General features: G+C 43.0%; 3 protein-coding genes across 8 annotated transcripts in view; 1 reads left to right on the top strand and 2 right to left on the bottom strand.

Moving 5' to 3' along the window:
- LOC130458151 (zinc finger protein 239-like) overlaps positions 1–12409 on the bottom strand; it is a 13652-nt gene extending 1243 nt beyond the window's left edge. Inside the window, exons 1-3 of the mRNA XM_056821234.1 lie at positions 11290–12409; positions 9769–9864; positions 1–2127 (exon numbers count right to left, since the gene is read on the bottom strand). The exon at positions 1–2127 is cut by the window's left edge and continues 1243 nt beyond it. Of these exons, the coding sequence (XP_056677212.1) occupies positions 1355–2127; positions 9769–9864; positions 11290–11407 (987 nt within the window). The 5' untranslated portion in view covers positions 11408–12409 and the 3' untranslated portion in view covers positions 1–1354. The remainder of the gene's footprint in view (positions 2128–9768; positions 9865–11289) is intronic.
- Positions 12410–19995: 7586 nt separating this feature from the next.
- Positions 19996–46983, bottom strand: LOC100616792 (zinc finger protein OZF-like). 5 transcript variants are annotated; one of them, XM_056821226.1, is made up of 7 exons: positions 45702–45839; positions 42749–43755; positions 41178–41297; positions 27584–27710; positions 26080–26175; positions 23128–23168; positions 19996–20206 (listed from the first exon to the last, which is right to left on the bottom strand). In XM_056821226.1, exons 2-7 carry the CDS (start codon positions 42926–42928, stop codon positions 20084–20086), a joined length of 687 nt encoding a protein of 228 aa, XP_056677204.1. In that variant the 5' UTR covers positions 42929–43755; positions 45702–45839; the 3' UTR covers positions 19996–20083. The 5 variants fall into 5 exon arrangements, with proteins under 5 accessions (XP_056677204.1, XP_056677200.1, XP_056677203.1 ...); XM_056821222.1 differs by lacking the exon at positions 19996–20206 and having other exon boundaries at positions 20894–23168; positions 45702–46983; XM_056821225.1 differs by lacking the exons at positions 19996–20206; positions 45702–45839 and having other exon boundaries at positions 20894–23168; positions 41178–41229; positions 42749–42798.
- Positions 46984–47123: 140 nt separating this feature from the next.
- Positions 47124–62157, top strand: LOC103094147 (zinc finger protein 345-like). 2 transcript variants are annotated; one of them, XM_007490114.3, is made up of 5 exons: positions 47124–47213; positions 49248–49355; positions 50087–50213; positions 50310–50396; positions 55583–62157. In XM_007490114.3, the coding sequence occupies exons 2-5, from the start codon at positions 49323–49325 to the stop codon at positions 57367–57369; spliced, it is 2034 nt and encodes a 677-aa protein (XP_007490176.1). In that variant the 5' UTR covers positions 47124–47213; positions 49248–49322; the 3' UTR covers positions 57370–62157. The 2 variants fall into 2 exon arrangements, with proteins under 2 accessions (XP_007490176.1, XP_007490177.1); XM_007490115.3 differs by lacking the exon at positions 50310–50396.
- Positions 62158–71082: the final 8925 nt, after the last annotated feature.

Here is a 71082-nt window from a genome sequence, read left to right as displayed (position 1 = left end):
AGTTCAGAATTCTTAATTCTGAGTAGATTAGTTTGAAAAGAAAGCATGTTTCTCCTATCATGGCCTTGTGCCAGTTTTCTGAGCTTTGCTGCTACTGCTGCCTGCTCCTACCTCCCTCCCTCACTGCTTGGGTGCTACTGCTGCTGCTTTTCTTACCGTTGCTGTTGCTGCAAGCTGGGAGTCCTTGGAGCTGGTCTCTTGAGGCTAGGAAAGTACAAATCCCTTTCACTTACATTGTCAGTAGCTGGATAGCGATTGTTCACTGTGACCCCTTAAGCCAGGTGTGTATGTGTCTTTTAGCAACAATTAGACTCTAATCCTCCTGGCTTATTTCACAGGGGGGGGGGGGGGGGGGAGAAACCCAGATACTGCAACAAGATTCTATCTCCAGTTTAATATTCCAGAAAACTGGAGGAAGAGTTAATCTTATTAGAAGGTATTGATTACTGAGGTAAAATTAACAAATTTTAGCTGTATTTTGCTCTCTGTATTCTTCTCTTTCCTTTTTCCAATCCCCCATGTGGTTCTCAAGCATAGTAGCCACTTGAACCCTATTTTTGCCCCCAGCCACGTGGCCTGAAAGCAGCTCTGGAAAAACTTGGCCTCTGGCATTTTACCCCTAGAGGGGAGGGCAAGGAAGGTTATTCCTCCTAACTAGAGACAGGAAGTAGAATTGCAAGGAGGGCTCACTCTATGGAAGGACAGTGCATTACTTATCTTAAATACCTACTGTTCCTGAGTGCACTAGTCATTTCAATTAGCTAGAATATCCTGAAATTCAGGGCAGAAATTCATCTCCCTAGACCCCCTTGCCATTTTGGCCTGCCCAGTCTCTACAACATATCCAAAATGAGATTCCTCCACACTATACCCAGTGCAGGACTCTACCTCACTATGTGAGATCCCAGAGATGTGACCTATGGAATGTAGGTATATGATGACACTACAGAGGGGAAGGAAGCTAGAGTCTGAAGTTGAATTTGTAGTTTGTCAGACTTCATTGCTGTGTCAATCCATTCATTTCTGAATAGTAAATAAGGCTCTGTAACAACAAATATTGTAATTTGATGTTCTCAGCTACCCTCAGAGCTGCAACAAATTTACATTTTGTCTGTGCCAGCATGTAAGAACAGGATGAATGGGATGTTAAGAATCAGTTTTTAGGATAACAAATTTTCTAATTCCACAAAGCTGCCACAAAAAGGAGGTGGGAAAATTTCCATCACAACATAGTAAGACTGGAGATGAATATGAACACCTCTTGACATAGCTTTTATTTTTGATGTTTCTCCCTAGTGTAGCTTTCATATATGGTATGATGTAACAACTGAATATATTTACACATTACTTGCAGTCATAACGTTACTCCAGTGTGGGTTTTCTGATGTGTAGCAATATTGGATTTCTGATTGAAAGTCTTTCCATACTGCTTGCATTCATAAAGCTTTTCCCCAGTGTGGATTCTCTGCTGTACAAGAAGACTGGAGCTCCGACTGAATATCTTTCCACACTGCTTGTATTCAAAAGGTTTCTCCCCAGTGTGGATTCTCAGGTGTACACCAAGATTTGAGCTCTGACTAAATGCCTTTCCACATTGCTTGCATTCATAAGGTTTCTCCCCAGTGTGCATTTTCTGGTGTACAGCAAGACTGGAGATATGAACAAATGCCTTTCCACATTGCTTGCATTCAAAAGGTTTCTCCCCAGTGTGGATTCTCAGGTGTACAACAAGACTGGACCTCTGACTAAATGCCTTTCCACATTGCTTGCATTCATGAGGTTTCTCACCAGTTTGCATTCTCTGATGTACAGCAAGATGGGAGCTCGGATTAAATATCTTTCCATATTGTTTCAATTCATAACGTTCCTTGCTAGTATGGATTTTGTCATATCCAACAAGACTGGATCTGTGTATAAAAGTATTTCTACACTGATTATTTTCACTAGATTTTTCCTCAGGGTGTATTCTTTGATGTTCAATATGAGATGAATTTTGATGTGCAACACAGAATTCCCTAGAAGGAAAGTTATCAGGACTGCTACACATGAATCTTTTTAAGTCCATTTCTTCCACAGGATAGCTCACCTCTGTTGGATTTGACTTGATTTCAGGACTAATCTCTCCTTCTAAAAGAAATAATCAGTAAAACATACATGTAGACTGACATATACACATATATAACTATCTCCAATCCTCAACTCTCATAAAACAAACCACTTTCTATCCTATTACCTCAGGTAAGAAAGTCTTCCAACTTAAATAGGTACAATCTGTCCTTTGTGTGAACTTTAGATTACTGCACCCTACTTAGTCTAACAAAAACAGGAATGTCTACACCCATACTTAAGGATTAAGTATTTAGGAGGATGGCCTATGACAGAGATATGCTAACAAATAACAAATCAGAAACAACTGACAGACCCCTGGGCTGTCCTAAATCAACCTTAAGCTACCATTGGTACATGTGAGACTCAGGAAAGTGATATAAAAACCATCTATATTTCGTGGCACTTCCTCTCTCTGAGTCTTTCCTCAGAGAAGTGGCTCTGGCAGAAGCTTGCTGAGCATTTTGGCATCTTGGCATGGTGGCAGCTATTGTCCGGTTTGGCAATGAGTTTTCCCTTGATACTATACTGGGAGAAGCTGAGTAGCCTAGTTCAGGTGAGACATCTTCACTCCCTCATAGCTTAGGTGATTTTTTTCTCCTTTACCTTTCAAACAGTATTCTCTTAGTAAAAGCCTCTAATCTTTTTCAAAGACCTTGTGGCAGAGGTCCTTGAACTTCCCCTGGCACATAGGAGAAATCCTATAACCTCTTTTTCTCTCTTCTCCTTAATTCCTTCCCTCTATATTAATTAAAATCACCATAAATTTCCCAACTGACTTGGGTATTTTATTTGGGATTTTCTCTGGCGACTAAATTAATTTAGATTAGGTCACAACCCTAAAATTATCTTTACATTTGAAAATGCCATTGCCTTAATGCTAAAGAACAATTTAAATAACAAAGAGCCTCCCATATGATCTCATTGACTCTTCATAAGAAATTTGGGACAGGTGTAAAAATACACTCGAATCCAGGACTTCAATCCCCAGAAATCTTTGCTCCACTTCCCCAGAATGCCCTCTAATCTCACTGAATTCTCATCTGGCCGAGATCACAAAACTTTATTTAAAGGATTTCTCCTCCTACTGAGGGCTTTTCAACTTCCATTTCGGAGCAGACATGTCTCTTTCATGATATGAGGTTATCTTGTCTAGGCCTCTCTGGCCTAGACATGTAATTTCTTATTCTGTATTTTCTTTAATCCTTAACCTTTAATAAACCTCTAAAAATATAATACTCCTTGCAGAGAGAAATTTCTACTGCCTCAGTTTCCTTGAATTTTAATCTTTACAGTTTTGGCAACCACTTCGGAAAAGCGAAATATCTCAGTCTTCTGATTCTTTTCTCTACTTTAGTTCAGCCTTTCATAGCTACTGCCTAGAATTTTTTTTAAGCCACATTTCTCTGGTCAAGGTTTTTTTACCCTCACAAAGCTGCTGCTCATTCCAGCCATTAGATAGCTCACAGGCTCCCGGCTCCAGGCCCTGCCTGCCTGTGATCTCTGGCCTGCTAACATCTGCTCCTGTCTGCTAAGTTCTGCCTGCCTGTTTCTCTTGCTGCTGATCCTGACCTCTCTCCATCCTCACCTGGTGCTCTGGCTCCCAGTCCTGCATTCTTGCCCTGACCCACCCCAGTGGTCTCTCGCCCATCTGGCCCAGCGGATCCCAGTCCAGCAAAAACTGGCCTCCAACCCAGACAGCTCATTGCCCCAGCCCCAGCCCCAGAACGGAGGCTGCTGGTAGCAGATCCAGTTTCTTCAGTATAAAAAACCAGCTGGTAAAAAAACGGGGGTATTGGCCATGTGGGTGGAGGGGAGAGACAAGAGGGAAAGGAGAATGGGTAATTTTCCCTTAGGCTAAGGGGTATTGACCATGTGGGTGGATCATAGGAGAGAGAGAAAAGGGAGAGGAGAAGAAATAAACTTTTCCAAACAGGAACTTAAAAGCAATGGGCTATTTAAAAGGCTACCTTTTGACTGTTCTGGTATTTTTATCGATTTCACCTGCGTACAACCTTTTTAGCTAACTTTGGGGGAAAATCTCTGTCGCTCAGTGAACTGAGAGCCAGGCCTAGAGATGGGAGGTTCTCAGTTGAAATTTGGCCCAAGACACTTCATGGCCATGTGGCCCTAAGCAGATCGCTTAGACCTCATTGCTTACCCCTTATCAATTTGCCTTTGGACAACAGACATTTAAAATGGATAAAAAAAAACAAAACACCAAAGAACTTTAAAGACTAGAGGTTATAATTTTGAGGCGTTTCAGACTCCAATGGTTTATACAAATCTGCATTCTATTGCATTTTACTGTCTGCTTTGTTTAAGGTTTAACTTTGTGATTTTAAATTCATATATTACTGCATTAAATATTATTCTGTTACACTGAATCATTTTAATGTACTGAGTTTTGACTACTGTTAAATTCTGTCGCTTTTCCCCTATAACTATAAACAGCTGTTTTCTATTTTGAATTTGTAAATTATCACCTAAAGGATGGATAGACTTCATAAAAACTGGTTACAATTGTATAACAACCTTTGGAAAATTTAATGTGTTAAATATCTCAACTGATTTTAAGGGTTTTTAAACATAATTTTTGGAATTTTTTTAAACAATCTCTGGTTATTTTTGCCTGCCCCTAACACGAGGTGTAAGACCAATTCTAGCTGAAGTGAAATACATTTTATGACCCCCAACTTTCCCACATTTCTAAATATGTGAATAGAAGTTGGGGCAGTTAATCTCAGGACATTTGTATCCCTAAAAAGCCTCCAAAAATGAGCACCTCTCATTTGTAACTCTTCAGCTCACTACTTTACTTCCACCAGAATGATATATAGATTTCTTGATTATGTTCTTAACCCAAAATGAGTTTTACTTTGTTTAAAATATGGCTTATTACCAAGGTTGAAAGATTGTTTTGATTGTAAAAACTTGTGACAAATATCCATCAATTCATAGGTTTTTTAAAAATGCCATACAGAAACTTTTGTGAAATATGATAGTGTGTTTGTTTGCTATTGTAATTAATTGGGCTATTGAGAATTTTGGGGATATTGATATCTACATATTTATAATACTGTTCTTTAAAAATGAAAAATGTTACCTTGCTCAATTCATTTGTCATGCTCAATTCAGTAGATCATGGCCAGATATGAAGAGGAAATGGATCTCATTTTTGGTGAGAAAGCCTTGTATGCTATATTTTCTTAGCTGACACAGAATGTCAATGATTATAAGCTATATTTTTGAAATTTTTAAAGCTCTTTTATTATTATATTTTTCTTGCATGTGCAATATACTATTTCAGTTTTTTTTTATTTTTCTCTTTTATATTTCAAGCACATGTCACCAGCATTAAGATTTTCTTTAACCTTCTGATTTTGCAGTAATATAAGTTTAAGATACATTTGCTAATGCATGCCCAAAAGGCTAGAGACTATAAAAATGATGCCACTAATTATTTAAAATAAATTATGGGACTTTGCTTAATGATTCTGTCTGATTCCAGGACAAGATATACACAAAAAGAGCCATTGCACAGGGCCAAAGAAAACCCAATCCAGGATGGATTGATGCACTTCTAGGCCAATACAAAGGTTTTGAAGCTAGTGTGAAGACTCGAGGTTACTGTGTTTAACATGCTAGACATAGGCTTTCCTTGTGTCCACACTCACTCTGAAAATACTCATAGATGAGTATCCCCAAAAACCTTGGCTCCTATAATCTGGTCCCCTTTTCTGCCTTTCATAGTGTGGTACCTTTCTGTAGTCTTGGCTTCTGACTGGGTAAATGCATCATTGCTTAGATCATTTTAATTGGGCCCTGATTCAAGGACCTGTTATATATTTATTTTTCCTTTACATGGAATTTTTACACACATAAGACTTTGAAAGTCTATATTTTCATGCAGTATTTTCTTTTTTATTTGGATTTTTCTAATATCTTTTTAATTTCTCTTGCCAATTGATTCATATACCTCCTACCTCAGCCATGCATCCCTAAGCAATTTTTCAATCACCCTCTTAACAGGGGAATGTAAAATATTATTATTTAAATTGCATAGTTTAAATTCCTTTTGAGAAGAATTTTAGGTAAAGAAAGATGCTACTTGCCTGAATCCAAAAACTAAACTGTTGGAGAAGACACCATGAAGAAGCCTCCAGATCACAAGTTGCACAAAAATGAACTTTGGGTGTGGTTGATTGAACATTTATTTGTATGTATACTTTCATGCTAAAGGGGACTGCCCTCTAACTGGCTTTTTGTCAATGTGTCCAGCAATTATTGGTTTTGTTCTTTTTTTTTTCTCTTATCCTCAGATTATTGCAATCTTTAAACTGATTATGTTTTTATGATCCTTTGGGGAAGTCTTTCGTCCCAAGAGGATCAAATGGAGGAGATGTAAAAATAGACTTGAATCCAGGACTTCAATCCCCAGAAATCCTTGTTCCACTTCCCCAGAATGCCCTCTAATCTCACTGAATTCTCACCTGGCCAAGATCACAAAACTTTATTTAAAGGATTTCTCCTCCTATTGAGGGCTTTTCAACTTCCATTTCGGAGCAGACATGTCTCTTTCATGATGTGAGGTTATCTTGTCTAGGCCTCTCTGGCCTAGACATGTGATTTCTTATTCTGTATTTTCTTTAATCCTTAACCTTTAATAAACCTCTAAAAAATATAATACTCCTTGCAGAGAGAAACTAATTTCTACTGCCTCAGTCTCCCCTAAATTTTAACTGTTACACAGGCTAGCTTTATTACATTCCTAAGTGAGACCTGAGAAAGGCTGGATGACTGATTTAATCTGAAATACTGGAAGCTGAGACCAAATCTTGTGACTGGGTGTGCTCTGTCTAAAATACTAGACAATTCACTTTCAATCTTTTTGCTTTCATTTTCATTGTCTAGACATTCACTTTTCTCTTCATAGGTATGACACCACTGGGTGCATGTAGACTAAGTATTCCTATTATTTCATCATCTAGCTTCTCTGTAATCATTATGTAATTCCCTTCATGATTGCTTTCCACCTTATTTTTTGTTCTAGTAGCTGAGATCAGATAAAGAAATTCAGCACTCTTTTGGGGGGGCATTTATCCAAGGTATAAAAGATTTTGTTGAGTTTCCTACTCCTTGAGAGAAGCCATTACTTTTCTTTTAATGCCTCTTTTTAATAAAACTCTTCTACTGAATACAAATTAAATAAAAATATGGTATTGCCAATATTTACAAAGATGTCTCATATATTAAGTTGAGTCCTTGATCCTTTTGTAAGGAAATGGGCAAGAAAGCTCCTACAGGAGGCAGCTGGGTAGCTCAGTGGATTAAGAGTCAGGTTTAGAGACGGGAAGTCCTAGATTAAAATCCAGCCTCAGACACTTCCCAGCTGTGTGACCCTGGGCAAGTCACTTAACCCCCATTGCCTAGCCCTTACCACTTTTCTGCCTTGGAAGCAATACTCAGTGTTGATTCTAAGACAGAAGGTAAGGTTTAAAAAAAAAAGGTTCCTACAATTCTCTTCCTATTTCCACCTCATATAGGTACAGGCATTTTCATGATACTGTTTTTAAAAATTCCAGTATAGGTGGTGGTGCATTCTCATTGGACCGGAGAAACTGGCTAGGATTCTTAACCATGAGCAAGTCACTGTAATTCTGTTGGTCTCAGGATCTTCAACTATAAAAGTATCAAGTGACTGCCAGGGTTTGTGAATTTTAAAAACTACTCAGACTGCACTGTAGAAGATTTGATTTAGCTATTAACATTTCTAACCATGGAGATACTTGGTCTAACAGAATCAGGAATGGATTGTGAACAAGTTCACAATCTTGAGGAAGATAACGTTGTAAACTCCTGATTGAACAATGAAGGTACTTAACTCATACCTTATAGTGAAGCTAAAACTTAAGCTAAGTCTAATTTAAATCTATTACAAAAGGGTGTTAAGTACCCATAAAGGTCAAGTAACTCACAAAAGGCAAGCTTAACTACCTTCATGTCTATATTCTAGATTGTGAGCTCCAGGTCAGCCCAGATTGGTATTATCCTTCCTTTGTATCTGCAGAGCTTACCTTGGTTCCTAGAACATATTTCTTATTTAATACATGTTTACTGACTGGGTCCTGGAATTCTGTCAGGCCCAAACTCTACCAGAATCCTAGTCTGGAATCTCTCCTGGAAGGCAAATACATCCTCTGGCCTCAGTTGTGATTCTGCCCCTCTCTTCCCCATATTTCTCAGCAGTCAACAGTAACTCTGTTGGAATTAGAGTAGACCCAATGCTGGAGATCTCAGAGGCTTCTCTCAAGGCTCACATCTCCTGAAAGTGAGGTGCTGTAGTCACCTGATTGTCCAAGAGCAGCACAAAGACTGAACCCTGAGATCAGGAAAAGGCTTGGGCTGATGATTTAGGGAAAGCTTAGCCCTGGATTGCTTCCAAATAAGGCAGCAGTCTTCACTCCTGCTCATAGGCTGCAGGTCAATGGAGAGAAGGAAAATCAGGAAACCAGCTGCCTGGCTGCACTCGACATTGAGGTTCCCTGACGTCAGCTGGATCCTCAACTGGGCAAAGCAATGCTATGACTTCTCCTTCATGGATTTCATTTGCCACCCACCAAGGCAGCCTTCCAAATATATCCCTGGTGTCTAGCTCTCCTTCATGGCTTCCTAACAACTCCTACCTCACCTTCTGAGTTGAGAACTTGGCCTCATATTCCACTGAACAAAAGCTGGACCTCTCTGCAGAGCTCTCTCTTATCCTCCACCTTTCACCCAGCTCAGCTGCCTCCTTTTCCTCTCTGGCCTCAGGATCCCTCATCTAAGCCCATCTATTCTTCCTTCAGGACTCCCATTGTTCTTTCACCTTCAGCCTTTCACACACTAATGAGATAAGGACTCTCTTCCTCTGGGAAACAAACCATTTCTCCCCAATGCTCCAAACACTCTCACTTGGTGTCTTTCTCCTCAGGAGGTAGTCCAACATCTGTTCTCAGGTACATGGCTAAAATACTAGACATGGCCCTTTGCAGTGAGTTATCCTGGTGCTTCGCCCTTGTTTTCTATACTATATTTCCCCCCAGAATCCTCAGTCTGGCTCTCCTGAAGCCCTAGGCCACCTCCCCCTTAAGACCTCTCCACTGCTCCTTCCCTCTCATAATGAGCTTCCTTCGAACTGGGATCTAGAGGGATTTCATAGAATTGTTGGCATTGTGCTATCTGCCCTAACAGAGGGTGACTTCCTGGAGGGCACGGGATGTCAGCTGCAGCGCTTTATGTCCCCCATCACTTAATCCAGGACCCGGCACAGAGCAAGCCCTCATACATGTGTCTGGATACTAAACAGCTCAGAGGGGATGAGCTCAACCCTTCTGGCTCCTGGAGGAGACTTTCAAGTCTGAAATAATGACTTCTTAAGAGGATTATAGTCAGATCTCATGAAGGGAGCTGATAGGAAATGGAATCCAACAGCCTCATCATATAGATGGGGAAATTGAGGCTCAAGGGTTCAATGACTTGCTCAGGGAACCCGTGCTAAAACCTCTGAAAAAGAATTCCATGTAGCATCCTCCTGATCCCAAATCTAGCACTGCCTTCACCAGAGCACCCAGAAGCCTATGGTCACCCTCCCTTTCCCACGCCTCTTTTGTCCTCCTTCACCTGGGCAGCAGCTCTGTAGGCCTTCTGGCTTCAGCATGCACTGGACTTCCCTCTGCTCCAAATAAGAGATCACTTCTTGTGGGGGAGCTGGAAGCCCTAGGAATGGGGAACAGGCAGGGAGGAGAATTGAGAGAAGTCTGTCACTGAGTTCTCCTGAGGGAAAGTTGGGGGAGTCCAGTGACTTCACTCAAGACAATCTGTCCATGGGGTTCCTCCAGGAGTCTGCCTTTCCCCCCTCAGTGAATGTAATGCAATAGTCCAGGGTAGGATGGACCTATTAACCTCCTGGGAGACCGTAAAATGAGCAACAGCCCCTCCCCACCCCACATCCTGCTCTGGTCCATTCTGGAAGAAACTCTTAAACTTCCAAACTAGATGCAAGGGTCAGTGTTCTGGGTCAGTCTGATGCTCCAGATACAGGGACCTTGAGGAATCGGCTTCTGTCCCATCACCCTGCATTCTCCTTCCTCTCTGACACCTCTTTGAGCCTCCTGGACTCTTCTCCCCTGGAGCTCTGCCTCCTTTCCTGTGAAACCCAACAATCCTCCTTGGGTCCAATGCTATCTCCCAGCCAGTCCATTCATTCTGATAATCACAGAGGTGGGCAAGCAGGGACTGCAGGAGCCATAGAGGAGAGTTTCTAGAGCATTTAGAATGAGGAAAGGAGGGGGAAGAAGGTCAGGGAACCAATCTGGAACCGTAACGGTTGGTTCTGAGGCATTTTCTTTAGAGAAAGACAGGCTGAGTCCATAGTTTTCCATTATCTGGAAATGAGAAGCAGGTAGAAGGGGAAACCTAAGGGGCCTGGGATTAGAGGCAGGAAGGCCTCAGTTTACATTTTGCGACAAGCAGGTCCTATGTGAGTGCCTGAGAATAAGCCACTGAATCAAATTCATTTCCTCATCTGTAAAACAGGGATAATTTTGTCTCTGAATTAGGAAGATGAAAATGAGGAAGAAGTGCCAGAATATTACAGAGATAACCAGCAGAAGAGCCCCAGGCAAGAGCAGATCATTAGAAGCTGTTCATCCCTTCCCTCCATTCTTTACTGGCTCTGCTGGAGGTTTTGGGCAATAGGAAGGAAGACTAAAGACAAACCATCTCTCCTGGGGACACCACGGAGCTGTGAGTTTATGATGGTTAAAGAGAAAAAGATCCCCAATAGAGGGGAAGAGGGTGGGAGGAATAACCTCCTGAACAGTTTTCTCAGATGGCTTTGGGAGACCTAATTCTGGGTCGTGGAGACGAGACAGAAGCAGCTCTGAGATTACTTCCACGTCTGAGATTCTCCAACACGCATTTGATCTCAGACTTCAGGAGCACCAAAGGGAGCCCCCAAGGTCTTTAACAATGCAAAATCCTTTTACAGGAGAAGCAGGCAGCAGGAGGGCCCTGGCTGGGGACTCGCCTTACCAGCCCTCGTCCCTTCCTCATGACTGAAAACTGCTCCCAACCCTGCCTGCTGCTGAGGGCGATTTTCCTTGGATGGCAGACTTGGGCGGCAGAGAGAGGGCTTCTTACCCACAGAGAGCAGGTTCCGGGCATTCTCCAGCATCACCTCCTTGTACAGCTCCTTCTGGGGAGGGGACAGGAGGCGCCACTCCTCCCGTGTGAAGTCCACAGCCACATCCTGGAACATCACCACCTCCTAGAGCAGCCCAAGCAGGGCACAGAGGCTGAAAGTCACATCACAATAAAGAGCCCACCTCTGGTCAGTTACAGGAAGAAACTGACCTACAGAGAAAGGAGGGGCCCAAAGGTCCCGCCCTTTGTCAGTGTCAGAGCCAGCACTGTACTCCCTCAAACTTATCAATGAGATTTAACCTTCTGTTTAGGAATTGGCGCATTAAAGGCACATAAAGAGGCAAGTCCCTGGCCCCTTTCAGTGATAGGCAGTATTCCTCTGCTTGTCCTTGGAGAGCTGCCTCAGTTTGCCCTCTGGTTAAATTTCTCTCCCAACACCTGTAAATGTGAGCTTCACAATGCTGGACAGAACAGCAGATGTTCGCTAGTGAAGAGGAGTCTGCAGAGTTTTTAGGAAGAGACCCCAAAAGGAAGAGACCATTTGCTTCTTGAACACCCCAAGCAGCAGAAATGCAGGAGGAGTGAATAACTAAAGACAACAGTAAAGCCAGAACTAGAGACGGGAGGTCCTAGGTTCAAATCTGGCCTCAGACACTTCCCAGCTTTGTGACCCTGGGCAAGTCACTTAACTCCTATTGCCTTAAAAAAACAAACAAACAACAACAACAACAAAACCCATAGACAAGGACAAAGGAGGAAACCTGGGAAGAGCTAAAGGTAAAGCTGAAGACAAAGGGGATCACAGGAAGATTCCTGTGCTGTCCCATCTGTTCTACGGAGACAATAAACAGACACATGGACACAAATCAAGCTCTGTCTAGGAGAAATGGGGAAGAATGGAAAGGATGGAGGTACTCTGAGAGGGACGAGGGAAGGTTTCTTGTAGAAAGTTTTGAGTTTTGAGTTGGGACTTACAGGAAGTTTAAGTTGATCAGTGATCTGAAATGTGGAGGGAAAATATGCCAGACGTGAGGTAAAGTCACTGAACATGTCTGGAACGAGACACAGCCAGATCCCATGGTGGATAGAGTGCCAGATCTGGATCACAACTACCTGCAAGTTTCAGGCTCCTTCCCCCCGCAAATCCCCCCCCCCTGCCCCGCCTCACCTCCAGAGAGGGGTCTCTGGGTCTGGACTGCAGACTCTGGTGTGCCCGGGAGGTGCTTTTACTGCCCTGGAAGCTCCGGAGCAGACAGGAAGGAAGAAGCTCTTCCGGCCTGCGCTGCTGCTGTTTCTAACTAACCATCTATAAAATCGATTTCTTCTTTAGGCAGTAAGAAAGGTTTCCATCTCCGAAAATCATGCCAGATGGAGTCATATGCATGAAGGAGAAATGCCACAGGCAGGAACCACTGATTCGGGTGCACAAATGTGCAGATTGCTAGCATTTCTGTCATGTGTAATGCAAGCTTGCCATGTTGGTGCATAAGATGAATGTCTGTAATACTGGATATCAGAAAGAGAAATGTTGCCCTAAACCCATTAGACTAAATTTCTAAGGTCTCTTTTATCTCTGAGACTGATTCTGTCCTCCTGTCTATGAAGTGAGGGGAGAAGTAGAAGAAAGGATTTGTGAGCATCGTACATAGTCTAATATTTCCTTATAATAGATTCCACTGAGTCATGAGTTTGAGGTTTACATTGAACCTGATGCAGGGAATTTGGGAGACATCGAGACTAGCAGTATATAAGTTTATCACAGAAGGTCTCATTAAAAGTTGTTGTTTTTAAGAATCTCCATCACCCAAGAGAAAATGTTTATGAGATTGATTCATCTTTGTGTGGACAAAGAAATTGTGATGAATGATGGTTAACGGGAGGAGAAGGAGCCTCAGAGAGTTTGGAAGTGAATTTTAAGCCTTTCCAGACCTCAATGCCTTATTGGTGTTAACTGTTTCAGTTTGTTCCCCTCCCCAGAATGAAGAAGTCTCTATAACACTCTCTAAATATGCGATGTATGTAATTCACTGTTAACCACTTCATGAGTTATCAAAATTGACGTTTTTGGTTATATTGTCTTCATTTGTACCTTCCCTGTGACTATGATTGTACTCAAGAATATCATTGTAAAAGCCCATAAACAGCATTTTGCTCTTTTGTGCCATTGATTGTCACACAGACCTGATGGTGGACTTTATCAAATTGGTTTCAACCTGTACACAAGTTTTAAGAGAATTTAATTATTTAATAACTTACTTGATTGTAATGAGTCTTCAGAAGTGGTTTTCAGATATTTGGGAGCATCCCTACCTCTGACTGACCATTTGCCTGCCTCTGAGTTGTTTGTAACAAGAGGTGAGGGTCCATTTGTAGTGGAAGTTAAGTGCAATGACATTATTCTGTTTTCCCATCTCTGCATTTCTTGAACATGTAACGGATGAGACATCTGCAGTGATTTTCACTGTTTAGTCCTCGGCTCCACGTGAAAATGGATGGGACGTATTGGAGACAGTTCTGTTATACTGTTACCATCTCATACCAAGAGGGAGGGAGGTGCCCAAGTGGCTCAGTTATCCTGTGACGTGTTATAATCTCATCTGGGAGGTGGGAATGATTTTTCCCGTGAAGCCTAGTAGTTTTGAAATGGATCTCTTATATTTGTATCTTTTCATCAACTGTAAACAGGTTTGTTTTCTGAGTTTCTATCTCATCGAATTTTGGAATTATGGCAGTGATAGACTCTGTTAGGAATATCTCAGCTGAGGTTGAAAGATTGACTCGACACAGCTCAAGCCATCTCTTATCAACAGGAAGAGATTGACTTCTTGACAAAAACAAAATCTTACAAAATCGACTGGCCCTTTACATGCTGAGCATTTATTAACCAGTCTTGATGTTCTTATGTAAATAGGTATGGAGAACTTGTGACAAACATCCATGAGCTTCAGAAGTTTTCTAATGGCACAGCAAGTAGCTATAGAGATTCATGGGAATCCTAATGATAGCTGGTGGAAACTCTCATGGCTGCAAGGACTGGGTTTGTCAGCAGTTATCCTTAAATGGGCTCTTATAATCTGGGGGATGTTGGTATTTTTTAGAATCTGTATTAGTTGTACTACTGTTATGGCTATTAACCCAGCTCTACATATTCTATCTATATATTGAAATGGATATGCTTCCGGCATGCCTCTAAGCACTGGGGACTGCCCTGACTAGATGGGAGTCCTGTGCAACAAGGATCATCTTTTCCTTTTCAGAAGAATGCCAACATGACCACAAAACCGAGACAGAATGGACCTCTTCTCCGGTTTTTGAGCATTGTTAGAGAAGCCCTTGTTGGCAGAATGATTGTGTAGAATTAATCAGTCAACAAATATTTATGAAGTAATCACTAGGCACTGTACTGTGCATGGGGTATAGAGGCAAAGAGAGCTTTTCCCTCCAGGATCTAACCATCTAATGAGGAAGGCAGGAAGAAAACGCATATGAAAGAAATCAGTAGGATCGATAGGAAATAATAAACAGAAGACAGCCCTGCATTTAAGATCGTTTGAGGAGAGATTCTTTTAGAAGGGAGAGCTTCAGATGAGCCCAGAAATGGAGATGGGGGGAGGGGGGAGAAGAGAATTCCAAGGAGGTTGGACAGCAAGGGAAAATGTCTGCTGGGTCCAAGAGGAGTGTCTTGTTCATTCAGTAGCCAGAGGCCAGTGTACCGGGATGAAAGACATGATGACCAGAAGTGACATGCAGTCTAAGAACACTTAGAGGTGAGGAGGGCTACTACTTGTCTACAAGAGATTTTGTATTTCGTCTTGGAAGTGACAGGGAGGCACTAGAGTTTATCGAATATGGAAGGGACAAGTCAGACCCACACTTAAGAAAAAATTAGTTTGGTGGTTGAATGGAAGATGTCCTAGAATGATGCTGCAGACAAAAGAGTGGTTGCAATAAACTGTGACCGCGAAAATATGGTTTTCAAGACTGAATTGTCAAAACTGTAAAGATAATTTTAGTGTCTTGAATTAAATCAAAATTAAGGAGGCGGAGTCAAGATAGCAGCTTAGAAGCAGCAAAAGTTCAGACCTCTGAAAACCCTTCCTTGCAGATCACAAACTGAATGCTTCTAGGGGACTGAAATTCAAACTTAACAACAGGACAGAGGAGGGGAACCATCCTTCTGGACTCAAATCAAAAGGTACATCCCCCAAAAGCCTGAATCCGAGAATACTCGGGTCTAAGGGGAAGGCAGAAGGAAGGTCCCAGGACGTCTCCCCCCCACCCCAGAGTGCTGAACCCCCAGCAGCAGCATAACAAAGGTCATTTGGAAGAACAAAAGATCAAGGGTATCCAGGGAAATCATGAAAAAAAATGCAAAGAGAACTTGCGGTCCCAGATCTCAAACTATATTACAAAGCAGCGGTCATCAAAACAATTTGGTACTGGCTAAGAGACAGAAAGGAGGATCAGTGGAATAGACTTGGCATAAATGACCTCAGCAAGAAAGTCTATGACAAACCAACCGAAAGACCCCATATTTTGGGACAAAAATCCACTATTTGATAAAAAACTGCTGGGAAAATTGGAAGACAGTGAGGGAGAGATTAGGTTTGGATCAACACCTCACACCCTACACCAAGATAAACTCAGAATGGGTGAATGACTTGAACATAAAGAAGGAAACTATAAGTAAATTGGGTAAACACAGAATAGTATACATGTCAGACCTTTGGGAAGGGAAAGATTTTAAAACCAAGCAAGACTTAGAGTCACAAAATGTAAAATAAATAATTTTGACTACATCAAACTAAAAAGCTTTTGTACAAACAAAACCAATGTAACTAAAATCAGAAGGGAAACAACAAATTGGGAAAAAATCTTCATAGAAACCTCTGACAAAGGTCTAATTACTCAAATTTACAAAGAGTTAAATCAATTGTACAAAAAATCAAGCCATTCTCCAATTGATAAATGGGCAAGGGACATGAACAGGCAGTTCTCAGCCAAAGAAATCAAAATTATTAATAAGCATGTGAAAAAGTGTTCTAAATCTCTTATAATCAGAGAGATGTAAATCAAAACAGCTCTGAGGTATCACCCCACACCTAGCAGATTGACTAACATGACAGCAAAGGAAAGTAATGAAAGCTGGAGGGGATGTGGCAAAGTAGGGACATTAATTCATTGCTGGTGGAGTTGTGAATGGATCCAACCATTCTGGAGGGCAATTTGGAACTATGCCCAAAGGGAGATAAAAGACTGTCTGCCCTTTGATCCAGCCATAGCACTGCTGGGTTTGTACCCCAAAGATATAATAAGGAAAAAGACTTGTACAAGAATATTCAAAGCTGCGCTCTTTGTGGTGGCAAAAAATTGGAAAATGAGGGGATGCCCTTCAATTGGGGAATGGCTGAACATATTGTGGTATATGTTGGTGATGGAATACTATATGCTAAAAGGAATAATAAAGTGGAGGAATTCCATGGAGACTGGAACGACCTCCAGGAAGTGATGCAGAGGGAAAGGAGCAGAACCAGGAAAACAGTGTACACAGAGACTGATACACTGTGGTACAATCGAAGGTGATGGACTTCTCCATTAGTGTCAATGCAATGTCCCTGAGAAACCTGCAGGGATCTAGGAGAAAAAACACTATCCACAAACAGAGAACAAACTGTGGGAGCAAAAACACCGAGGAAAAGCAACTGTTTGACTACAGGGGTTGAGGGGATATGACTGAAGAGAGACTCTAAATGAACACTAATGCAAATACCAACAACATGGAAATGGGTTCCAATCAAGGACACGTGATACCCAGTGGAATTGTGCATTGGCTATGGGAGAGGTGGTGGGAAGGGGGGGAGGAAAAGAAAATGATCATTGTTTCCAATGAATAATGTTTGGAAATGACCAAATAAAATAATGTTTAAAAAAATAAAATCAAATAAAAATTAAGTGGTCACCATGGGAAAATTTCCCAAATATGAAATACCCAAGTCAGCTGGGTTTTATGGAGATTTTAATTAATACAAATAAAGGAATTAAGGAAAGGGAAAGAGATAGAGTAAGAGGAAATAATAGGAAAAGGCCTAAACCAGCCTAGGCTTAAGCCTTAAGAGAGACCAGTCAGTCTTTAATCCACTCACCACAATTCTAGTTTCTAGATTCTAGTTTTCAGAGAGACCCTCCAGTTCAGCCTTCCAGCTCAACTAACTCTCTCTCCAGCAGCCTCCAATTCAACTCCAAAGCTGAATTCTTCAGAGACCTAAACCCCTTCCTTTTAAAGAAAACTTTATCAATTTCTACCAGTCACAGTAGACATTTTCCAAAGGACTGACCATTCTTAATTTACATCTGAGTAGACTAAAACTTCTGAGTAATTCACACCTCCTGCTAATCTTGTCCTTTAAAAGTTGCCCTAGCTTAAGGGTTCTTGCTTCACTCTAAGTATGGGTTGGGGACTTTTCATTGTTCAATTAGGAGTTTATAACTCTATCTTCCCCTAAAGTATGCCTAAGTATGGGTGGAGTAATGTTAGAGTTCCCACCTACATTCCTGACTAAGTACCTTCAATTGTTACAATAAGGGGATAGCAGCCTTAACCAAAAATGTTTTAAGGTTCTGAGAAATTTTAAGATTCACAATGAGAAGTTTGTGGCAGATAGACTGACCATAAACTATTATAATAGTCCAGAAGTGAGATAATGAGGTTGTATTATCACAGGAGAGGAGTGGGATATATTTGAGGGATGCTACAGAGGGAAATTCAGCAGGTCTAGGCAATAAATTAGATAAAGGGGTGACAGGTGATGAGTTAAGGATTCAAATGAGGTACTGTGGATACTGTGAGTCCCAGAAGAACCCCATGTGCTCTAGTAGAAAACGAGGACTTTGTCATCATGCCTCCAAATAAGAATCTAAAACTTATGTAAAAGTCTACAAAACAAGGGCAGCTGGGTAGCTGCTCAGTGGATTAAGAACCAGGCCTAGAGACGGGAGGTCCTAGGTTCAAATCTGGCCTCAGCCACTTCCTAGCTGTGTGACCCTGGGCAAGTCACTTGACCCCCATTGCCTAGCCTTTACCACTCTTCTGCCTTGGAGCCAATACACAGTATTGACTCCAAGATGGAAGGTAAGGGGTTTGTTGTTTTTTTTTTTTCATCTACAAACAAGCCCATGATCTCTCATAAAAGGATGCCTTCTATCAGGCACCACCCAGTAATGAGAATTTCACTTCCCATTCAGTTGCACTCCTCCCTGAAGAATACCCAATTCAAGAACAATGCTGGTGACTGTGAATCTTAAAAATTTCTCAGACTTGTGATGGAAATTTAGGGGAGGTGACATAAGAGGAAATTTTCTTTAAAAAGAAGGGGTTTAGGCCTCTGAGTGAATTCAGCCTTGAAAGCTGAATTGGAGGTCAGGAGTCAGAGAGTTCGAGTTAGTTGAGCTGAAAAGCTGAACTGGAGGGTCTCTCTGAACACTAGAATCTGGCTTGGGACAAATCTTGTAGTGACTGTATTAAAGACTGACTGGTCTCTCTTAAGGCTTACACCTAGGCTGGCCTAGGCCTTTTCCTAATATTCCCTCTTACTCTGTCTCTTTCCCTCCCCTTAATTCTTTCATTCATATTGACAAAAATCTCCATAAGACCCAGCTGACTTGGGTATTTCATATTTGGGAAATTTTCCCATGGCGAACACTTAATTTTGATTTAAGTCAAGACACTAAAATTTATCTTTACAGTTTTGGCAATTAACAGTCTTGAACCCATATTTTCGCGGTCAGTTTATGGCAACCACTCTTTTGTCTGTAACATGATCAGGTGTTTGTGGATGAGAACAGAAGCTCTGAGGCTCAGTGTGCCATTATGAACTATGTGCTTTTTAGTGATGTGCCTGAAGTTTTGGTGAAAGTGGGACAATTTGACCCCAGAGGTCCACTTGGTCAAGATTTCACCATTTGTGCTGATGCCATCATGTGGGGTTGGTGATATTCACAGGTCAGAGACTTCTTTAATGTTAACTGTACATTTCTAATCATTGGAACAATTCATGTTTCATTTAGTTTATAGGATATTGAATATATTTTTGAATGGAAGACACCTAAATACTCTAAAAATAAGATTGTAGAACTCGATAATGATGAGACCTCACAGGCCATCTAGTCTTCCACTCTCCATTTTACCCACGAGGAAACTGGTGCTCGTGGATACTGACAAAGGCGATGTGTGTATGTATGATATTTTTCAGTCAGGGAAAACTGACCTTCTTTCCGTCCCACTCCAGTTTTTCCCTCTTCTAAACTGAGAATTAAAAAAAGCCCAATGAATAGCAAAACCAATTCCTCCATTATCTCTGTCCAAAAACCATTATCTCTCATTTTACACTCTGTGTGTCTTTTGTCTTTTCATCAGTAACAGGCATCATCATTCATCCTCTGGATTGGTGGTTAGTTAGGACAAGGATCAGAGTTTCCAAGTTTTTCCAGGTTGTTTTTTGCTCTACCCTTGTTCTTATAGATTCTGCTCACCTGGTTATTTTCACTTCACATGGCATCAGTTCATAAATATCTTCCCTGGTTTCTCTTAAACATTGCCTTTCCTCATTCTTAAAGCAGAATACTATGTTATTATGCCTAGAGGCATAATAAAGAGGCAAGGAATGGGAAATCCATTCCTTGCCTCTTCAAAAACAGTCCGAAAGATTTTTGGAGATTTGGTTAAAATTTATTTCGATGCCACTTTTTCCTTCCTTTAATCTGCCTTCTCTCTAGTGCTGCATTTTCTCTCTCATTATATACATGCTTTTCTGAAAAGTTCATGCAACAGCGAAGAGGAGGTGCCTGCTTCTTTTTGTCCCCTTCCTACTTCTTCTTCATTCAGATTATCTTTTCGGTGTCTAGGCTGCCTAATTAGCTAGAAGAAACATAAGCAGCATTAATATACATTTTAATACTTCAACAACAGGGAAAGCTCCTGGGTAGTCACCAGCCAATGCCAACTGTCATGGCAGACTTCTCAGCTCTGGAAATGCTCTGAGGATGTTCAAGTTTCCTGGCAAGCAAAGAGCTTGCTGAATTAGCCTTTCAGAAAAAGACAGTCCCTTCAGGCTTCTCTATCAGACTGGTCTCTCTACAGGAAGAGCCATTGAGTGTTGCTCTCAAGTGAAAATTCCCCTTAATCACTTCCCCCTTCAGTATGTGTCAAAAGAGAGGGCGATCCTCCAAACTACAGACAGGAAGCATAATTGCAAGGATGGCCCACTCTATGGAAGGGCAGTGAATTACTTATCTCAAATAACTACTGTTCCTAGGAGCACTGGTCCTTTCAATTATCTAAAGTATTCTGAAATTCAGAGATTCCTTGACACTATACTCAGTGCAGAACTCTACCTCACTGTGGGAGATCCCAGAGATGTGACCTATGGAATGTAGATGGATGGTGACACTAGGGAGGTGAACGAAGCTGGAGTCTAGAGTTGATTAGTAGTACTTCAGAGTCCATTGCTGTGTCAATTCATTCCTTTCTGAATAGTAAATAAGGCTTTATAACAACAGATATAGGAATTTAAGAAGAACATTCTTAAATTCAGTCCCTGCATCCTGATACATATGTTCATTTATTATTTTAAAGTACATGCGATTTGGATTAATAAACAAAATTCAATTATAATTTTAAAATAGAACCACGTGAAGTTTTTCTAGCTACTCAAGAATCCCCATGTTCTCAGCTACCCTGACACGTAGAAAAGTGTGAGAGGCATGGCTCCAACAAATTTCTATCCTGTCTGTGCCAGCAAGTAAAAATTGGATAAATGGGATGTTGAGAGTAAGTTTTTAGGGTAACAGATTTCTAATTCCATAATGCTGCCCCAAAAAGGAGGAGGAAAATTTACTCCACAATATAGTAAGACTGGAGCTGAATATGAAAACCTTTCCACAGAGCTTTTAATCTTGAAGTTTCTCCCTCATTTAGCTTTCATATATAGCATGATTGAAGGCGCAACTAAATGTCTTTCCACATTACTTGCATTCACAAGGTTTCTGCAATGTGGGTTCTCTGATGTGTAGCAAGATTGGACCTCCGATTCAATGTTTTTCCACACAGCTTGCATTCATAAGGTTTCTCCCTAGTGTGCATTCTCTTGTGTACAATAAGATGGGAGTTCATACTGAATGCCTTTCCACATTGATTATACTTATAAAGTTTCTCCCCAGTGTGGATTCTGAGATATTTAGCAAGATAGTACCTCTGATTGAATGTCTTTCCACAGTTTGCATTCATGAGGTTTCTCGCTAGTGTGCATTATTTGATGTTTAGCAAGACTGGAGATACATGTGAATGTCCTTCACGACTGCTTGCATTCATGAGGTTTCTCCCCAGTGTGCATTCTCTGATGTACAGCAATATGGGACCTCTGGTTGAATGTCTTTGAACATTACTTGCATTCATAAGGTTTCTCCACAGTGTGCATTCCCTGATGTACAGCAAGACTGGAGGTGCAAATGAATGTCTTTCCACACTGCTGGCATTCATAACAATTCTCCCCAGTGAATTCTCTGATGTACAGCAACATGGGACCTCTGGTTGAATGTCTTTCCACATTGGTTGCATTCATAAGGTTTCTCCCCAGTGTGCAGTCTCTGATGTACAGCAAGATTGTAGGTGCGAGTGAATGTCTTTCCACACTGCTTGCATTCATAAGGTTTTTCCCCAGTGTGCATTCTCTGATGTACAGCAAGACTGGAGCTCTGACTGAATGTCTTTCCACATTGCTTGCATTCATACGGTTTCTCTCCTGTGTGCGTTATCTGGTGTACAGCAAGATGGGACTTCTGATTGAATGTCCTTCCACACTGCTTGCATTCATAAGGTTTCTCCCCAGTGTGCATTCTCTGATGTATAGCAAGATGGGAACTCCGACTGAATTTCTCCCCACATTGCTTGCATTCATAAGGTTTCTCCCCAGTGTGCATTCTCTGGTGTACATCAAGATGGTACCGCTGATTAAATGTCTTTCCACATTGCTTGCACTCATAAGGTTTCTCCCCATTATGCATTCCCTGATGTACAGCAAGACTGGAGGTGCGAGTGAATGTCTTTCCACACTGCTTGCATTCATAAGGTTTCTCCCCTGTATGGATTCTCTGATGTACAGCAAGATGGGAGCTCATACTGAATGCCTTTCCACATTGATTACATTTATAAGGTTTCTCCCCAGTGTGCAGTCTCTGATGTACAGCAAGATGGGACCTCTGACTGAATGTCTTTCCACATTGCTTGCATTCATAAGGTTTCTCCCCTGTGTGGCTTCTCTGATGTACAGCAAGATTGTAGTTGCGAGTGAATGTCTTTCCACATTGCTTGCATTCATAGGGTTTCTCCCCTGTGTGGATTCTCTGATGTACAGCAAGACTCGACCTCTCACTGAATGCCTTTCCACATTTCTTACGTTCATAAGGTTTCTCTTCTGTGTGGCTTCTCTGATGTACAGCAAAATGGGAGCTCCTACTGCATGCCTTTCCACATTGATTACATTTATAAGGTTTCTCTCCACTGTGGATTCTCTGATGTACAGCAAAATTGTAACTCTGACTGAATGTCTTTCTATAACGTTCCTTGCTAGTATGGATTTTGTCATGTCCAGCAAGACTGGATCTGTGTATAAAAGTATTTCTACACTGATTATTTTCACTAGATTTTTCCTCAGGTTGCATTCTTTGATGTTCAATATGAGATGAATTTTGATGTGCAACACAGAATTCCCTAGAAGAAAAGCTTTCAGGAACGCTATGCATGAATCTTTGTAAATCCATTTCTTCCACAAGATTGCTCACCTCTGTTGGATTTGACTTCATTTCAGGTCTAATCTCTCCTTCTAAAAGAAACAATCAGTAAAACATACATATAGTGACATATACACATATATAACTATCTCCAATCCTTAACTGTCAAAAAATTAACCACTTTCTATCCTATTATATCAGTAAAGAAAGTCTTCCAACATAAATGGGCACAATCTATCCTTTGAAAAATGCCATTGCCTCAAAACTAAAGAACAATTTAAATAACAAAGAGCCTCGCTTCTATGATCTCATTGGCTCTTCATAAAAAATTTGGGATTTGGGACAGGCTAGCTTTATTACATTCTAACTCAGACCATAACCTCAGAAAGGCTGGATAAATGACTTGACCTGAAATCCTGGCAGCTGAGAACAAATCTTGTGACTGGGCATGCTCTGTCCACAATACTAGACAATTCACTTTCAATCTTTTTGCTTTCATTTTCATTGTCTAGACATTCACTTTTCTCTTCATAGTTATGACACCACTGGGTGCATGTAGACTAAATATTCCTATTATTTCATCATCTAGCTTCTCTGTAATCATTATGTAATTCCCTTCTTTCAACCTTATTTTTTGTTCCAGTATCTGAGATCAGATGAAGAAATTCAGCCCTCTTTTTTTGCATTTATCCAAGATATAAAAGATTGTGTTGAATTCCCTAGACCTTGAGAGAAGCCATTACTTTTCTTTTAATGACTCTTTTTAATAAAATCTCTACTAAATACAAATTAAATAAAAATATGGCATTGCCCATGTTTAAAAAGATGTCTCATGCAGTAAGTTGAGTCCTTGATCCTTCTGTAAGGAAATGGGCAAGAAAGCTCCTACAATTCTCTTCCTATTTCCCACCTCATATAGGTCATGATACTCTTTTAAAAAATTCCAATATAGGTGGTGGTGCAATCTCATTTGACCTGAGAAACTGGCTAGGATTCTTAACCATGGGCAAGTCACAGTAATTCTGTTGGTCTCAGGCTCTTCAACTATACCTTGGACATAATATCAAGTGACTTCCAGGGTTCCTATGAGGATCAAAAGAGATAAAATTCACAAAGTATGACACATACTAGGGGCCATATGCAAATGGTGTTTATTTTTATCATTAGAATTGGGATTATTTCCTCCTTTGATTGTTTTTCTCCTTAAAATGCCATTCTCTTCACTTTTGTAGTTTCTGATTTCCCTGTTGAATTAAATGCATTTCCATTCCCCAACACTCCTTTTTCCCTGGATCATCTCAGAGTGAAATTAAGGATCTGTTACTTTTTCTAAAGTAACTTCATATCTGTATTCTAGATTGTGAGCTCCAGGACAGCCCAGTCTAGTGCTATCCTTCCTTTTTATGTGCAGAGTTTACCTAGGTTCCTAGGACATATTTCTTATTTAATACATGTTTACTGGCTGGGCCCTGGGATTATGTCAGGCCCAAGCTCTACCAGGATCCTTGCATTCTGGACTCTCTCCTGGAAGGCAAATACATGCTCTAGCCTCAGCTGTGTTTCTGTCCCTCTCTTCACTGTATTTCTCAGCAGTCAACAGTAACTCTTGGAACTAGAGTAAAACCAATCCTGGAGATCCCAGAGGCTTCCCTCTAGGCTCTCATCTCCCTAAATTTAGGTACTGTCATCACCTGATTGTCCAAGAATAGGACAAATACTGGGTCCCAGAGACTAGGAAAAGGCTTGGGCTGATGATTTAGGGAAAGCTTAGCCTTAGATTGCTTCCAAGTAAGGCAGCCGGAGAGAAGGAAAATCAGGAAACCAGCTGCCTAGCTACTCTTTACATTGAGGTTCCCTGACCTCAGCTGGGTCCTCATCAGGGCAAGACAATCCTATGACTTCTCCTTCATGGATTCACTTTACCACCCAGCAAGGCAGCCTTCCAAATATTTCCCTGGTCTCCAGCTCTCCCTCATGGCTTCCCCCCACCCCCTGCCTCACCTTCTGAGTTGAGAACTTGGCCTCAAATTCCACTGAAAGAAAGCTAGACCTCTACAAAGCTCTCTTATTCTCTACATTTCACCCACCTCAGTTGCCTCTTTTTCCTCTCTGGCCTCAGGATCTCCTAGCTACAGAAAATCTCTTTCCATGGCAAAGAATCCCTTCCCATCCCTCATCTAAGCCCATCTATTCTTCCCTTCAGGACTCCCATTGTTCTTTCAGCTTCAGCCTTTCACACACTTAATGAGATAAGGATTATCTTCCTCTGGGAAACAATAAATCATTTCTCCCTGAGCTCCAAACACTCTCACTTGGTGTCATCCTCCCCAGGAGATACTGTCCAACATCTATCCTCAGGTTCATCTAGACATGGCCCTTTGCAGTGAGTTATCCTGGTGCTTCGCCCTTGTTTTCTCTACTATATTTTTCCCCAGAATCCTCAGTCTGGCTCTCCTGAAGCCCCAGGACACCTCCCCCATTAGACCTCTCCAGTGCTTCTTCCCTTCAGAGTCTTCCCTCTCATGATTAACTGCCCTGGAGCTGGGATCTAGAGGGGTTCTATAGAACTGTCAACATGCTGCTATCTGCTCTAACAGAGGGTGAGCACTTTATGTCCTCCATAACTTAACTCAGGACCCAGCATAGAACAAGCCCTCAAACATGTTTCTGGATACTAAAGGTCTCAGAGGGGATAAGTTTAGCCCTTCTGGCTCCTGAAAGAGACTTCCAAGCCTTTCAGGCTAAAACAATGACTTCTTAGACCATCACAGACAGATCTCATGAAGGGAGCTGATAGGAAATGGAATCCACCAGCCTTATCTTACAGATGGGGAAACTCAGGCTCAAGGGTTCAGTGACTTGCCCAGGGAGCCCTTGCTAAAACCTCTGAAAAAGAATTCCATGTCTGATCCTCCTGACCCCAAATCTAGCACTGGCTTCACCAAAGCACCTAGAAGCCTCTGGCCACTCTGGCTCTCCCATACCTCTTTTGTTTTCCCTCACCTGGGCAACAATTCCTCAGGCCTTCTTGCTCCAGCATCCACTGGGCTTTTCTCTGCTCCAAATAAGAGATTACTTCTTCTGGGGGAGCTGGAAGCCCTAGGCATGGGGAACAGTCATGGAGAAGAATTGAGAGAAGCTCATCACTGAGTTCTCTTAAGGGAAAGGTAGGGGGAGTCCAGTGACTTCACTCAGAGAATCTGTCCATGGGGTACCCCAGGAGTCTGCCCTTCCCCCCTCAGTGAATGTAATTCAAAAACCCAGGGTAGGGAGTGCCAATTACCCTGCTGGGGAACCTTGAATGAGCAACAGCCCTTCCCCATCCTCCATCCTGCTCTGGTCCATTCTGGAAGAAACTCTTAAACTTCCAAACTAGATGCAAGGGTCAGTGTTCTGGGTCAATCTGAAGCTCCAGACACAGGGACCTTGAGGAATTGGCTTCTGTCCCATCACCCTGCATTCTCCTTCCTCTCTGACACCTCTTTGAGCCTCCTGGACTCTTCTCTCCTGGAGCTCTACCTCCTTTCCTATGAAATTCAACAATCCTCCTTGGGTCCAATGCTATCTCCCAGCCAGTCCATTCATTCTGATAATCACAGAGGTGGGCAAGCAGGGACTGCAGGAGCCCTAGAGGAGTGGGGAAAGGAGGGGGAAGAAGGTCAGGGAACCAATCTGGAACCCTAACGTTTGGTTGTGGGACATTTTCTTTAGAGAAAAGCCTAGACCAAGTCAATAGTTTTCCACAATGTAGAAATGAGAAGCAGCTAGAAGGGGAGGGGGCAGGGGCCTGGGATTAGAGGCAGGAAGGCCTCAGATTACATTTTGCCACAAAGAGCTATGTGGGTGCCTGAGAATAAGTCACTGAATCAAATCTATTTCCTCATCTGTAAAACAGGGACAATTTTATCACTGAATTAGGAAGATGAAAGTGAGGAAGAAGTGCCAGAATATTACAGAGAAAACCAGTGGCAGTGCCGCAGGCAAGAGCAGGTCATTATAAGCTCTTCATCCCTTCCCTCCCTTCTTTACTGGCTCTGCTGGCAGTTTAGGGCAATAGGAAGACTAAGGAGAAACCATCTCTACTGGGGACACCAAGGAGCTGTGAGCTACGAGTTTATGCTGGTTAAAGAGAAAAAGTTCCCCAATAGAGGGGAAGAGGATGGGAGGAAAAACCTCCTGAATAGTTTTCTCAGATGGCTTTGGGAGACCTAATTTCTGGTCATGGAGACAAGAGACAGAAGCAACTCTGAGATTACTTCCAGGTCTGAGATTCTCCAACACGCATTTGATCTCAGACTTCAGGAGCACCAAAGGGAGCCCCCAAGGTCTTTAACAATGCAAAATCCTTTTACAGGAGAATCAGGCAGCAGGAGGGCTCTGGCTCTGGGACTCAGCATACCAGCCCTCGTCCCTTCCTCATGACTGAAAACTGCTCCCAACCCTGCCTGCTGCTGAGGGAGATTTTCCCTTAGATGGCAGACTTGGGCAGCAGGGAGAGGCTCCTTACCCACAGAGAGCAGGTTCCGGGCATTCTCCAGAATCACTTCCTTATACAGCTCCATTTGGGGAGGGGACAAGAGGCGCCACTCCTCCTGAGTGAAGTCCACAGCCACATCCTGGAACGTCACCACCTCCTAGAGCAGCCCAAGGCAGAGCACAGAGAGCTGAAAGTCACATCACAATGAAGAGCCCACCTCTGGTCAGTTACAGGAGGAAACTGACCCACAGAGGAAGGAGGGGCCCAAAGTCCCGCCCTTTGTCAGTGTCAGAGCCAGCACTAGAAGCCGAGTCTGTAAGAGCCCAATGGAGGTTTGAGAAGAGCAGCTCTAGGATGCTCTGGAGGCTTGCCTCGGGGAGTCATTTTTGACTGCACCACGTGCTCCCGGCAGCCATCTTGGAGCGGCCATTTTGGAAAAACTGTTTTATTGAATTTTTGAAAAATTATAACAGCCCGTTTAATATATGTATGTCGTGCATTGTAATAACACTCATACTGTATTTAATTATTCATTAGTGGTGGATGTAAACATGTCATCACACATGTTACACTGTTCTTGTTATTATGGGAATATATGCTGTACATACCTTATGGTATATTTGTTGGTTTCCCTCCCTTTTGTCACCTTGTATTAGAATTGGATTGTATGAAAAAACCTGTGATAGGTATTAAGATAATTGATGTATTTGCCAATGTTCCCCTAACTGTAATCCGTGGGTTTCTCTTGTACAAGTCTTGTGCTTCTGTCTTTGTTTCTGGAAATTGGCTAAAGCTACTGATTGCATGGTTCAAGAAGGATTCTGAATTGAAAGTTATGATAATACATATGAAATACCAACTTGATACTATGGGACAGTTTATGAACAATTTAACTATAAACCTGGGGTATGGAAACAATGGTGATGATAACAGCAATACTATCAATAATGTTAAGACTAACCAGGTTGGAGCAGGAAGAGGCAACTGGAAAAGTGAATCTATGTCCCTTTAGAGACTTGCCAGTGGCAACAAAAAATGAGGTACACAAAGTGAGAACTCATAAAAGATTTCCCCCAGAGGACCTTGAATCTATCAAAAAGAACCCCGAATTTGTGACAAATCCAATGAAGTTATCAAGGAGATACAAAGGGCAATTGAACTTTATAATCCAAATTTTAACGATTTTGCACTACTAATGAAAGAGGTACTTACAAAAAGAGAGAAACAAGGTCCCAGAGGAGACTAGATCAGATCCTCTTTTACAATCATGGCCAGAGAATTTAAAACTTGATACAGCATATGATAGGGTATATGAGGTACTTATAGAAGCAAGAGATGCAATACTGGAAGTCATGAGGAGATATAAAAAGAGGCCCAATGCTTGGTCCAAGTTTGAGACAATTAAGCAGAAAATGTCAAAAGCACCTGCAGTTTTCCTAGAGAGGATAACCAAAGCAGATGAAACTCTCCTGGGAATGGATGCACTTGATGAGGGCACCATTGCCCACATTAAGCGTATATTTGTAAAAAATGCTGTGCCAAGGGTTAGGCAATTCTTTAAATCTAATTACCCAGATTGGGAAAAGCTTAATCTGGAGGAATTAAGGAGAAAGGCCATATATTTAACTAATGACCCTAAAGAAAAAAAACAAAAAATGATGAAAGATTCCATTGTAGAAGCTTTAAAAAGGAAACTAAGGGAAACTGAATTAAAGGCAAAGGAAAGTGAGATTAAAGAAATAAAGGCAGTAGCTACTTTGAGATCTGTGCAGCCAATAATAACTATAGGTCTAGTGAAAGAGGATTAGGTACTAGGTGATGTTTCCTTTGTGACCAAATCAGATACCTGTACAGGGAATGCAGGTTCAGAAACCAAGTCAGAAGGCAAATGAATAAGAATGATGGTTTTAATAGACAATACAACAATAACTAAAGTAACAATTATAATAATTATGATAACAACCGATGGGATAATAATAATAATAATCAAAACAGATATGTAAATCAATGTCAAAATGCCTGCTGCCAGGGCCAACAAAAACTAGATCTAGATACTAGGCAATCATGGGTAAATTCTGGAGCTAGACCACAGTATAGCCAGGTAGTAAAAGGTGATCAGACCAAGGGTGCCTGTGCCTTATGAAGGTTTACCCTAGATACATATGAAAATGAATTAGGAAGTGAGTATGGTACAAATGAAAATGAGTTGAGGATTAATGAAATTGAATGTAATGAAAATAATGTAGATGGTGATACAAATGAACTAATTGAATCAAAGGAGGATATAATTAGTGTAAATAATTGTACAAAGAAAGAACATTGTAATATAAATTTAATAGGAAATCCTAATGAATGTACAACAAGAAATTAATGAATAATATAAACTAAATAATAATAATGAAATTGTAAATGAGAACAATGATACTAAGATGGAGAATTTAAGGACCAATGAGTGTAATATATAAAAACTAATGATACAAAATCCTGGGAAAGTCATGTAATTCAAGCAGATGTAGGCTTGGATGGATAGGAAATGACTGAGCTTTGTACTGATGTTACTGTGCTGGCACCAGCTCTTGAAACCTTCCAACCTCCAAATAGCACTGATCCCTATGTTTCTGTAACTATAGGGGAGCAGATATATCATCTTTTGGTGGATACTGCAGCCCGTAAATCAGTTTTGCTAAATCTTCCTAAAGATTGTAAAGCTGTTGATACTATGGAAGTGCTTGGACTACTGGAAAACCAGAGAGAGTAGCAAAATTACAACCTAAAATGGTAACTTTAGGCCCTTTACCTGTGGAACATGCATTTCTTTATATGCCAGAATGTCCAATAAACCTTATTGAAAGGGATTTGCTTTGTAAATTATGGGCAACGATTCAATGTACTGACACTGGGGATATATCATTACAACTCCCAGAAGAATCTCTGAAAGCTTTTCCATTGCTGTTCTTAGATTCAGTCAGTGCAGAGAATGAGTTGGATTCCATCTATCCTATTCCTGATGATATACCAGAAGATTTATGGTCAAAGTCTTCCACAGACGTAGGTCTGTTGAAATCAGCTACTCCAGTAACAGTGAGAACCAAGGAAGGACCAGTTCCTTGTGTTCCTCAATACCCTCTGAGTAAAGAAGCTATAGAAGGTATAAGATCTATTATTGAATCACTAACTCAACAAGCGATCACAATAATATGCTTCTCAGAATATAATACACCTATACTTCCAATAAAAAAGCAAAAGCTAGATCAAAATGACAAAATCACCTACAGATTCATCCAAGATCTGAGAGCTGTAAATGATCATGTAATAAAGATACAATCTATAATAGCAAGCCCAGCTGCTATAAGCTCATCCATCCCAAGTCAAGCAAGATATTTTGTCATGGTAGATTTATGTTCAGCGTTTTTATCAATACCAATTCACAAAGATTCTCAAAAGATCTTTGCTTTTACATGGGAGAAAACTCAGTGGACATGGACTAGCCTTCCACAGGGTTTCTGCGATTCCCTGAGTCAGTTCTCACAAATTTTGAACAAAGACCTTAAAACAATAACATTCAAGGAGAGTAAAACAGTACATTTTGTTGATGATATCCTCCTAGCATCTCCATCTGCTAAAGTGTGTTTAAGAGATAGCAAGATTCTTTTGATTGAATTATATAAACATGGACATGAAATCTCCAAGGCAAAACTTCAGTGGGTATTGCCTCATGTTGAATGTCTTAGCTTTATGTTGTCAGAGGGTTCCAGAAGCATCACTGAGAAAAGAATTGCTGATATCCAGAAACTGAGTGTACCTAAGTCCAAGAAGAGACTCAGAGCTGTTCTTGGGACAACTGGTTTCTGTAGGTAATGGATACCTGGGTATAGTGAAATTACTAAATGTTTAACAGATCTAACCAGGAATACAGAACCAGAACCTCTGAAACTCAAACCTGAACATCTGCAAGCCTTAAGTAAACTTAAGGAAGCAATTTTGTCTGAACCAGCTCTTGGAATCTCAGACTATACTAAACCTTTTCAATTATTTGTTAATGAAATAAAAGGAATTGCATCTGGTGTACTGACACAGACTTTAGGACAAAGTTATCATCTAATTGGATACTACAGTTGTCAGCTAGTCATCAGATTTAGTTTTGGGATGTCCATTGATGGTATTTTGTTCACATCAAATAGAAGCACTAATGAGGAAATTTCATACTCAAGCTTATTCCAACCAGCAAATATCTAAGTATGAAATTATACTTCTAGGTAGTGAAAACATCAAGTTAAGGAGATATAGTGTATTAAATCCAGCTACACTTCTTCCTGATTTGCCAAAGAATGGTGAACCATTACATGAATGTGTAGACGTAGTAGATCTAGTGGATATGCCTATCATGGATTTAAAAGACACTCCAATCAAAAACCTAGATTTGGTTTTTTTCACAGATGGTTCTTCATATTTATGTAATGGAATTTTATGTACAGGTGCTACATTTGTCACAGAATTTGAGACACTGGGGTATGGATTACCTAGTAACCTTAGTGCTCAATGGGCAGAGTTGGTCACTTTAAAGTAAGCATGTCTTCTGGAGGATGGTAGAAGTGCAAATACTTATACAGATTCTCGTTTTCCTTTTTCAGTTTGTCATGCTACAGGAAAGATCTGGAAACAATGAGGTTTTATTACTGTATTAGGAAAACCAATTGCTCATGCACAAATAATAACTGAGTTGTTGGATGCTATACAGAAGCCTAAACAGCTAGCGGTAATCCATTGTAGAGGTCATACTAATAGCAAGCATTCAGTTGCCAAAGGAAATCATAGAGCTGATATAACTGCAAATTTTGCTGCTAAAAATGCTCCAGTGTATGTCATGAACTTATCAACTCTAGAATCTGATGATCTAGGAAAAGCTTATACAGATTCAGAAATACAAAATGGAAGTAGAAGTTTGGAGCTAAAAAAGAACATGGTATATGGTTAGCAGATACTGGAAAGCCACAGTTATGGAAAGACCTGTATACCTATTTGTACCTTGACAGCCATTCACACAGAAGGTCATTTTGGTACATAAGCTGTAACTGACACCATAAAGAGACAAGCTCCTGGAATAAGTACTGTAGCAAATAAGATCTACTCAAGCTGCTCTGTTTGCCAAAAATTCAATCAAGGGGCATTCAGGCAGAAAGGTTTAGGTGGTAGACCTTTAGCAAATTGTCCATTTGAGAGTCTGCAGATTGATTACACAAGTATGCCAAAAGCTGGAAGATACAAATTTCGCTTGGTAATTGTTGATAGATTTACCAAATGGCCTGAAGCTTTTCCAACAAATACAAATACAGAATAATGAAAATGTATAAATCATCGAAGAAGAAAATGAAGAAAAGATTGCAGAAAGTTAGAATCATCAGTCAAATTGAGTCTGCAGTCAAAAATATCAGTAAGGAGACAATCATTCCTGTGGAAGAGAATAGAAGAAGACAATGCAGATGAAGAGGAGAATTCAGGAATTAATGGACATTGATAAAAGGCTAAAAATGTATGAATTTAAAGACTTTGGGAAATGTGCAATGAAGAAGATTACAGGATTAATGAATTATACTTTGGGGAATGTATTATAGCACAAAATAAGATAGCATTTATTCACATACAAACACAAATGTATATTGCATACAACAGTAACATAACAGTAATACTGACATTACAATAGCAAAAGGAACAACTTAAAACATAAACATAGGCTACATTGAATCGCTACTTAAATGAGTGAAACAATGTATAGTTAGGATACTAAGTGTTATAATTAGCTATAGATAAATTAATTACTAACAAAATGTAGATACTTAGATTTAGTTCAAGTATAGAATCGTAGTTAGAAAAATTTTAAAGACTGAAAGTCCTGTGATATTGTGGTGCATGATGAGAGTATCATGTTGTTCCTCTTAATTAATGTGGTGATTTCTTTAACCACGATTTGATGGCATCAAGTGAATGACTGCACAAAGTGAGAACTGTCTAGGTTATCTGGACAGACAGTGAAGTAAAATACTATTCATAAAAAACAAGGCATGTTCAAAAATGGTCATTAATGGATGTAGATGCAGGCTTTCAAGAGTTGGCATTTTCAGCAAATAACTGGGATTTTAGCAGCTGTGAGACCAGCAAAGTTAATTTAAATTTGATATTTCCCTCTTGTCCTCACAACATTGTTTTTGACTCTTTCTGGATTGATGCAGTGGTGTTTTGTTCCTTCCGTATTTATAAATGAAACACTTTTTTTTAGTGTTTCTAGATTTTAAAATCTGCTTGGTTACTAATCAAGTGGCTGGAACACTGTTTTGACTTTTATTTTAAGCACGTTGTTGACTAACGAGTTCATTGAAGAAGCAGTCTACCAACGAGGTCAATTTGATTCTGTAATTTGTAAGTAATGTGGCACCTGATACTTTTTGGTGCTTGATATCTTTGGGGACCAATAATTCAAGTGGATTTTGTTCTTCAACAGTGCCCCAAGAGATTTGATGATGACATTTGTTGGCTTGAGGTCTGATTTTTTTTTAATATACTGAAGGTCCCTTTCTAACTAGTTGAAAAATGCACAGATTTATATAAGTATGAAAACATAAGCCTCTAAGTGAAAGCTGTTGAATGGATATTAATCTAAATTAATCTAGGATGATCAGAAGAGGGGAAGTTTGGTGTCATAATTTCTCTCTTCATGGTGTTGGACTTTAATCAGTTAAAATGTATTTTCAAAATCTGTACCACAAAACTTAATGCTTCAATAAAAGTTTGCTTAATTAAAAAAAAGAAAATTTTTAAAGATAGGGATTAGTTAGGTAGGATTAAGTAGATAAGAAAACTAGATTCTGAGGGCAGTTGGATAGTTCAGTGGATTTAGAGCCAGGCCCAGAGACAGGAGGTCCTGGGTTCTAATCTGGCTTCAGACACTTCCCAGCTGTGTGACCCTGGGCAAGTCACTTAAACCCCATTGCGTAGTGCTGACCGCTCTTCTGCCTCGGAACCAATACAGGCATTATTATACATTATCATACATTACACAACACAAACAATATGACATCACATATCAAACAAAATGATAAATAAATACATCAACATATGTAATTAGGGTGTATAATAGGATTGTAAGTTAAGTGTATAGAGCCTTATGTAACAGTAAATATGAAGTATATGAGTATGTGTGCATATGTATAGCATATATGTATATATTGTATGTGTGTACTAGAGGTACACGTGCATGTGTAAATTATGTACATAGCTCAATTATATCTATTGTTACCTGTATGTACATAAGTGAGTTTAATGTTTAGTTTGATTTTCAGTGTAAAACATATGCAATGTTGTGTTTATTGTAATTTTCAAAACATTTTGTCTATGTTAGATGTTAATGTACTGGAATACTAGTACAATGTTCTGTATTAGCTAATAATTTGATGTTTGCATGGAAGTTATGTCCATCTTTTGTTTGATGTTATTTGCTTGTTTTGCTTTTGCTTGTTTGACATTTGTACTTGTTCGTTATTTAATTCCTTTTCCTTTTTCCTTGTTAAAGTCCCTAGAATAGGTTAGTATTAGTTTGATTACGATAGTTAAGTATAGGTTGTTAGTTATTTTGGGTAGATATCTTAGTTTAGGTAATTGGTAAGTATTTTAGACTGTGCACAAATGCAAAAATAATGTTTTCAACACGATTTATGCTTTGTGCAAAGGGGGGAATGTAATAAGAAAAGGAAGACTGCAAAAGGATTTTTGCAATATGAACTTCCATTTGATTGAGAGGGACATGTGATGGATCCAATTCAAATGGGAGCCTGAGTCAAGATCCTGAGTGAAGATTCCAAGATCCCAACTGTAAACAGTCTCCTGGAGGAAGCTTTTGGAGGAGATTGGAGATATTCTATCTGTCTACCAGATTTCTGGCCCTTTGGAAGATACCAGCTTGAGTGAGAGAAAACCTGCTTGGACAGCTGCTGGCAGCTAGGCAGTAGACCACAGAAGAACCACTTCTCTACTGAACCTACTTTGGACATTTCTTCTGGGATCTTGGCTCATATACTGGACTCTACTTTGTGAGATTGTGTTTGGGGAAACTGTTACAGTTAAAAGAGTGGTTGGCATAAACTGTGACCGCGAAAATATGGTTTCAAATTAAAAATATAGTGGTCGCCATGGGAAAATTCCCAAATATTAAATATACCCAAGTCAGCTGGGTTTTATAGGGATTTTAATTCATATAAATTAAAGAATTAATGAAAGGGAGAGAGAGCATAAGAGGAAATAATAAGAAAGGGCTAGGCCAGCCTAGGCTTAAGCCTTAAAAGAGAAATCAGTCAGTCTTTAATCCACTCACCACAAGATTTGTCCCAATAGAGATTCTAGTGTTCAAAGAGACCCACCAGTTCAGCTCCTAAGCTCCACTTCATCTTCCAAGGCTGAATTCTCTCCTCTTCAGAGACCTTCTGGCCTCCTTTTATTTTTATTATTATTATTTTTTTAAACCCTTACCTTCTGTCTTGGAATCAATACCGTGTATTGGCTCCAAGGCAGAAGAGTGGTATGGGCTAGGCAATGGGGGTCAAGTGACTTGCCCAGGGTCACATGGCTAGGAAGTGGCTGAGGCCAGATTTGAACCTAGGACTTCCCATCTCTAGGCCTGGCTCTCAATCCATTGAGCCACCCAGCTGCCCCTATGGCCTCCTTGTAAAGAGAATTTTCTCCTATGTCACCTCCCCTAAGTTTTCACATCTACCAATCACAGTAGACAGTTTCACAGGACTGACCATTCTTAATTCACACCTGAGTAGACTAAACTTTTGAGTAATTCACACCTCAGTAGACTAAAACTTCATACCTCTTTTGTTAAGCTTGTCCCTTGCAAGTTTGCAAGTTGCCTGACCTTCATAGGCACTTAGCACCTTTTTGTATTAGATCTAAAAATAGACCCAGCTTAAGGTTTTTTAGCTTTACTTTAAGTATGGGTTAAGTACTTTTCATTGTTCAGTAAAGAGTTTACAACTTTATATTCCCCTAAAGTATGCTTAAGTATGGGTGGAGCAATGTTAAGAGTTCTCATATTCCTGATCAAGTACCTTCATTGTTTAAAATTGGGAATGGTCTTAACCAAATGTTCTAAGGTAGAGTCTGAGAATTTTTAATATTCACAAGTCTTAGAAATTTTAAGATTCACAAAACTTAATTTATTTAGCATAGATAAGTTAGCCATAAAGATAATTTTATGAGAATTAGGTTTTGGGGTTAAGATCCAGAACCTACCCATACCCTTTTACCCTCCTTCATCTCAACCTTCTGTGTCAAGGAAGTTTAATCCCCTTCCCCTTCTCAGGAGCTTTACCTGTCTATCAAACATTCCTGAAATACAATTGAGCCAGGTTTTGCATCAGTCAACCTAGTGGTGCATCAATAAAGGTCAAGGCTTTGGGAGAATCCAGTGAGAATTGAGAAAGAATGGGGGGAGAACAGAGGAAGCAGGTGAGGGGGGAAAAGAGGAAAGAGACTGACAGGCTAGGCACCACAAGGTCAGGTTACTTATAGGAATGTTTGTCTACCCTTCCAATAAACTTCATAAAATATATATCTGGGTAGAAATATTATTTCAATTTTTACAGATGGCAACCTTAGTCAGAGATTTTTTTTAGGACCCTAATTTTCTTCTGAGATTAGTTTTGAGTAGGTACAGCTTAGGTAAGAAAAAAAAAAACAGCTTCAGTTTGCTGGCCTGCCTTCATATGCGAAAGGAACTGTGCAGGCCAGAGGGAACAGGATGCTGTTTTTGTCCAGTGGGATCACATTGGATTGGTGAGAAAAGCTCCTTCCTTGGTGGCACACCCCCACTCCCCACCCTACCCTTTTTTCTTTCGGCTTGAATAGGGATGAAGGGAACTTTTTGCCCATACTGAATCCGGTGGGTTTTAGGACCCAACAGGATCTCCTGCTCTTTTCCTTTCCACAGCACCCAAGGTCCTAGTGTTTCTTCTTTTAGCTTAGAGCAATGCAGGATGGGGGGGAACACCTTGAAAAAATCGTGGGGGGTCCTTCCAGGCTATGGATTAGAGTTGGGGCTCCCTGGGGCAGTAGAGTAGAGAAAGGACGATTTTTGACAAAACAGGACCAGGGACCCAAGCAAGAGAGCAGCTGTCCCCCCCCCCCCCAATCAATGGTTAAGGATTCTCCAACCTTCCCCCCCCAACCCATTTTGAATAAGAATGGGGTGGTAAAGAACCCTCTGATTTTCCCTGGCTTTAGAAAATGCAGGCTTTTAGCCACTGTGAGCATAGCTGGCTGCTGGGACTCTGATGCAAAGCCCTCCCAGTACACTTGGCACATCACAGCCCTTGTGGCCTGGGAGAACAGTGGATAGGGGTGGTCCTCTAGGAATTGGTATAAGCACCACCCCACCCCATTACAAATCGGCCTGAGGATTTTTTTACACCAAGGGGCACTAGGACCCAACAGATCTTTCCCCAAGCTCCACACCTACTGGACTGTTGCAAAAGGGACTGGCTCAGACACACACCTTAAATTAACCCTGGGGGTCCCTCCAGGCTGTGGACTAGGGTTAGGGGCTTCCTGCCCCCCCACAACTTTGAAAACAAGTGGCTGTTCAAGGGGAAGAGATTTAACTCCATTTTTCTTTCCCTTCTCCCTTCCCCCTCAAACAGTCCTTAGACCTGGGCTAAGAGGAAGTGCTTTGTGGGATTATTTTCTCTCCCTCCCCCACCCTCTGCACTTTCCTGGCAGAAAGCCTGCCTTCTTTAGCATATCTAAAGCCACATTTTCAGTCTCAAACTTTCCTTGAAGCCTGTCTATCTTCTTTAACATAAGTCAAAATTTCTTTCTTTCCTTTATCTGACTGCTTGCTTAGATAGACCTACCCACAGGTGCCTTGCACGCTACATGCATTTATAGCACCACCTACTGTCAAGAATTAAAACTGCAGGAAAGTACAAAGAATTCCTTTGCTACTGCTACTAGTGATCTAAAATAATGCTATTAAATGGTATACATTTAAATTAAAGGATTATTAATAGAAAATATTAATAATATTGAATTTCCTCTGTCCCTACATATAACAGACATGGAGATTTGGTAAACATTAGACATCATACACCCTTTTCTCCACAGGAAATTGAGAGATTAAAAGACAAAACACCTTCTTATGAAGTCGAGGCTGTGGTGGTGATAAATAAGTTTGAAAATATTTTTCACACATATAATTCCACATGGCTTGATGTGGAAGATTTGCTCCAGGTCTTGCTAACAGAAAGGGAAAGGAATAATATTCTTTCTCTTGCTAATCAGGCTAAAGGAGAGGGAACAGCTAATTGGCCAACTGAAGATACCAAATGGGACCCAAATTCAGAGCAAGATTACTTACAACTATTCCAGGCTAGAAATGCATTGGTAAAAGCTATGAGAGCCTGTTCTGAGAGGCCTGGTACATGGTCTAAATTTGAAAATCTTAAGCAAGAAGACAGTGAAAGCCCATCCCAATTTATAGATAGACTTATTGAGCTGGGAGGAAGCTATATTGAGATTGATCTGGATAGAGAAAGAGACCTTAGATAAATCAAAATACAATTTGTCAAAAACAGTTATAAGGTAGTTAGGAATTATTTTATGACTAGCTGTTCAAATTGGCCTACTCTGGACCTTGAAGAATTAAAAAGAGTGACAGTTTATGCCTTTGAGGGACATAAAGAAAAGGAGAAAGAGAACACTAATTCAGTGGAAGCATTAAGAAGAAAATAAAGGAATTGACTGCTAAAGAGGGTGAGAAGGATAAAGAGAATGCTACTTTAGTACAGACATTAAGGAAGGAAATAAAAGAATTAACTGAAACAGTTGGAAAGGTAAAGCAAGGAGAGCTCATACCTCCCTTACAAGAATCCACAAAATAATCACTAACGTTATTTTTGTGGAAAAATTGGTCATGTAATTATGAATTGTAAGAGGAATCAGGAAAATAGGAATAGAAGTTTCAGGAATAATATTGATAGGAGGAATAGTTATTCAAATGAGGCTAATCAAAACTCACACCCAAACATCTGTACTCAGTGTGGGAACTCCCCTCAGTATGGGGGAACCCAGAAGTGTGGACAAAGAAATTGTGATGACTGATGGTACTTGGGAGGGGAAGGAACCTCAAAGAGTCTGGAAGTGAATTTTAAGCCTTTTTCCTCATTGCCTTCTTACTATTAACTGTTTCAGTTTGTTCACCTCCCCAGAATGAAGAAGTCTCCATAACATAATTCTAAATATAAAATGTATGTAATTCACTGTTGATCATTTCATGAGTTATCAAAATTGAAATTTTTGGTTATATTGTCTTCATTTGTACCTTCCCTATGACTATGATTGTACTCAAAAATATCATTGTAAAAAGCCCATAAACAGCATTTTGTTCCTTTTTTGCCTTTAATTGTCCCATTTATGCTGATGGATGGACTCCATCACACTAGTTTCAACCTGTATAATGGTTTTGGAGAATGTACTTATACAATTTAGATTGATTTTAATGAGTCTTCAGAATTGATTTTCAGATATCTGGGAGTATCCCTACCTCTGATCATTTATTTGCCTGCCTCTTAATTGTTTATAATAATAGGTAAGGGTCCATTTGTAGTCGAAGTACAGTGAAATGGTATTGTTGTATTTTCCCATCTCTGCATTAATTGTAAATGTAATGGATGACACATTTGAAGTGATTTTCACTTTTTAGTCCTCATCTCCATGTGAAATAATTGGGACATAATGGAGACAGTGCTGTTACACTGTTATGGTCTCATACCAAGAGGGAGGGAAATGCCCAAGAGGTTTAATTACCCTGTGATGTGTTATAATCTCATCCAGTAAGTGAGAATATTTTTTCCTGTGAAGCCTAGTAGCTTCGAAATGGATTTCTTATATTTGTAACTCTTCATCAACTGTACAGAGGTTTTTCTGAGTTTTTTCTCCTACCAATTTTGGAATTATGGTATTAACAGACTTTGTTAAAAATATCTTTGCCAAAGTTGAAAGATTGCCTAAATCTGTAGAAATTGTGACAAGTATTCATGTGTTCATAGGTTTTTTTGGATGTCACACAGCAAGTCATGTGAATCCTAATGATAATGAGTTTGTTTGCAGTTATCCATAAATGGGCACTTATAATTTTGGTGCTTTTTAGAATCTGTATTAGTTGTTGTACTACTGTTTTTAAAAGGTTTTTACCTGGTGAAAAAATTTATGCAACCTCTCTCTTTGGAGATCTCAGACTGCTTCCCTTTGGACTGTCACATAGTGAGTGAAAAGGCCGACTCCCTTTCCTTGACTTTTCTGGAGACACCAACTTCTGGAGAGGCCCCTCATCTTGGAGGAGGCCTTGTGGCTGGAAGCTGTGTTAAACTGAATCCTCTGCACCGCTCCCCCCACCCTCCCCTTGCTGGGGCCTCTGAATTCCTGGCTGGTTTAGACCAAGTTGGAGCAGCTCTCTCTCATGTCTACAGACATGGCCCAGCAGGAAGGAGGCAGCAGCTTCCCCGCCATCTTGGTCAGAGCCAAGGAAGGGCCTCCCTGGCTGAGGGGGCTCCATCTGGGGCTGGAATGCACTTACCTGGGCTGCGAGTCTGTCCCTCTCCAAGGCCATCCCGGGCACTCCAGGCTCCCTGTGGAGGCAGCAAAGCAGCCCCAGTGAGTCCCCCCTGAAGCTCCTCCAGCTTTCCCGGCCTCGTCTCTGTCAGGGTTAAATGAGGAGTTTGGACACAATAAGGGAGAACCTTGAATCGGTTCAGGTTTACGGAGAATACAGCAGGCATGTAAATTCAGGTCAGCCCTTCAGGCCAAGGAAAGGAGCCGCCCAGCAGCTTTTCCTATGAACGGTTTGTTTCATTAAAGCAGAGACAGTAAAAGAATAAAGCAGAGAAATACAGGAAAATGTCCTCATGTCTACACTAGCTGCTCCCCAGCAGTCCAGGTGGGGCTCCCTTGGCCAGAGGGCAGTCCTCCCTGTGGGGAAGGCCCTCCTCCTCCCTCAGCCTCCCATCCCTGAATGCAGGGCCTCCTGGGCTCTCTTCCCCTTCCTGCCAGCCTCCATTCAGCCCCTCACCTGACTTTCCTCTGGCCCAGCCCCCCCATCAAATCCCCCAGGATGCTCTCTGGCAGTCCCAGCCCTGATGGCCCCATCGCCCTCCTCCCTGCCACCATCTCGGCCCCGGGACACACCAGCCTCCGCGGAGGTCCATGAACAGCACCTCCAGCTCCTGGCCTGAAGCACCTTCTCTGGCTGTCCCCCATGGACGGCTCACAGGCTCTCCCTCCCTAGCTCTGACCACTGCTCTCTCTCTGGCTTCCCTACAGCCCAAAGGACAATCTCGCCTCCTCCAGGAAGCCCTCCTGGTCTCTTCGCTCTCTACCCTCTCTGTGCTCCTTTTTGCCTGTTTAGCCTGAATAGAGTGTGCTTGGGATGTCTGAAGCTGAGGCTGCCGAAGGGGCGGGAGAGCAGGAGGAGCTCGGGGGTCCGGGGCCCAGAGGCTGGAAGGCAGGACTCCTGGGTCCTGACAGGGCACGGTAAAACTACATCAGGGACTGACCTCCCGCACACACAGCCTCCAGGCCGGAGGTTTTAGCAGGAAAGAGGATCCCGAAGAGGAAGCCGAAGGCCACACACCAGAGCAGACCCGTGGATACATCGTACCCCGCAGGAAATTCACACCCAGGTGCAGACTCCCAGAATATGGGGGAGGGGAGGGGCTCGCGGCTTTGGGGGGCTCCAGGAGGTCCAGACGGGACGCGTCGGCTCCAAAGGGAGTCGTAAAAGGGAGGATTCGAACTCAGCCATGCTTTCTGCTGCCCGCCCTCGCTCCTCTGGCCCCTTTCACGCAGGCCCCGCCCTTTCCCGCTGCCCCCCCCCTCCCCCAGCACACATCATAATTACCAACGGCTGGAGGCGCGGGGCGGGGCGGAGGGAGTTCCATTGGCCGCTACAAAGCAGAGTTAGGAAAAGCTTTGGAAGTTGAGAAGGGGGTGGGGGAAACTGGGGCGATCTTCACTTCCGGCTTCCCGGGGGCCTCTGCGCAGCCTGTTCCGGGACTTCACTGCCCCGCCACTTCACTGCCCCGCCCTGCTACTTGGGGCTGACTCTCCCCTCTTCCAGGGTCTCTCTTCCCCGCCCCTCCCCGGTGGTACCTGTGCAATCCTGCTCAGTGTAGGGCGCTCCGGGCTCCTGGCTTTCCCGGCCTCCGGCGTCCCCCGTTCCCAGCTCTTCTCTCTCCTAACACAGCTCGGGGCGCTGCGCTTTCCTTGAGGTCTCTGCGTTCCCGCTTTGTGCCAGGCAGGAGGGGGGCTCGAGGGCACCGCGCGGGGCATTCTGGGTAGCAGATCGATCTCCACGTGGGCTCTGGTGCTCCGATGGGGACTTTCTCTGGCGCTGCTTCCCGAAGCTAGTCAGGAGGACAGCGAAAGGAGGCCCGAAGGGGGTTCCTGGGCCAGTCCAGACAGATCCGGACCTTTTCCGGTGTCGGGCTCCCTTTCTCCGTAGCCTGTCAAGGAAGCCCCCCTCTGCCCAGTGAGACTTCCTGGAGCCTCTCCCCGGCCATCACGCGGTTTCCTTCTTCCCGGCATCCTCCCCGCTTCCCTGCTTTCTCTCCTCCTTTCCCGCAGCCTCCTCCGGCTTCACCTTCCCCTGCATCCCCTCCCTCTTCTCGGCAGCCCTTTGGCCCTTTTTCCCCTTTCTCAGGCTCCCGCCTTGGCCCCTCCCCCTTTCGGTGTTTTCCCTCCTCTCCCCCTCCCCCATCCCTCCCTTCTCCGTCCTCTAACTCTGACCCAGCACTGGGAAGAAAGGCGGGGAGGGGAGGAGGGGGGGCGGGGGCTGGCTCGGAGGCGTGGCTGGGGACAGCCTCCCCTTTGGATGTGGCGAGGGAGGCTTTCGGAGCCTGAGCCCGAGTAAGAGGTGGGAGCCGGGGAAGAAGAGGGAGAGAAGGTGGCGGGGAGAGCAGGCCCGGCGCGGGCAGCAGCTGGCGGCGACACAGGGCACCCAGGGAGCTCCTGCCGTCCAGTTCCCGAGATGAAAGAGACTATCAAAGTCTTGTGTGTAAAAATTCCAAGTAAAAAAATAAATGTATAACAGGTCCTCGAATCAGGGTCCAAATAGAATGATCCAAGCAACGATGCATTCACCCAGTCAGTGGCCAGGACTACAAGAAAGACAGAAAAGGGACCAGATTATAGGAGCCGAATTTGAGCTACTCGGTAGTGTGGGACAAGGAAGACCTGCCTTTAACACGTGTTCAACAGCCCAACCTCGAACCCCAAACATGTTCAAGTCCTCTTAAATGGCTCAAAATTTCATCAATCCCACCAGGATGGGTTGGTCTCTTTGACCTTGTGCTCCATTGGCACTGTGCAGTGGCTCTTTTTGTATTCTCTTGTACTGGAATCAGACAGAATCATTAAGCAAAGCCCCATAATTTTTTTGAAACAATTAGTGGCATCATTTTTTATAGTCACAAGCTTTTGGGGCATGCATTAGCAAATGTATCTTAAACTTATAGTACTGCAGAATCAAAAAGTTAAAGAAAATCTTAATGCTGGTGACATGTGCTTCAAATATAAAAAGGAGAGAAAAAATAAAAAAACCAAAATAGTATATTGCACATGCAAGAGAATATAATAATAAAAGAGCTTTAAAATTCAAAAATATAACTTATAATCATTGACACACTGTGTCAGCTAAGGAAAGGTAGAATACAAGGTTTCTCACCAAAAATGAGATCAATTTCCTCTTCATATCTGGCCATGATCTACTGTGAGTATGAGCAAATGAATTTAACAAGGTAACATTTTTTTTTATAAAGAACAATAGTACAACATGTAATGCACATTCAAAAAGTACCAAAGTCCCCAAAGTTATAATAGCCTATTTAATGACAATAGGAAGCACACCCACTATCATATTTTACATGAGTCTGCTGTGTGACATTTAAAACTAATGGCTACTTGTCACAAGTTTGTCAGGTGTAGCAATATTTCAAGCTTGGCTGAGATAAATTTTTTTTTTCAAATTCTATTACTGCCATCATTACAAAAATGTGGCAGAGGAATCTAGGAAAATCAAAACCTTTGTACTATTGATGTTGGGTCTAAAAATGTCACCCAGAATCTAGAGATCATTGTGGTGGAAGTAAAGTGAGCTGAGGAGTTATAAATGAGAGATGCTCCCTATTGGGAACCATCCAGGGGTACCATGCCCTGGGATTAACGTCCCAGCTCCTTTGGTATGAGACTGTGATGTCCCATCGGGAGGATAGAATTATAATTATATTTCACTTCAGCTACTAAAATGGACTTTACCTGCTATTACCTCCAGCAAAATGATCAGTTGTTGAAAAAATCTAAAAATCATGTCTAAAGACCCCTTAAAATCAGTTGGAGATATTTAGCTCATTAAATTTTCCAAAGGTTGTTATACAATTGGAACCAATTTTGATGAAGTCCATCCATCATTTCTGTGACAATTTACAAAGTCAAAATAGAAAAAAAAAGCTGTTTTTTATATGAGCTTATTCAATAATGTTTGTTCCGTATAGTTCTAGGAGAAAAGCAACAGAATATAACAGTAGTTAAAACCCAGTACATTAAAATGACTCAGTATAACAGAATTGTACCATCCCAGGCATCTTGAAAGTATGACTCGTGGACAGGGTATTTCTAAAGCTGTAGACTAGGATCTGAAAATTACCAGGTGAAAATGAAAGCAAGAGACTTTGAACCTATTTGTTCATGAAAAAAAGGCCATATCACCGTTGGAATCCTGAGCCTTTCAGGCCCTTGTTTTGATGGAAGCTCTGGCTGTGTGGTTTTTTAGTCTCTGGGCTCATAAAATGCCTAACAGTGCATACCCCACTTCCTCCCCCCCCCCCTTTTGGGGGAAGGGAGTGGTCCCTTGAAGGTTTAAAAAGCCTTATTATTAAAGTTCCTTCATGAAACTGTAATATCTATCAAACAAAGGTACCATAATGGAAAGAGACTTGCAAATACAAGGACATTTCTGTTTCTTCCCAAACCCCCAACATAAGTTGGAGGTCTAAATTCCAATTTGAAACAAGGTCATAAAACAAAACAAACATAATTATTTACTCACTATTTTCTGTTTCCTGGAAAAGATTTGACTGTCATGGATAGGGAAGTAGTTAATCCACAACCATAGAATGCCTCAACCAGAGAGCTCTCCCTTTGGGGACAAATTGTCCTTCTTTGGGCCCATAGATTAGGGTGAAACTCTGGGCCAGCAAGGTTCTGGAGCAAGGAGATCTTACTCCCTCTCTTGGAAATGAGCCTTCAGGACTGCAGCAGCCAGAATTTGAACCAATAAAGAACATGAGGCCATTTCCCTGAGAACAGCATCGTTGATTAACAGAAGCATGTGGTCTGCTAACAAAGAACGCTGAAAAGCCAAAGGCCTGGAAGAAGCGGTGTCCTCTCTCTGATTGAGCCGACAGTTCTTCCCTTGGATCTGCTCTGGCTAGCCCCGTTGGTGGATATTTTTAAAAGGAGGAAGACCTGAGGCCTCAATTCCTCTCATTGCTCCGTCTCAGGGGAGTGGAAACCGCCAACACACACACACCCTCCCTCAGAGTCCTTGTTCACAGGTGAGGGCTCTGGAGGGGTGAAGACAAGATGGCAGAGCAGACCCAACTAATCTCTCCCAAACTAGGATGTGTGCCTCACGATGAATTCTGGAGCTCGATAGCGCATAAAAAGATCAGGTGAAACAATATCTCCAGCCGAAAACACAGAAGATCCCCGCAGAACATCCGCGGCACCAGACTGGGAGTGCCAGGGCAGGCACCAGGGCAGGCACCAGACCAGGCACCAGATTGGGCACTGGTTTAATGAACAGCAGAGGCTTCTGGGAGTCTCGGCCACAAGGGGGCGTGGCCAGCTGCTCAGAGGGGACCGCAGGAAGTGGAAGAGAGGAGTCCTGGCCTGCTCCTCGGGGTCCATTTGGGACTGGGGTGGAGTCCAAATTCTTTATGGCGCAGAGAAGATCTGGACGAGGCTCTGGGCTCCACCTTCAACTAGTGACAGCCAAGACTTAAGTTCCCCTGGAGAGGAGCCGAATCCCCGCCCAGGGCGTGGTAAGCCCACCGGGGAGCTGGGAAGCCTTGGAGCTGTCTGCGCTCGGGGGACGCCCTTCCTTTTCTGCGCCCATGTGAGCCCTGGCTGCCATTGCGTAGTGATGGAGGCTGTCACTGATCCCTAAGCTTATGCTTCTTCAAGCTGCTCTTCCCGGACACGGCGCTCAGGCTTCCCAGAGCCGACCCAGAGCTCTCGGTCTCCAGGAACGCCCAACAAGAGCCTAGTGGGTTGGCAGTGAAGACCTCTGGATTTGCCGGGCCTGGACACGGGCCCGCCGGGCCAGCAGGGGCGCTGTCGCGTGGGCGGATGAACAAATGGAGCGGGCATGCGCAGAAGCTGCTTTGGCTTCCGAACTATGTTTCCCAGAGGGCTTTGAAGGCTCCCGTATGGAACAAGAAGATACAGGGAACTTCCGCTTCCGCCTTCTCTCCGCATCCTCTGCAGTCGCGTTTCTTCCTTCTCCGCTCCGTTCTCCGCCGCCGTCAGGGTCTGCGACCCTGAGTCCGGAGCCGGGGTGAGTGACAGCTGGGGGCCGGGTTGGCGCGTGGGCGGCGGGAGTCCAGAGCGTCGGCCGTCTGGTTCCGGAGCCTCCTGGGAGGTGGGATGGAGCTCTGTGCCAGAGGTAACCACACATGCGCATTCCGCCGCTGCCCCGCCTCCTCCTCGCCCATTGGTCAGTTTCCAGGGGTCGCGACCCAGACAACCAATCCATGGTGTGCCTGCGACGTCCCGCCTCTCTCCGAGCCCTGGGGGAGGGGGGGTCCTTTTCTCCCAAGTACTTTGTAAGCTGTCCGACGCTTCCCTGGGCCTCCGGTACCCCGAAGTATCCTGGGAGTGGGGTGCAGCGTTGCTCATCTCTCACACCTGCTGGGCTCCCCATCACCCTCCTGTACAGGGATGTGGCCATCACTGGCCAGCTCCCAAAGCCTGGGGCACGGGTCTCCCCACCTAGTGGGGGCCTCCCCCACTTCTTTGGCTTCCCTTTGGAAGCTGTCTTCCCCCCGCCCATTCGAATGCCTCCCTCGGAGGCTTTAAAGGATTAGTTATGGGAAGGGAAAGTGTAGACGCCTATGGAGAGCCTCCAAAGCGGAGACCCCTGGCCCGGGACCCTGCTGGAGTTTCGGCGGCCAGGGCCACCCCGGGCTGACTCCTGCGAGCTCCCACGGCGGCGCCCTGCCCGGGCTGTGTCTTGTGTGGCACAGAGAGGCCCCGTGTCTGACCAGTAGTGGCGGGACTGAGCCCGTTTGTGCCAGGCACATGCCAAGCCCGATGGTGTGCCTGTGCCCTGGCAGTTGTGGCCAAAATGTGTCCCACCAATCCAAGAGTCCCAGGCTTCTGTGAGGAGGCCAAAGGCCCAGTAGAGCCGGGCCCTGGTCCAGCCCTGAACCGGAGCCCCAGGAGATGCCCAGAAGCTGATGATGCCATCCGTGACAGTAAAAACGGTCCAAATTAAACTCCAACCCAGGCAAAAAGCTTCCACCTGGGCGGTTCCCCAGCAGTGCCCCAAGTGTAAGAAAGAGCACTTGGGTGGGCACCAGCGTCTGCTCCTCTTCCCGACCTTTCCAGGCCTGCGCAGGAGTCAGCCGCCAAGCAGGGGAGTGGCCTGGGCCCTCCTCTTCTGTCTGAGGGGTGTGTCAGGATTCTTGGAAACTCCCCGGATGTGAACCGGCTTTGATGGCACTCCAGACTGCCCTCGCCTAGCCCGTTTGTCATTCTTAGAAAGCAGACGGGATTATTTGCCTGAACTAGAACCAATGAAAGTAATCACAAAGGGGGAGGGGCCTTCACGCTCGCAGTCCCCCCACCTCACCCTGCCTCCCACTTCCTTGGTGGCCTTCCAGCCCCAGCTAGACCTGCCTGCAAGAGGCTCCCGCTGCCCCTCCTTTCAGTGCCCTTCCCGGGATCCGGGCCATCTCGCAGCTCCTGGTGGCACATTTGACATGGGAATTGTTGAGGGTAAGGGGCTGTCCTTGCCACCCTGGCATGTGCCCTGAGCTTCATAGGCGCTTGTGGATGGCTGAGCCCAGGAGGAAATGTGAAGGGGGGGGCAGCTTGAGGATGGGTTGGGAGGGGGGTTGCTGGAAGACCCCAGCCCCCCCCCAGCCTCTAGGGCCTTTGTCCCAGAATTCCAGATCCTTTTCCCAGAAAGCTTGTGCCAGTTCCCAGCCCCATCGTATCCTGGCTGGTGTTTTCCTCTTCATTGTACTGAAAGCTCCTCTCTGGAGTGGAATCCGCTTCCTCCAGGGAGCCTAGGCCTTGGCCCAGATTTCACACCCTCTGCCCCACCTCTTCAGGCTTTAAGGGGCCTCAGGGGTGTCTGCTTTCTGGCTCTGCCTCCTTCCAGAGACCTCCCTGAGATTCTCTGAATTCCTCACCCACAAGCCACAACATTCTTGTCTAGTCAGTCAGTCAACTAGCCCTGTGTCTGCCTGCCCTGGAGGAGCTTCCAGTGTAGTGGGGAGCCCAGGTGATGCTGGGGGGCTGCCCTGTGGCCACCAGCCAAGATCTCCAGCTCTCGAACCCTGAACCTTTCCCCCCTTTCTTTCAGCATCATTCCAGGTTGGTTCCCAGGACCCGGTACTTTGGCTGGGGACTCCCCTGAGGTTTTCTCTTCGGAGTAGGGATGGCCTCTGGGCTCCTACCCGTGGGCCCCCAGGTAAGTGGAGCTCCTTGTCCCAGAATGCCTTTTGTGTGGACGGGGCTGGCCGGAGAGGAGCTCACAACTGAGGCCCTGAGAGGGCAGGTGACGATTCCAAGGTCTCACAGTAGGGCTGTGTTCTCCAGTAGGGGGGAGGGGCAGGGAACTTGCTTGGGATCCACAGAGAGTGAGTGTTGGCACGGGGAGCCCCCAAAGCCTTTTCTGTGCCCCCGGTTGTCTCCTGCCCCTCCGGGACCAGAGGAACCCCGAATAACGGCCTGGCACCGTTCTAGTTCCCAAGCGACGCCCACACGGGCCCAGAGAGGCCATAGCATCGTGCCCAACTGCCCTGGCTCTCTTCCTGGGCTTGAGTCCTTCCGGGCTCAAAGGAGACCCAGGCAGCGGGAGGAGCTAGAAAGAGGGACACCTGGGCGGGGCGGGGCCTGGGCTCGGTGGTCCCGCCCCCAAGGGGAGGAGCCTGCGCGTCCCGCCATCCCATTTGTCTCTCCCTTTGACCCAGGATCCCCTGCTGGCGCGGGTACAAAATCGGCGCCTTGGGCCGTGTGGCTCCTGCTTCCCGCGATGGGCAGGAACTGAGTGAGCCAGGACAGCCCGTGTATACAGCTGGGGCCCACTGAGTGCGGCAGGGTCTACAGCAGGAGCTCACTGGGCGCCCCCCCCCCCCCGGGGCTCTCGCGCCCCTCCCTGAGGGAGAGGCCCCGGCGAGCCCGTTGTCTTCGGTCTTCCAGGGCTCGGTGACGTTCCGGGACGTGGCCGTGGACTTCTCCCCGGACGAGTGGGAGTGCCTGGGCCCGGCCCAGAGGGAGCTGTACCAGGAGGTGATGCTGGAGAACTACCGGAGCCTGGCGTGGCTGGGTGAGGCCTGCGGGCGGCGAGAGGGCTGTGCCTGGGGGAGTCACGTGACTGCCGAGGGGGAGGGCTGTGGGGTTCTGACGGGCGTCTCCGGGACAGGCCTCGCTGTTTCCTGTCCGGAAGTGGTCTGCCAGCTGGAGCGGGGGCCCTGGGTGCCGGAGCCGGAAGTGGTTGCAGGCCCTGCGGGTGAGTGGGCTGAGGAGGGCCTGTGGCGAAGGGGGAGGGTGGCTCCCGCTTCTACTCCCTCTTTGTCTCTTAAAGGGGTCCCGTGGGCTTGGCCTGCGCCCTCCTGACCCAGCAGAGCCCATTTCCGAGCCCTCTGGGGCTCCGGCCTCTGGTCCCCCTCCCCCCAGCGCCCCGCTTCCTGCTCCACCTTGGCCCGTGCCCGGCTGGAGGGCGGTATTGGTTATCGATTGCTCATCGCCTTTCCCGCCCTCCTCTGCCACACCACCGGGGCTGGCCAGGCCTGGGCTAGACACGAGGCAGCCAAGGAGGAGGGGCTGGGGGGCACCGAAGGCCAGTGAGGAGGGGATGGGGGGCACAGGGGTACGTCTGGGAGTAACAAGAATCCAGGGTGAAGGAAAGGGCCCAACAGCCACAGGAGGAGAGTACCCCCACTTGCCAGGAGTGCAAATCCATTCACCCATTAGTGCCGCAGTCAGGCCGGGACCTTCCACAGCTCCGGGGCTTGTGGGGCTCTTGTGATGTTGAGGGAGCGGCAGGCACAGCCAAGGTTCAGGGCTTGGCCCAACCAGAATCTCTTGGCCAGCTCCAGCAAGGACAGTGGGCTCTGGGTCCAGGCACAAAGGAGACCCAGAGAGGGGTCAGAGACAAAGGCCCAGCAGCTGGACGCCCAGGAGTAGCTCTCAGCTTCCATAGTGAGTCTCCTCCAACGGGAAAGAGTGGCCCCTCGTCAGGGAGCAGCAGTGACTTGTGGGACCAGAACCTGTGCCTGCCTGAGCCGAGGAGCCCTGGATCCCTCGCAGACAGCCTCTTTGTTGGTTTCCCTGAGGCCCTGCTAGCCCCTGCCCCCTCCCCCAGACCTCTGACCCTCACATCGGCCTCCACCTCCTTCTGAAGACAGCCGAGGGAGGGGGCAGACAGAAGGCCTTGTTCCTCCCGGTCTGAGTGCTGCCCCGCCCCCCTCCTGTCTCAGCCTGATTTCGGGGCGCACCCCCAGAACTTCGTAGGCCCTGGCTCACCTTGCGGGGCAGCTCTGCTTCTTGTAAGATTCCTGCTTCGACTTCCCCAAAGCCGTACATCCAGGTGTCTTCGAGGCGGATATGGCCGCGTATCCTGGCCCAAGACGAGATACTCTCCGTCACTGGGGGAGCTTCTCTCAGAGCAGCCCAGTTCAGTGATTCAGAAGCCACAGCAGGACGGAAACAGCCACACACAAGTGAGAGAGACCCTGCCCTGTCAGAGCCAGTCACTCTGGGCCCTTCCTTCGCCCAGTCCCAGGTTTTGGTTGCTATCTCACAGACGAGGGGAAACCTTCAAAATATAAGTATTCATCCAAGTATTCTAATTCAGAATGAAGGAAACCCAGACTGCCTAGGGGTGCACACCAAAATGCAACGGTCAAACAGACCTAGAAACAGAACAGTAGGGGGCAGCTGGGTAGCTCAGTGGATAGAGACCCAGGCCTAGAGGCGGGAGGTCCTGGGTTCAAATCTGGCCTCAGACACTTCCCAGCTCTGTGACCCTGGGCAAGTCACTTGACCCCCGTTGCCTAGCCCTTACCACTCTTCTGCCTTGGAGCCAATATACAGTATTGACCCCAAGATGGAAGGTAAGAGTTTAAAAAAAAACAGAATGGTAAAGGTCCCACAAAAGACAGGAAAAACAACAAGAATCTTCTCAGGACAGAACCTAGAGGGGAAGGATCAAATTGGGAAAGGAGTCCAGATCTGCAATCCCTCAGGGAGGGATCTAGGCATCCCTAGAAGCCAGGTCACAATCCCATCTGGGGCACCAACTGAAAGAAAGGAGCCTGGAAAACCCTCCTGTGCAAGGACTCAGCTTTATTGTGAGCAGAAAAATCAGAGGCCAGAGGGCTGAGGCTTCAAACTGGGGACCCTCAGGAGGGCCTCCCCAGTTCTTTTCTTTCAGCTGGCCAGCTTACTGGCCACAAGGCTTTCCTAAGCTTAGCTAAGCCATTCTTAGAAACGGGCATCATCTTAGATTTTTACTCAATGCCCTTTTTTTGTTTTGTTCAGTTTGGGGGGGGGGGTTTCCTAAAGTATGCGAAATGCTTTATTATATTGTTCAGAAATTTTATTATTAACTTTGAAAATAACTTTGGAGACGAATCTGTCTTAAAAGCGGAGAGCTGTATCGAGAAAAGGTTCGGCATGACAGCCCACTAAACAACATCCTCTCGATGATAGTCACTGGAATTTTTCCTGGAATCAGAGATAAACTCTCTAACTTCTTATTGTGTAGATTTCACTCATGGCTCCTTTCTCTGTCCCTTCCGCCTCTTTATTCCCTTTACCTTCCAAAAATCAGTAACTGGTTCATCAGTCAGATCAGCCGGATCTCCCAGCTGCCTGCTGTGTCTGTCACCTGGGGCATAGACAGTTAATAAATGAACTAAAAGTAGAGTGGGTCAGATGTGCAGGGTCTCTTGAAGGTGATGAGCTCCCCCCACAGGCAAAGGCTCACATACGGCTTGTCCAGTGTAGGACAGTGGATGCTTGTGTTCAGGCACAGCAGGATAGGTCCTGCCCCTTTCTTGACATTCCTCTAACTTAGAGTGTTTCTACGTTTTTGCTGCTCACTGCTGTCCAGCCTAGCAGGCAGATGTAGGCAGTTTTCATCTCCCCTTCCTTTTCCACTTAAAATGTTTTAGTAGAGATTCACAGAAGAATTGGTACAGATCCGGCTGATGATGGGTCTTTCCAAAGAGAAGCAAGCAAACCTTGCTTCTCAAGAGGCAGTTTGGAAGAAAACTCAATGACTAAACTCATTCCATCTTTTTTGTGACTAAGGATTGTGTAGACGGGCAGACCAGGAGAATGCTGTGGAAATATTAAGCATGGAGTTCAGCAAAGCATTTGATACAATCTCTCATTGTTTGAGATAAACTCTTGAGGATTCGGGGTAGTTGGTTGATAGGGCTGTTGAGATACTTGAAACTAGTTGAGAGGCAAGACCCAAAGTTTGTTATCGGTGGGTAGATGTCCCCCAATAGGGAAGTCTCCAGCAGCATTCCACATGAGTTGGTCCCGTACTGTTCAACGTCTTTATTTTATTGTCTTAAATGGAGGCAGAGATGGCATGCTTGTATGATTTAAAGACAAATAGATTCAGTTCAGAAAAAGGTACAAGTAACTCTAGTACAAGAGAGGGTATCATGTGTCCTGGGAGCCCACAGTGTTAATGGGGTAAAGATTAGGTTGTGATCATCAGCAGGAATGTTACAGGATAGGGAGGCAACACTCTTCTCTCTTCACCTCTGCTCAAGCCACGTGAGGCTCCTTCCCGGTCGGTTTTGTTCATCTTCCTCCTCTAGTAAAAAATAAAATCAGCCATCTCTATGGGGCTTCCATCTGTCTTCCAGGTTTCTGGGCTGTCAACTCTAAAAGGACTAATTTTTAGTTTCCTTATTTCTGCCAGTTACAAACTTTCGGACCTGGATTTCTCTGTCTCCTATGTCTCTGCCTCTTATTTCTGTCTGTTTTTCTCTCTCTGACCATTCTCGCTTTAACTTTTCCTCTCACCCAGAGTGGCCAGAGAAGAAGGAGGGTTGAAAAGCCCGTCTTATTTCCTATGTTCATGTTCTCTTTAGCCATAGTAAGAATGGAGACTCTTTAGAATTCTAAAATCTTAACTTTTTGAAAAAACTGGGTAACAATCCTGCCCAAACTCCCACCCAATGAAGAAATCTCTCTATCAGTCCTAACTTCTGCTGGTCATCCATCTTAGGCATTTTGAGAAACAGAACTTTTAGTTCCATTGTGGAGAACCACCATTAGCATATCCCCCCCAAAAAAATCCTGAACCTTTAGTTTAGCGCTTTGAAAAATAAATATAATTTGACTTTTTTAGAAAGGTTCCATGGGGGAGCAAAAAGGACCCTGGAGGTGGAACCAAAAAAAAAAAAAAGCCTTACTTCACATATGAACTTTGACCTCTATTGGCAAAGAGATTATGACCAAATTACTAGATCAATCTAAGCACCAGTTTCCTCTTTTAGAAAAATATAAAAAGTGGCCATCCAAGGTGGTGGCAAGTTTGAATATAAGAATCTTTAAAAGTGATTATACTACCCCAGGTATTAAGAGATGGATATAAGTTGTTCAAACTCAAGCTATATGGGGCAGCTAAGTGGCACAATGGATAGAGTGCCAGGACTACATTGGGAGGACCTGGATTCCAATCCAGCTGCAGACACTTCATAAGGATGTGACCCTGGGCAAGTCATTTAAGACCTTTTGCCTATCCCTTGCCCTTCTGGATTAGAGTTTTTACTACGACAGAAGATAGGGGTTTCAAAAATAAACAAACTCCCAACTATCTATAATTTTATAAGTATAGGAAACTCCTTCCACCAACACAAGTCACAACTCATCTATGACTTAATCTAGGGAGTTGCTAGAGATTGCTAGAAGTTAAATGACTTCACCAAGGTGACAGAGCTGGTTTGGGAACTTGGGTCTTCCTGACTTTAAGAATAGAATTCTGTATACTCTAACTAATTGCCTTCATAAAATGTACATGATTACAATAATCAAAACAATCCATATTTATCTGTACTTGAAGGACTGTGAAAGACTTTCCTTATTGATGCAGAGTGAAAGGAGCAGAACCAGGAGAACATTATACACAGAGACTGGTACACTGTGGTACAGTAGCATGTAATGGACTTCTCCATTAGTGGCAATGCAGTGATCCTGAACAACTTTGAGGAAGTTACAAGAAAAAATACTATCCACATTCAGAGGAAAAACTGGTAGTATAAACACCAAAGAAAAACAATTGCTTGATTACATGGGTCGAGGGGATATAATTGGGGATGTAGACTCTAAATGATCACCCTAGTTCAAACATCAACAACATGGAAAATAGGTTCTGATCAAGGAAATGTCTAAAATGCAATGGAATTGCGCATCACCTATGGGAAGGGGGAAGGGGAGGGAAAGAATATGATTCTTGTAACCAAGGAATAATGTTCTAAATTGACTAATTAAATAAAATTTTCAAAAAATAAACAGAAAAAAAAGATTTTCCTTAACTCTAGAAACATAAGATTGTATTAGTTATTCTTGAGAGTTTACCAGTCATAGTTATTGATTTTAGATACAGAAGTCAAGACTATAAGTAGGAGATAGAAGTAATAACTATGTTTTCTTTTTATTTTCTTTCAGGTTGGGAGACCAAGGCCCCAAAATTGGGCCTTGCTATTAAAGGATCATCTCAAGAAAGCCTGACAAGTATTGATATATGTGTCTCCAAGTTAGGAAAAGTCTGGAAACTTAAAGCCAATTTAGAAACTCTTCAGGAAAAGAATATCTGTAAGCATGATACAGATAGAGAAGGTAAGTATAATGACTGTGGGAAACCCTTCACTTATACATCAGGCCTTATGGAGCATCAGATAATTCATATGAATGAGAAGCCCAATGAGTGCCATGAATGTGAAAAGACCTTCAGTCAAAGAACAGAATTTAGACAACATCACAGAATTCACACTGGAGAGAAACCTCATGAGTGCAATGAATGTGGCAAGGCCTTCCGCCGCAGTTCACAACTTAGTGAGCATCAGAGAATTCATACTGGAGAGAAACCTTATGAATGTCAGCAATGTGGCAAAGCATTCCGACAGAGATCAAAACTTACACGACATCAGAGAATTCATACTGGAGAGAAAACTCATGTCTGTAATGAATGTGGGAAAGCCTTCCACCAGAGCTCAGCACTTATTCAACATCAAACAATTCATACTGGAGAGAAACCTTATGAATGTCAAGAATGTGGGAAGGCCTTCAGCCTGAGCACACGATTCATTGTACACCAGCGAATTCATACTGGAGAGAAACCTTATGAATGTCAGGAATGTGGAAAAGCCTTCCATCAGAGAACGGGACTTACTGAACATCAGAGAATCCATACTGGAGAGAGGGCTTATGAATGTAACAAATGTGGGAAGACCTTCTGCCAGAGAACAGGACTTACTCAACATCAGAGGATCCATACTGGAGAGAAACCTTATGAATGTAAAGAATGTGGGAAGGCCTTCTGCCAGAGAACAAGGCTTACTCAGCATCAGAGAATTCATACTGGAGAGAAACCTTATGAATGTAAGGAATGTGGGAAGGCCTTTAGAGTAAAAACACTGCTTACTCAGCACCAGATAATTCATACTGGAGAGAAACCTTTTGAATGCAAGGAATGTGGGAAGGCCTTTCACCTGAGCACTGGACTTAGTGAACATCAGAGAATTCATACTGGAGAAAAACCCTATGAATGTAGTGAATGTGGGAAGGCCTTCCGCTGGAGTGCAGGACTTAGTCGACATCAAACAATTCATACTGGGAAGAAACCTTTTGAATGTAATGAATGTGGGAAAGCCTTCCGCCTGAGTACAGCGCTTACAGAGCATCAGAGAATTCACACTGGAGAGAAACCTTTTGAATGTAATGAGTGTGGAAAGGCCTTCCGTCTGAGCATAGGCCTTACTGAACATCAGAGAAATCATACTGGAGAAAAACCATATGAATGCATGGACTGTGGGAAGGCCTTCAGCCAGAGTACACAGCTTAATCGACATCAGAGAATTCATACTGGAGAGAAACCATATGAATGTAATGAATGTGGGAAGGCCTTTTGCCAAAGAGCAAACCTTATACAACATCAGACAGTTCATACTGGTGAGAAGCCTTATGAATGTAATGAATGTGGGAAGGCCTTTAGCCAAAGCACAGCACTTACCGGACATCTGAGAATTCACACTGGAGAGAAACCTTATGTATGCAATGAATGTGGGAAGGCCTTCCGTCTAAGGACAGGACTTACTGAACATCAGCGAATTCATACAGGACAGAAACCTTATGAATGTAATGAATGTGGAAAAGCTTTCCGCCTGAGCAAACAGCTTACTCAGCATTACAGAATTCACACTGGAGACAGGCTTTATGAAGGTAGAGCCTTTTGAAAGAATTGAATTTGAGGTTTTTAGCTAAATTGTATTCTTTTTCAGAAAGCAGAAATTACAACCTAGAGGAAACCCTTGAGATCAAATTCTCAACAAAGTTAATATAATAGCTGTTCCAAATTCTTTTCCTCTCTGGTCAAGTCCCCAATCTCCACATTTGCCACAAATGATTCACTCTTAACTTACTGAGAAATTGTTCTAGTCTGAAAGGAGCAAACTGCCCTTAGACGGTCACAGGAGAAAAATTATTTCTACTTTTTCTTGATTGTCCTTTTGTGCCCATCATCCCACTGATTCTTAATCCTCTGATTTCAAACCATTTGCTAAGTCTATCAATTTTCTATCCACGATATCTCTATCATTTGACCCTCCTGTCTACTCACATCACCACCACCTTAGTCCATGTCCCTGTCACCCCTCATCTGAACTATTGCTTCCCCTTATACATTCTGATATTCCAAATGAACTAGCCAACTTTCTGTTCCTAATGTTCCATCTCTTGATTTCTCACCTTTCTGTGGGGTCTATAATATTCTCTCTCCTCCCTTCTATCTCCTACAATTCTAATTCTCTTCAAGGCTTAATTGAAGTGCTATCTCCTACATGAATCCTCTGCCTGACCATTCCAGGTATTGCTCCATGACATCCTCTCCTTTACCCAATAATGTAGTGAATTAATTTCTCGATTAGTCATCCATCCATTGGGGGAATAGACTGTTTTGTCTCGTGTAATTTTCTGTCAGTGTCTTGCATATAATGGACACAGTGTTTGTTGAATTAACTTGCTTTGATATCCCACTTTCCATCATCGAGAAGTTGTTTAAATAGGCTGTATTGGAGTATTAATTATATCTTTCATATATACATACATATGTTTAGTATATCATTTTATAATTCTTTTATTATATCTTTTCCTCATTTCTAGTTTTTGGGGTTATATTAATTTTGATCTTTGCTCTAACAAGTCCCCAGTCTGACTGTACACAGATATCTTACTCAGGAATGATTTCTACATCAATAACAAGTTATTTTTTCTATTAAAATAAAGATGTGACTTTTTAATTAAAGACAGAATTTGAAAGAAGGGACCTCAGATGCCACCTAGTGCAACCCATACCCCAAAGGGTCCCCACCTAGGAAATGGTTTTCCAGCCTCTTCTCAAAGACCCCCAGTGAGGAGAATCTAGCATCTCTCAAGACAATCCATTCCACTTTTTTATTTTGTTCTTTTTGAATCATTTCAGTCCTGTCCAAGTCTTCCTGATCCCATTTGGAATTTTCTTGGATACTACTAGGTTAGTTTGCAGTTCCTTCTACACTTTAGAACAGCTCTGATTGTTAGGAAACTTCCTGAAATGAAATGTAAATCCCTCCTTTACATACTTGAGCATGACTAGCATGTCCTGAATTTTGTTCTCTCTAGGCCAAGTACATTTATTTCCTTTCAACAAGATTTCATGTAAGCAAGGTCCTTCACCATCTTGGTTCCTTCTTATGGACACTATGCATTTGTGCTGTTTCTTAGACTATGATCCTGTACGGGTTAAATTAAGAGGTTTGACAAGATAAGAGCAGCTTTTAATAATTTAAGTTTTAAAGAGAATATAGTAGAGTTGTAAATTAATATCCCTACAAGCCCAAGAAAAGTCAACTTCTAGCAGCTTTTAACTAACAGTTTAGTTTAATTAAAATGGAGTTAGTAAAAGAATATAGTAAAGGAGAGAAATATAGGAAAGAAGTAGAGAAAGACAATTTCCTAATGTCTATACTAGTTATTCCATAACTACCTGTAACTTCTACCTACAACTGCCATTTGAGAAAGTCCAACTGATCACCCTTCAGCTCAGTTCACCAGGCAGAATTAGTATCTATCTATAGATATACCTGCAGATATGTGTGTGTGTGTGTGTATATATATATATCCCAACCACCAACTAATCACCAACCCACACCACCAGCAACCAACTCATGCCCAGCAGCCAACTTCCCCACAACTGCCAACCCTGTCAGCAACTGACAGACCAACTAATTCATTCTGTCTCCTTTTATACCCTTTTCCTACCTCACTTCCTATCTGTGGTTTCTACTTCCTGTCACTGTGGGCTGGTTAATACCTACACATCTCTATGGTAAGAGGACCTCCAGGTCCCCTGCTAAATTAAAAAAAGGAATAAAGAATTCCTTTTTACAATCCCCGGAATGGAATACAATATTGCAGATGAGGTCTAAGCAGGGCATAGTATAAGATTCTCGCCTCCATATTCCTGGAAACTGACCCTCTGATTGCAGCCCAAGATTTCATTAGCTTTGGGGGCTGCCACAACATACTTCTGCTTCCTATTGAGTTCACAATCCACTCAAAACCCCAGAACTATTGTCCATTCCCCCATCCCCATTTTCTACTTGGGAAGGTGATGATTGGATCCCAAGTTTTAGACTTTATCCTTACTGAATTATAATTTGTTAGATTCAGCCCAACATTTCAACACACCAAGATCTCTTTGGATCCTGGCTCTAATCTAATAGCAATCCCTAGCAACTTTGTGTCATCTGCAAAGACAATGAGCACATGATCTATGCCTTTATTGATATCATTAATAAAAATGTTAACTTTGGACCAGAAATACTTTTTAGAAACGACAATAATGAAGTCTGAATTTCTTCAGAACACAAATGATGGATTTAGAATTGGTGTTATTACATCAACAAACCATGTTACCATCGTATGACTTAAGAAGAGAGATGTGAAGTTGATTGCCAGAAAGGGATTTCTGACTCCAGTAGATAATGGATCCTGTAGAATTTATTTCAGTCTTTTCTATAATCTTTTCTATGAAACTTAACTGCACAAAGGCAAAAATATATATATATATATATGTGCCCCATGACCCAGAATTAAGGCTCTCTGGGCTTACAAAATAAATCTTTCGGGTTTTTCATTAAGTACAGTGGCTCATGCTTGGACCCATGATCTCCTCCAGAACATAAAAAACTGGTTCCTTTCTGCTCTTTCCTAGGAGTATTTAATAACTCAGCTTTTGTCTTCAGTTTAAAGCCCCCATTATAATGGGCCTCCTACCTCCCATCTTCAAGAAACTTTTCTTTGCCCTTCTTGAATCCTTCCTCCAGCCCCACTAACATCCCATCCTGCTCGCCATTCTTTCTCCTTATCTGGTATTGCCAACGTCTTATTTTGTTTAATTCTCCTTATTTGTTACAAGGGCAGTTTTTATTGGGAGGTGAGGTGGGAAGTCAGTCGAAACGGATAGCTATGTGAAGGAAAGAAAGAAAGAGAACATCAACAAAGCATTTGAAAAGAAGATCCCTGGGGAATTCCATGGAAACCTCTGGTCAAGTTGACTTGTACCCATGAATTATTACCCTTTAAGTCTGATCATCCACTCAGCCCTGAATTCATCTAATAGGAGGTATTTTCAAATGCTTTGCTTAAATGTAGGTAATTTATAGCTCAGCATTCTTCTCTACTTGCTTTAGTCATCCTGCTCCTGAAAGAAAGAAAAATAACTGGGCCCACTACCAGAGCCGAAGAGCTGAGCTTATATGTGGGCACAAAATAGAGAAGTCCGAAGTCTGCAGCCGCTCCCAGTCTCCGGCCTGACACGTCCGATGTTTGGCTTATAATGAATTTATAAGCGTGAGCAGTTGCTCTACAGGTGTTATACACTAGGTCAGGAGCTCAGAACATGTGGAAAAGGGGTACCAAACAGGTTGATGAAAAGATCTTTTTTTTACTAACAGGTTCCAGTAAGAAGGGCACACGCCCCTAACACGTACTTTTCTCCTTTCCCTTCCTCGGTAACTTGGTCACGACACTGTAAGAATAGGGGGCCAGTTTCCTCGTGTTACAACCTCTAGTGCATGTAGGAAAACAACAGGGAGGTGAACAGGCACTTTCATCATTACAGAGACTTCTAATGCTCTTCCTATTATGTATTATTTAGCTCTCAGTTCCAGCTTAGCAATCCTTATAAGCGACTAAAAGTTACTGAACTTAATTTCTTCTTGCACCCCAAAAAGGACATAGATGTACTCCTGGCATGACTTGCTCTTCATGAAGCTCTTCTGGCTTCTTGTGATCGCCATTTGCCTTTTGGGGGAAACTAACCATCTTTTTCACCTGTTCTAGAATTTTCCTAGAAAGCAAAGGCAAGTTCACTGGTCTATGGTTTGTAGACTTTGTTCTTTTCCCCCTTTTAGAAAGTTGGAACCGCATTTGCCCTTCAGTATTGGAGTATCTCTTCCTGTAGTCCCAAATGTCACTGATAGTGGCTCAACTAGCACCTCTTCCAGTTCTTTCAGGACGTGGAGGCTCATTTTATACAGACGGAGTGCCTTAAATCCATTTGAGACAGACTCATCCTGAGGATCAACTCTGAGCAATTTGTGTTCATTTTGTCAGCTGCTTGTTATTATGGCCCCACATGTTGGGCTTTTCTTCAGGAGATTATTGACGATTTGTGAGTGCGAAGGTTCTCTCTGGATCTTTAGCTTCTCTTCTCAGTTTTACAATCTGTGTTTCTGACTTTTTAGCCACCCTTCTATGTTCTCACCTTTATACTAAAGTCAAGAGAGCATAGCGATTTTACCTTGGCCATTCGTATTGGTATCCATGGAATTTCTCTACCTCTTCAACTGTCACAAAAGCTATTACACGTGCAGCAGTTATTTCAATGGTGCTGGTTTTGCAATATAAGAATGGTAAAAAAAACTTTTGTTACCTCTGGGCACACAATAAAACCAGCACTGCCACCCTCTTTTACTTTTGCATAAGAATTTGTCTTCCTACCTGTGTGACCCTGACCAAATCTCTTATCCCCAACTGCATAGTCCATATTGTTCTTCTACCTTGGAGTCAATACTTAGTATTGATTCTAAGAAGGTGTGAGTTTTAAAATATTGTGGCTGGGGAAACTTCCTCTTTCAGCATGCCCCAGGAGTCCCTCCCCCCATTTCCTGGCATGGAATTGGTCTTGAATGGACCAATCCCATGCCAAGGAGGGAACTCTGAATCGGAGAAGATTCAGAGTTTAGTCAGGGTGGTTAATTTCAGCCTAGGGAAACTCTGGTGGGTTTTTTCTTTTAATAAAGTTTTTGAAAGATCAAAGGCAGATAGTTTTCTTTCACCTCTTCATTTGGCAACCTGAAGGGACCCCAGAACCTTTGAGGTAAGCAGAAACTCCCCCTCCTCCGAGTCTCCCAAGCTCTCCTGCCCTCCCCTTTCACACAAAAGGCTCCAATTCCAGCAGCTCATTTTCCCGTGCCCTGCAACCTGTAAAATGTGGGTTTCAAAACTGTGAATTGCCAACACTGTAAAGATAATTTTTAGTGTCTTGATTTAAATAAAAAATAAGTGGTTGCCATGGAAAAAATTCCCAAATATGAAAATACCCAAGTCAGCTGGGTTTTTAGAGATTTTAATTAATACAAATGAAGTAATTAAGGAAAGAAAGAGAGTAGAGAGATGAGTTATAGTAGGAAGGGCCAAGGCCAAATGGCCTAGGCCTGAGCCTTAAGAGAGACTAGTCAGTCCTTTATCACTCACCACAAGATTGTCCCAAGCAAAACTCCAGTCCTTCCCTGAAATCCTCAACTCCTGAACTGAGTTCAGAGACCCAGATCCTCCAAACTAACTCCAAACTCCCACTAAGTACAGAGAGCCAGCTCCTTTTAAAGAGAAATTTCTCTTATGTCACCTCCCCTAAATTTTCACATCTGCCAATCACAGTAGACGTTTTCCCCAGGACTGCCCATTCTTAGTTCACATCTTTTGTTATCACCTTCTCTGATTAGATTATATCTTCTTAGTATTTCACATCTCCTTACTAAGCTTGCCCTTTGTAAGTTGCTTGACCTTTTTAGTGATTAATTTAACCTTTATAGGTTCTTAGCACCCTTTTGTGTTAGATCTAAAAATAGAATTAGCTTAAGGTCTAGCTTTTACTATAAGGTATGAGTTAAGTTCCTTTCATTGTTCAATCAGGAGTTTTATACCTATCTTCCCCTAAAGTATGCCTAAGTATGGATGGAGTAATGTAAAGTTCCCAAGATATTCCTGATTCTTGTTAGACCAAGTATCTCCATTGTTACAATAAGGAAATAGCTTAACCAAATCCTCTAAGGTAGAGTCTGAGCAGTTTTAAGATTCACAAACCCATCTCCTGCTCTTCATCCCTCATCCCCTTCATTTTTCCTCCTTCCTTTCAGACCCCTGGGAGCTGAGCTTTTTCCCACCCCCAGCTATAAGCCCCCACTGCATTCTTTTTCAGCCATCCTGCTGTGCTTACTCTCTCTCTCTCTCTCTCTCTCTCTCTCTCTCTCTCTCTCTCTCTCTCTCTCTCCTCCCTCCCTCCCTCCCTCCTTTCCCCTCTCCAGTGTAGCCTCTCTAGCTGATCACTCCCTCCTTTCTCCTCCAAGCCTAGGATCAGACCCCTGCAGATCTTAGCTTTTCTTTACCCTCCAGGGACCCCTACTAATAACCCCCTTACCATTCTTTCCCAGCCATCGTTCTCCTACCCCTCCTCCCTCCTCCTGCCCAGCTTCTCCAGCTGTCCTCTTCCCCTTTCTCCCCACCCTCCAGCTGAGTTTTTTCCCCTGCTAACTGATCCTCTGCTGAGATGAGCTGTTTTTCCCCACCAAATCCTCCTGTTGACCCCCTCTCTCTTTGCTTTCCCACTATCCTCCTTCCTCTCCTCATCCACCTTTTCCTCCTCCCTGCTACTACTGCCTCTTACCCCCATCCAGATCTCCCCTGTGCATCCCTATCTGGATCTCCTCTATATTCTAAATATTTTTTTCTCTTTTCTCCACCTACCTCCTGCTTTTTTGCTACTCTTTCTCTTCCTGCCTTGCCCCCTGGCCAAGCCTCTCCACTCAGGGGCTTGGCTGAGGCTGCATTGCCCCCCCCCAAAATTTATCCCTCTTGCCCAAGCAAGGCTTGGGCTCCCTGCTCCTGCCTGATCCCTGCTTAGCCTGCAGCCTCTGCTTGACTGCCACCAGACCCTCTGCTACAAATTCTTCAGAATCAGGTAAGGTATACATCCTTTCACCCACCCCCTAGCACAGAGACCCCTGTTTCTTCCCCCACCCATGTGGATTTTTCAAACTCTTCCCCCACCCCTATGCTAAACCTCCAATTTCCTGCCCAGCCCCAGCCAGCATGGGGGTGGTTGACACCTACATCGGCTAATTTCTTTTTTTGTTGTTCAGTTTTGGCCAAAAGTACAACACAATGTTGCACATTATGTTGGCAACCTTTATGAACAGTTTTTTTTGTCCCCTGGGGTTTTTGGTAACGTTAGGGGTTGAACTGGTTTCCTTTGCTAGTCTTAGGAGGTTTTCTTTCTATAAATCTTTTACTAATCTTGGAATGTTTTATTTTTCCAAACCTCAATTCTAAATGCCATATGGCCATCCTACAGACCCAAATGCAGGCCCAACTGGAGGTTTTGAAGAGATCCTTGCCTGATCTCAAGATACACCAGGAAGAACCCTCTCCACCTATACCTCAGAGGGAACATCCTTCACCTGTACCTCAGGTGGAATTTCTCCTCTCTTGGCATGTACAGCTCCTGGCCACCCTGTCCTCCCCTGCCCTTCTCCTAGTACCCCACCATATCCTTCCCCTTGTCCCAGCGCCCCCCCCCAGCCCAGTCCATCCCTGGAACCAGCTCCACTCCCTTCCCCCCACCCTCCCTCACTTTCTCGGTAGCAACACAAACATCCACACACAAAAAAAAGACTAGGACCACGAACGAATCATATGAAGGCCTTTTCCCTTAAGGGAAATGCTCACATTGTTGACAAATGGGAACATGGTTACCTTAAAGCACCACATGACTTTTACTCCCCAGGATATAAAAATTTTCAAACAAAATGTCCCCTCATTCGAAGACAAACCAATTGTCATCAAGACCCTGGACAACATATCCCATACGTATGGTCCTGTTTAGCAGGATGTACAGTACTTGCTCCAGGCCTTTTGACTGAAAGAGAGAAAGGCAAAAATATTTCTACTGTTAATAGAGCTAGAGGAAGGAATATGGTTCATTGGCCAGAACACAACCCAAAATGGAATATAAATGATGAAGACAAGTATTTGGAGCTATGCCATACCAGGGAGGCATTGCTAAAGGCAATGCGACAGTGCTCCAACAGGCCAGGCACAAGAACCAAATTTGAAAACCTTAAATAATTGGAGGATGAGTCACCTCAATTTATGGACAGACTAATTGAACTAGGAGGAAGGTACATAGCCCTTGACCTCACTAGAGAAAGGGATGTACGGCAAATAAGGAGGAAATTTGTGAACAGCTGCTGCAAAGTGGTCCAAGAATATTTTAAAACTAACTGCCCAAACTGGCCTAATATGGTCCTTGAGGAACTTCACAGGGTTGCAGTGTATGTATCTGAAGGCCATGAACAAAAAAAAATGAGGAAATGTTATTTGGTAGCAGAATTACAGAAAGAACTAAAAACCTTAATGGAAAGACTTGATAAACGAGAAAGGAGGTCAAGAAGTTTACATTTCCCCTTTGCAGGAATCCACACATCAATCATTAATATGCCACTTCTGTGCAAAAAGGGGTCACATAATGGTGAATTGTAGGAATTGGAAACAAGCAATTCAGAATAATAACTTCAGGAATAATAACACCTTTAGAAATCCTAACAATTATACAGATTTTAACAGTTATGGCAATAATACTCCACATCCAAATCCAAATCAGGCAAACAATAATTCACATAAACAACAATATATCCAAAGTGGAGCCCGTCCACACTATACTCAGGGTAGGACTGTCCCTCAGCCTAGGGGAGCCCAAGGAAATCCCCCAAACACACCAAATACCCCAAGATCTTTATGAAGGTGTGAAAGAGGGAAAAGACACTAATCAGAGAGCAAAGCCCTTGATTTACCAGACCCTGATGTCTGGTAGAAATTGAAATGGTAGAAATTGAAAAGGAATATTTCCCTCCTAACAAAATATTGCAAATATATACAAGAGTTTATTAATGCCTGTCATTGAAAAGATTCTCTTAGAAAGTTAAGCACTGGCTAATATGCATAATGAAATATTCAAATATTTAGAAATTTGAATCATTATTAAAGTTAACATGAAAAGCACCTTGAAATGATTTAGGGTATTTGGAGTCTTTACAATAAAAACAGTCTCTGTATTTTTAAAACACACTACATTGTGATTAACGTAAATCTTTTGAAGGGAAAAATTGTGGTTCTATATTTAAACTGTTGGTTAATATATAATATTGCTCCCATGTAAAGAGAGCACCTTTTACCAATGATGACTAATTATATCAATCCTATTGTATTGGGTAATTGTTTGCTTTGAGATTTGATTCTGCTTTTTAGTGGATATAGATAGATAGAGATATATTGCTGTTTTCAAATATTATATTTTCACTATTGGATGTATATATTCTGTTCCACTGTTTTTATTTGTACCATCCTATATTTGACTGTGAGCATATTGGACAGAAAACTTGTGTTTTGTGTATTTTGATAATTTGATATTTTCTCTGAATGTGTCTTACCCATTGCCTATTGTTTTATAAACCTGTTACTTTACTTTGAGAAAAATCATTTGCACTCACACTGTGGATCATGGCTAAGTTATGAAGGAATGGAGGGGGCAGCTAGGTGGCTCAGTGGATTGAGAGCCAGGCCTAGAGATGGGAGATCCTAGGTTCAAATCTGGCCTCAAATAATTCCTAGCTGTGTGACCCTGGGCAAATCACTTAACTCCCATTGCCTAACCCTTACCATGCTTCTGCCCTGAAACCAATACATAGTATTGGTTCCAAGATAGAAGGTAAAGGTTTAAAAAAAAAAAAAAGAATGAATGGATCTCAATTCTTGGGTAAGAAATCTTTATATTCTACCTCTCCTTGAGTGACACTGGTTGTAAGATATATTTTTGATTTTTAACATATTTTTATTGTTTTTTCCTTGCATATGCAATATGATTTGAGTTTTTCGAAGTACATGTCATCAATGTTGCAAAAGATTTTATTTTATTTTGCACTAGTGTAGGTTTAGAATATTCATTAGTCCCAACTGTTACTGCCTGCCCAACAGCCTTGGACTGTTGAAACTGTCACTGCTTATTTAACTATTATGGGACTTTGCTTTGTAAATATGTCTGATTCAAGGAAATGGGATCAAAAAGAAGCACAGACTTAACCTGAATAGTGCCAAAAGAGCACACAGGTGAGAGAAAGGAATGAGAGATAAAGTAAAGTGCAATGAGTTGGAGGGTGAAAAATATAGCGTCTTGGCTAGAATGCAAGGAGAAGAGTTCCAAAGAGAATATAAAAAGAGGAGAGGAGTTTAAGCTGAAGCTGAATGTTCCTGGGTCTCTCTTGGAATTCTGAGAGACTTCTGGAGGGGAGGAGGGTTAACTGCCAGCCCTGAGGAGCAGTTTGGGAACAGTGAGTTCACAGCTTCTGAACTTTGGTCTCCCAGGGATCCTGCTTGCGATTCTCTGTGTAATACTGTGTTTGGTTCCTGTCTGTTCCTGAGATATTTCTGCCAGCCTGCTCCTAATCCTGTGAGTCTTTGAGACTTTGTGAGACTTTGAAAAAGAAAACCAGCTTGTCTTCACCTGAACTGTTTACCTCCACAGGCACTAGCCTGCATCCTTGGTGATTGGGCCATTTTGGTCACCAACCCTGATCCAGCCAACTTGATCTGTTACCTCTACTGAGAACTGTTTTGGAGAGGCTATAGATGATGGAAGCCAGGATAGGAACATTTTGGGGAATACAGCATAGTCAGGAAGGTTGTGAGATAGCTTGGAAGAAAAAGAAGCGAGACTTGTGAAAGTCTCTTAGTTTGGGGTTCAGCATAGTTTTATTAGTCTAGAGACCTCCTTGGCCCTCTGCCCTCACCCTGTCCTTGTTGTTTTATTTCATTAAACCTATTGTTAACAATGATACATCAGATTGCATTTTGGGGAGCTCCAGGTCTGAGGGTAGCCATCTTGCCTTCTGAGCCTGAGAGGAAATAGAGACAATAGACTTCTGACCTTACTTATTACCTTTGAGTGGTAAAACCTAATTATTTCAGTTGGCTGAGCCAATCTATGCTCAAATCTGGTCAAGCTGAGAAGATTTTAAAAGAAAAAAGGCCATTTTCCAGCAGTTGAAAGTTTGGGCCTAGTCAGACCTGCCAAGACAGTAGGAGCAGCCATCTTAAAAAAATTTTTTGTCAGTTCTGAGTTGCTGAAATCTACCTAGCAACCAGACTGACTAATCAGAATAAACACAACATTTCTGATTGGAAAAAGTTTAAAGTTTTAAAAAACATTTTTTACTGTCTGAAAGGCTTGAAAATGTCAACAGTTCAGAAGATTGTTGTGATGGGGGTATTGGCATGTATATACCAATGCTTCTTGATTTTTTATCATTTGTTATTCATAGATATCCCTGATATGCTGTTCTTTGTAATGGATATCTATAGAAGTATAAAATGGCTAAAAATGGAAAGGGAAAAGGTAATATCCTACCTCCCGGTGATGCTTGTATTACTATGTACAGTAATTAAGATCTATTAATTATACTGGCAAACTGGTTTTCTTCAAAATACTAGGGAAAGGAGCTGTGGGAAAGGATACAATGAGTTAAGAATACTAGTATTGACTTTAAAGGAAGCAATGGAGAAAATGCAACCAAAAAATAGAGAGTCTTACTGGGGAAATTGAGGCAGCAAAGAATAACAAGGCAGAAAAAAAATGATAGCCAACCAAAACAAAATTAAAACAAGGGTACTAAAGAGCCAAACACTGCTGCAGCTTCCTTGCTCCACTGTGTGACTTGATTTACATTCAGCCAGAAGCCAGGATAATTCATGTAAAAACCCATAAGCCTTTTAACACTGCAGATTTAGACCACCTGTGCAAACACATGCCAAGGTATCATGAAGAACCAATGCAATGCGTAAAAGAGTTTAAGAGAGCCATAAAGCTTTACAATCCAAGCTTCAAAGACACAACTATTACTCTCTGAACTTTTCACCAAAAGGGAAAGGGAGCAATTTATTCAGGAAACCAGAAATAATGCAAATTTGACATCATGGCCATCTGACACATAGCATTTAAAATTGTCCAATATTGATAACCTGAGATTTTTAATCTCGGCAAGATAATGAAATCTATGTAAAAAAAACTGGATACTTGAGGAAATTTTGAAAAATTGAGACAGGAGCCAGAGGAAAATCCTTCCACATTCCTAGATAGAGTAATAGAAATAGCCAAAAATTTGTTAGGGTTTGTGGAATGAACTGAGGAGACTTTAGGACACATCAGGAGACAATTTGTGAAGGGGAGCTATCTACCTGTCAGGAATTATTTCAGGCTTCAATGTTCTAGCTGGGAATCTATGGGACTAGAGGATCTTGGGAAGACAGTGGTTTATGTTTTTTGGGAAGAAAAGGAAAGGAGGTCTGACGAGAGGGATGAGTTGGTACAAGAATTAAGGAATCAGTTAAAAGAAGCAAACAGGAACTTGAATGGGAAGGAGGTAGAGGAAGTGAAAACCATGGCAACACTGAAAACCTATAGGCCTAGGCAAGACTCTGCACCAAGACAACAAAGAACCATTCAGTTGAGATGTTTCCTATGCAACAAGCCGGGGCATTTTTTGAGAGAATGCCAATTTAGATCCCAGCTAAATAGCAATTTTAACAATTTTCACTCAATTAACAAAAATGCAACTGGGGGTTATAGACAGAGTAGACCAACCTACTGTAATAATTAAAATTAAATATTTCTTGTTACCCAGAGGTATATATTTTATAAAGATTATTATGAAGGGTAGACAATCATTCCTAAGTAACCTGGCCGAATGGAGCCTAACCTGCCAGTTTCTCATTTCCCCCTCACCTCCTGCACTGTCCCTTCTCCTCAGGCTTCCCTCATGGTCTTCTCGCCCATCTTTCCCTTTCTCTTGTTGGCCTCCCCTGTCTCTCATTGGTCTCAACTTTTATTGATGTACAGAACGTACACCGATGCGAGCTGATGCAAACCTGGCATAACTGTGGTATGTCAGGAATGTTTGATGGACATGTAAAGTTACTCAGGAAGGGGAAGGGGGTGAGCTTCCATGACACACTACGAAAATTATAAGCAAAGTAACAGGCAGGACCATGGGCAGTGTCGTTCCCATATTTGCAGCCAATCAATGACTCAGGCTCCTGCCCTAGGAACAATGCAAGAATACATAAAAGTAGGTCCTCATCCTAAGCTACCATAGCTGCAGGAGGGGTAAAACAGGGAGCCCAATTATGAAGCCATACTTTGGGAGATGCAGAAATAAAAAGCCTTAACAACAGAGATAGAGAAAAGAGGACAGAAAACAGTGATAGAGAAAGTGGAAACAGTGCTAATGAAAACACAATGCAAGAAAACTATTGCAGAAACTAGCGAGCAGAGAGTGTATTCGTGGGAAATATAGTAATGGTGAAAGAACTGAAGGACAGAGAGAACAGTGAGGATAAAGAGAAACCATCTGTGAGCGAATTTATATCAATAGCTGAAGAAAATTGGGGTATGCATACTAAGTCTCTAGGGGAATGCAAAGAATATACTGCAAGTCCAGAGGTAGAAAGTGGTTGGGATAGTAATGGGATTGATTTAGTAGCACCAATGATAGAAACTTTTGTACAGTGCTTATTTA

Source organism: Monodelphis domestica, chromosome 3 (assembly GCF_027887165.1).
Source record: "Monodelphis domestica isolate mMonDom1 chromosome 3, mMonDom1.pri, whole genome shotgun sequence".
Classification (NCBI taxonomy): domain Eukaryota; kingdom Metazoa; phylum Chordata; class Mammalia; order Didelphimorphia; family Didelphidae; genus Monodelphis; species Monodelphis domestica.
Note: the sequence above shows the minus strand (reverse complement) of the source record. Positions and strands in the feature narration are given on the sequence as shown.

Coding starts and splice junctions, on each gene's coding strand:
- LOC100616792 (XM_056821222.1), bottom strand. CDS start 42,928: ATGCCCCGCGCGGTGCCCTCGAGCCCCCCTCCTGCCTGGCACAAAGCG. Junction 41,298..42,748: donor CACTGAGCAGGATTGCACAG/GTACCACCGGGG, acceptor TAACCCTGACAG/AGACGAGGCCGGGAAAGCTG. Junction 26,176..27,583: donor CCGGAACCTGCTCTCTGTGG/GTAAGGAGCCTC, acceptor CCCCATGCCTAG/GGCTTCCAGCTCCCCCAGAA.
- LOC103094147 (XM_007490114.3), top strand. CDS start 49,323: ATGGCCTCTGGGCTCCTACCCGTGGGCCCCCAG. Junction 49,356..50,086: donor TCCTACCCGTGGGCCCCCAG/GTAAGTGGAGCT, acceptor TCGGTCTTCCAG/GGCTCGGTGACGTTCCGGGA. Junction 50,214..50,309: donor CCGGAGCCTGGCGTGGCTGG/GTGAGGCCTGCG, acceptor TCTCCGGGACAG/GCCTCGCTGTTTCCTGTCCG.